Below are 72,089 nucleotides of genomic sequence, written 5' to 3'. Positions count from 1 at the left end.
GAAATGATATACTTTTACTTAGCATCAAAGTTTGATTCTTGAAGCAGTATAAAATCAATTTTTTATTCAAATATAATTTGAAGATAAGAATAAATACAATTTGAGTTTCTATTCACTAATTAATCTTTTTTTTCTAGAGATTGACTTTTATATGTCACTTTTTATTTTATTATACATGGCTTTTTCTTTTATTATACATTACTTCTTCTTTTATTATTTAAATAGATTATTGAATATTATACATATTGATATAATTATTCACATTATATCTTTACACTGCTTCTGTTCTTATGCTGTCAGAAGTGCACACCTCTATTCTCATTACACTGATAAAGAGAGCTCAGTTACTGAATGCATATTACTAGACTGACCGCTGAGACCATGAATTTCACATTTGGTTTCATTTGATCTGATCTCATACATTTCTTGGTGTGAATCCTGCTGGGACTAGTCATCAAAAAAACATGCAAAGTGACTATATATCAGATCTTAAAATGAAATCATGACTTGAAAAAAATGAGAAAGTGATCTCATTTGATTTCATTTAGTTTCATTCTTAGCATAAAGTTACTATTTTTAGATATTTTAAGGTTTTTTTTAGACTATTTTTAATTTTTTAAAAAGTAACACTTTTTGATAACACTCAAATGAGATTTAAAGTCATTTAAAGTAATAAAAATAATTTAAATTGAGAAGTGAAAATCATGATCTCATTTGAAAAATGTGACAAGAGTAGACAGTAAGTCTCACTGAGACAGTATGAAACTACTATCTAATGTTAAAACTGTGTAATGGGATCAGTTGAATTGGTAATGAGACTATCAAAAAATCTGGTCCTGGTCTCAGACACGGTCACACGGTCAGTCTACATATTACAATGTCAAAGCTATCTGATAAAACATGAATTAAAATGAATTATTTTGTGCTTCTTGTTGTTTTCTCAAGTGCACTCTTCACTACAGCTTCTCTCTTCGTACGATGGCTCTCTAACTACCAATAAAAGACTTTGATTTTACATGATTTAGAATTCAAAGCATTTTCCTACGCCTTTCTCCAGGCACTCCCGCTTCAAGTTCTTAGTCCATTCTTCATAATATCTTTTCCATTCCATTGCCATGGCCATGGCTTCAGAGTCATTTGACATATCTTCCATCCACAATTCGATTTCATTCGACCTGCCTGACATCTTCGGGCTCAACGCGACACTAAGCTCCCTCACCCTCCCCAACTGCCGAAATGGATCCAAGTACGAGGGTAAGAAGTTGCGAATAAGTTCAACACTTCTACGGCGCGTGTACCAAAACCACACCGAATCAAGACAAATATGGAGCTTGATGAGATTGGAACCCTGAAGATGTGATGCAATCAACTGAACATTTTCAAGGATAGGCCCATGCCTTCCTGAATGATCAACCGAAATATTCAATTGGAAGGTAAGTTGTTTAAACCTTTGCCAGGAACCAGTTTGAATTGAGTGGCATTTTCTTCCCAAGATGTACACATCCTTGCCAGACAGGAAGATATCGCAGACCAGTTTTCGGTAGAGGACATCAGTTGCATCCTCAAATATCTGACGATTCAAACGCGCCACTTTGAGAAAGCTGTAATATGTGTAAAATTTCGCATAGCTGCTCTGATATTCATTGAGAATGTATGAGAAAATTTGTTGACGAAGTTCGAGTGGCAGACGCAGTATGTAGCATGGCAAGGCAAGTTCTATGTGCTTGAAACAAAGCTGTATTTCGGTCCAAGGAATCTTTTTGAGGCATTTGCGACTGCCCCCAAGCGGCGCCTGGCAAAAAGCCACTGAGAGGCCAAGCTTTCTATGAGACCAGCACACTGGGAGTCCCTGCCGCGCTCGTGAGGAAGTCGCTCGATTTTTGCATGCATCGTAGGAACGCGTCAGTGCCGAGCATTGTGGTCGGATTTTCTTTCGGGCGGGCTTTGAGTGCCTTTTGCCTCTCGGCATTCTTGCGCCTCCAATTCAGTGGGTAGAACTCGGTTCCTGTAAGGCAGATATTGTGACAATTCTCTAAAAGCTGCCAGGACTAGTTTGAGCCAGAGGTCAATGATGATTTCGAGTTGGAGCAACAGCTGCCATCTGAGGTGTTACGGATGGAATGGTTGGCAGGGGAACATCCAAAGTCACATGGGGAGGAACATTGTTTCCCCGATCTCGCGGTCTCTACCAATGTCGTTGATTACTCGTGCCGCTGCTTACTCACTCACCTCTAGTGAGCGCGCCACATCAAAACAATAAAAACACTGAAATGATAAAAATCTTGTAAATTCTTAATCTTCATCTTCATTAATTAATTAATAACCACCACAATGTTGAATAAAGATGAAAATATTGAAGAGTGTATTCAGCAAGTCATCACTATCTATTAAAAAAATTCAAAATTCAAAATACTATTTCTTTTACAAGAATTTAATATTCTCTATCAATGTCTCTGAGTGCATATCACTGAAAGGAATCTGAATACTATGAAGATGTCAGTTAATAAGAGCTTAAATAAGAGTTAGAAGAATGTGATTAAATAATGAATTAAGTTACTAGATAAAAAAAATTGCTTCTTCACAGCTGAACATATTCAAGATTTCATGAATTCAATTCTCAGATATTATTATACAGATTCTACTATCTTTCTCTTAAAAGTCAGTAAGATGTAAATATACAGATTCATTGAATATCTATCTGAGTATAAGAGAGTTTAGCAGAAGTCAATGAATTCAAAGCAGCTGTCAGTTGAAGATATTAAATATATTAAAATCTGATTTACTTATCTCTGAATTCTATTCAAGCAATATAAGTTTCACATCTGTGATAAGAAAGAGAAGAATGAGTTATAACTGCTTTTAAAGAGATCAATTTCATCATTTCTTTATCTTATTCAAGAGATTTAATAACAGTTATTCAGTGTGAATTCATTAGCTATTATATCATTTGTCATTAATAATCTTGGTCTTAAAGTCATATCTGAAGAATTACTATACACAGACTGATTTATCTGACAATTATAAGATTAATATATCAGATACTGACTTTACAAATGATGAGATTGATTTTGAATACCTTAAACACGTCAATGAGATTATAAAAAAGAGGTAGAAGAGTACTTATTAATTACTTCTAATAAATAATCACAGATCTCATATAATAGAGAAGTTTCTGTAATATACTGATTTTTATAATATAATTCTATATGAATTCTCTTCACATATTACTCATTTACTGCAATCTGTAAACAGTCTATTATTTAAGTAATATAAGTATTATTATTTAAAAGAAGTTAACTATGCTACATATGACAGTTTTAAAAAGTATGAAAAATAGCAGTTTCTACAAGATCTATCAGATATTCAGAAGTTGTAAGAATAAGTACTCATAGGCGATTATTCAGGTGTTTGCAGCTTGACGTGATATGTACTGATAGCTACAAGAAATATTCATGATAGAAAGATAAATATAGAGATTAAATGTATAATAGTATTCAAGCTGAGTTATAAATAGTAGTCACAAACTTCAGTCTATATAGTTGTGTGTAGTCAAGAGCTGCTAACTCTATTAATTACATAAGAGATAGAAATAGAGATAAAGAATCTGTGAGAAGTGAGATTTCTTATATACTTTTTTCTCTCTAAGACTTTGTCTGTGAAGTCTTTCACTGAGTGATTCTATAGAATTAGACTCAGCACTGTAGTAATACTCACTAAAAACTCTTCATATCTATAAAAAATCTCAGTGAGGAAAAATTTCTTATTACTATGAAGAGAAAAGAGTCTGTTACTCAGTTTCTTATTTCACAAGATTCTTTATAATCTACAGATCTTTCTCTGACTATTATACAGATTCATCTTACATCTTTCATTTCAGAGAGTTTCAGTTGATCTTCAATTATTCTTTCATGAGATTCTTGTATAACTGTTATACAGATTTATCTCACAGATGAATCACTTTCTATGAGATCACTCTTATTAAAAAGAAGCATTTATAAGTTAATCTTTCACTCATTCTTACAAATCATCATTCTTTGACACTGTAGAGTTGTAACAAGTTTTTCATTCTTTCATTATCTCTGTAGAATTGTAGAATCAAGATATTCACAGTCTGAAATCACTCTTTATAGTTATATAAAAAGATTCAGACTTATAATTTATAATCATTCTTTATTTACTAGAGTGATCTGACTGTTATATAGAATCACTTATAGTGTAAATAAATCTCTCTTAAGTAGTATAAATATCTCAGATCTATCTGTAGAATCTCATCTTCTTTTCTCTTTTTTTATAACAGCTCTTATTCTCATAACTGTGAGTATTCTCATTCATTCACAAAGTGTTTTCACTCAGATAACAGAGAGAGAGTTTTTTGATAATATCTGTATATTAATTCAAGAACTTCTCAAGAATAAAAAATTTTTTCAATTTTAATATCTTTATAAAATATATCTGATCACTGCTGAGTTTCTTATAAGTGTTTCTGTAACTTCTCTGATTACTTTCTATCAGCTGATGAAGTGAGAGTGTCATTACTTATAATAGTATCTTCATCTCTTTCAGCTCTGTCACTGCACTCAATCTTCAGATCAGTGATCAACTCTGTATCTCTCTCAGATCAGTCTCTGACTCTTAGCAGTGTAGTTCTACTCTTTACTGTAAGTCTCTCTATAAGTAATTTCTTACTGACTCTAGCTAATAGTTTCTGCAAAGCTCTCAGTACTGTCAGTGCTTTGTACAGTCTCACAGATCTATAATCACTCTCTCTTTTCTCACATAACATCTGATTAGATATATGCAAATATGTCTAGATTCTCTATTAACAGTTCTTACATCATGATGCATTTCTGCAATTCTAATATTAACAGAAGATGAGTTCTCAGATACCTATAAAATTCAGATAATCAAGACAATGCAAATGTTATAAATTCATAACAGAAGTTAATCTAAGTAGATAAGCTCTCTCTTCACATCTCAATAATTTTCAGACTGAATACTTCAGTATAACTGAGAAAGCAGACACAGCTTTGTAAGAGATATCTGATAATATATATAAATAATCAGTTCTCAAGACTCTGCTGTAACTGTATATACTCTGATATTCAGCTCTCTTAAAGTCTGTGCATTTCCAACAGTCTTTGTGTTAAATGCAATAATTATCTGTATCACAGACATGATACTGTCTGCTTCTTTGAAGAGAAGAATTAGTAGTTACAGAGAGATTAAATATCATAAATAATAAGAATATAAATATGAATTTTCTTTGTTTTTTCTTTATTTTTTCTTTATTAGGCTCTAAATTGTGTTCACAGCTCAGTTTTTATTTTTCTGTGTTTTTAGCTTTAATAATAATATAATTTCTCCTTCTCTTTGTATACACTGTAGACTGTTTATCTCAGTAGAAACTTATTATCTTTATAGACTAGAGTTTATAAATGACAGTATTAATATCTTTATCACAATCAGATTCTTAGTGAAGACTGTATTATTCTGACTTATGAGAATTTATAGTATAAAAGTTATATCTCAGCTTCTGCAGATATCTTATCTACTCAGATAATTTTCAAGTGAACTTATTCATCTTATCAGAATACTCTTATCACTGAATCTTGAATCAGAGCTTATAATCTTACTTTTCTCAGTTAATAATCTTTTTAATCTGATATTCTCTTTCACTCTCTAGTACTTTATAAATAGAGTGATAAGTCACAGAATTTTCTTCTGTGAATTTCTTATATTTACAGAGTAAAGAGACATGAAAAATATTATATATCTGTAACTCAGATAACAGTTTTAATCTGTAGAACTGTAAACTAACTTTTCTCATAATCTTATAAGACTCTATCTATAAGAGATTCAGTTTCTTACTAGATCTCTGTATAATAATATTTTTCAGACTCAGTCAGACTCTATTATTCTTCTTAAAACTCTTTATAATATACTTAGAGTTATAGTATCTCTTTTGATACTCTTGAGTCTTTGTCAAGAATTTACAGACTTTCTTCTGAATATTCTGAATTCTCTCAGCTTATTCCCAGACATCATTATACTCTATAGTATACTCTTGTGAGTTTATCAAGATCATCTGTAGATAAGTCTTAGTAAGTATCTCAAAGAGAGTTTTATCTGTACTGACATACTTTAAGTTATTGTATATAAACTCTGTGAGTGATAATTAATACACTCAGTTATTCTGATTATAATTGACAAAGCACTGTAGATACTGTTTTAATATACTTATCAAATATTCTATCTGATTATCTGTCTATTGATAAAAAGTTATACTTAGATCTTGTAAGATCTTTAGTATAGTTATCAGATCAGATCAGAACTCTCTTATAAAGATTAATTCTCTATCTGAGATAATGTTTGTAAGTAATTCATATAACTGAATCATATTATGAACAAAGATATAAGTTAAATTCTTTGACTTTAAGTTCTTATAAGTGAGTATAAAGTGTGTTATCTTGATAAAGTAAATCTACTATTATCAGCACACTGTTAAAACAGATATTATATATGTTCTTACTTTCAGAGAGAATTATAAGAGTATTTATTTCTAGCTATTTTCAAGGTTTCTGCAGAATAAGTAGAGAAGTAAGTTCTTTATATAATCTGAATCACACTATCTGTAAATTCTGATAAATAGTATAAGAATTCATTATCTTCTTTATAAGTTCTTATATCTTCAGTCAGAAGTATTTTCTTATGAATAACTTATGAGTTCTAGTATCTGTAAAATGACTTACTAGAGAAGAGTTATGATATCTTTTAATAAGTTCTATATATAAAAACTCATTTACAGGTATATAAATTCAGTTCTCTCTTTGTAAGAGATTATTTAAGTCTCTTCAACTCTTTATTTCTGCTGTGAGCAGTTTCTGAATATACTGAGTATATTTATTCTTCAGTTGTAGTTCAGACAATCTGAATAGAAGATCTTATAAAAACTTATACTCTGTTTCTTCTTATATCAGATCTTCTACAGTGCTTCTTAAAGTCTGTAAATTCTTCAGATTATAGATACTCTCTTCAAGAATCTTCACAGAGATTCTTAGAGTATTGACTCTCAGTGTTATAGAGAGTAGTTATACAGGCTTCTTTTCTCTCTTTTTCTTCTTCTCTTACAGAGAATTGAGAGACTCTTCAGTCAATCTCTTTATAATACTCAGTTTAAGCATTCTGTAAAGTTTTTCTATTTTCTCTAGTCTCTCTGTATCTGTTATTCTGATCTTCTTAACATAGTCAGATCTGTGAGAGAATTTATTCACTGAGTTCTTAGTTTTCTTAATATACTCTATCTTGAATCAGAAGTCACTCAGTTTCTGAGCTTAGCAGATCTATTATTATAAGAGTTTCTTAATTGAAGTAAACTGTTATAAGCTGTTATAATCAGTTCTAATAGTAATCACTGTTACAAGGCTCTTAATGTAGTAATATCAGTGATAGAAGAATTTCACTATTATAAGAAGCTTCTGATTATAAATATTATAATTAATCTTCACAGATTGCATCTTTTGTAAGAAAAAGATCACTGAGACTCAGTTCTCATTTAACTATAGTTATAAGACTATTTCTGAAATTATAAAGAAAAAGACATCTGTATTTAATCTGATTAAGAGTAAGAGATTAAAGTGAAATAGTATCACTGTATCTGTAAATATCTCTTTCAATCTTATAAAGACACTGTAAGCTTCTGAGATAAGAAAGTTCTCACAGCTCTCTCTTCTCAATAATCTTTCTATTCTTTATTTATGAAATAACTTCTTCTTATTTTCACTTCTAAGTATATCTATAAGAGCTAAGAAGATTCTTATAAATATAAAGATAAACTGTCTCTAGAAATTCACAAAACTTAGAAAGATCTGAATCTTATGAATACTAGTTCACTTCAGTTATAATAGAATAGTTTTAACTTATGAAGATTTCATCTGAATATTATTCACAGTGATTATATATTTTAGAAAATTAATTCAGTGAGTACTGAAGTTACACTTTATAAGCTTAGTATATAGTTCTGTCTCATCTAAGACCTTTAACACAGTTTATATATACTCAGTGTATTCTTTCTTCCTCATAGAGTATATTATCACATCATTCAGATATATTATTATAAAGATATTCAGATATATATGAAGTATTTTATTAATAAAAGACTGAAATACTGCAGAGATATTAATCAAATCAAAAGACATCACTAGATATTTAAATAATCTCAGCACAGTTCTAAAGACAGTCTTTTATTTATTGTTAGACTGTATTTACAGTTATGTATATATATTGATTATATTCAGTTATGTGAATATAACAGCTCTTATGAGATGATTGATTATATTCTGAATCAGAGACAGAGAGTAGTAACTCTTTGTAGTCTTGAAGTTCAGATTACAGTAGTTTATATACAATCTGAGATCTTTATTCTTCTTCTTTATAAATATGACAGAGACTTCTGTAAAGATCTATAAAGATCAGATATAGTTATTCTTCAGATTCTTCTTTATATAAGTCTACAGAGCTTCTATCTCATAATGAAAGAGCTTATAGATTAATCTTCAGAAGAGTTTCTATTCTTCTATTAAATTCATTATCAGATTCTTCTTACAGTGAGATAAAAGTACAGCTATCTTAGCTAAACTAAATATCTCTACAAGATCTCAGTATTTCTCTAATATCTAAAACTCAGTTTTTATAATCATGAAGTTCTCAGACATTTATGAAGTTATTATATAGATAAGCTTATCTTATCTAATTAACTCTACAGCATTAACTGATTCTATCTCTGTGAGTGAGTCTGTCAACACTGATCAGAAGTATAAACCTGACTTATAAACAGCTGTATACAGATTGTGTCTTTAAAGTTATACAAGTCTTAAGTATATGTTATCTATAATATCTGTGATAATAACAGTTTCTATAAATCTTCTTCAAGTTTCAGAGAGATCTTATAATTCAAAGATAACTCTTATAAGTTTCTTAGCTCTTAAGTCTGAGTTCTCATGCTCTACTTATTATAAGAGTAGATTCTCAGTTTTCATCACTTAGCTTATTCACTCTACAAGCTTTAGAGACACTACAGTGATCTGAGATTCTAAGTTCATTAATACTTCTTATACTTATGAAGCAGCAGTATTACACTACAGTCTCTCTCTATAAGTATACATTTTCATTGAGAGAGTAACAGATTCAGATGTCAGCTTCAAGACTCTTAAGAAGACAGTTACTGACTCTGTTCATAACTTCTCAAATTTCTATTTCAGTTTATCAGAACAGTTTGTGTGAAGATATTCTAATTTAAAACAGATAAAGTAGAGATTCTTTTTCTTAATCTCTCTATTATATACTCTATTTATAGAAGCTTGTAAAGCTCTCTCTCTTCACTCAGTAGTCAGATATGAATCTTTTTATACTCTGTTATCTTTCTTTAATAAATCTGTTCTCTGTTATTCTGACTCTTACAGAGCTAATCAGTGATTCACTCTCTATAAATCTATAACTCTCACAGTGATCTATAAGTGATGAATAAGAGTCATTAGTTTCTTCAGAGTCAAGAGCTTAAAGTCTTACTTAATGAGCTTATTCTATATATCTTTATTCAGCTTCTTTATAAATATTATTATTCAGATCTTATTTCAGAGCTCTGTTTCTACAGATCTGAATTCATATCACAATTCTATAAAGCACTGTGAGTAATCTTTATCAGATTTCTCATCTCTTTTTCTAATATTGATGATATAATAACAGCTCAGATATTCTTTATTCAGTTTATAGAGTTTCTCAACTTATTCTTTAGATAGATCTTGAGAATAGATTAGTGAGATCTCTTATAATTATTCTCTAAATAATTCAGTCAATTCTTGACTTCAGTGTAGTAAAGATCTGTTAGTATATAGATAATAGCTTCTTCATCTCTCATATCACACAGCTGAGCTTGTAAGTCAATTTCAAACATAAACTTGTAAAAGCTTTTATACATTGTGATTTAATAGATGATTTTAAGTGATTATAACTTAAGAAAGTTTCTTTTCAGTTCATAGATATCTCTGAAAGTTATATCTAGAGACTCAGCTCAGAAATGTTTACAGACAGTAAGTATTTCTTATAGAAAAATAGCTTAATCTTATGAAAAATACTCAAGAATGTTCTTCATTAAGATTGATTCATTCATGAGTTCAGAGAGTTTCTCAGTTACGGATGTAGAGAATAATATTTTATAAGTAATTACTAAGTTCTCTGAGACTTTCTTCATAGAGATTATTTATAATTCAGATAGCTACTTCTGAGTATCTGCAGTACAGTTCACAGAGATTAAAGTATATAAGTTTCTAGTTCTTTCAGTTATAATAAGTGATTGCTGACTGACAGAGCTTGAAATATAAGAATAAGTGCTTACAGACAATTATTTAAGTATTTGCAGCTTAATATAATATATACTGATATCTACTAGAAGTATTCATAATAGAAAGATAAATATAGAGATTAATTGTATAATAGTATTCAAGCTGAGTTATAAATAGTAGTCACGAACTTCAGTCTATATAGTGGTGTGTAGTCAAGAGCCGCTAACTCTCTTGAGTACACAAGAGATAGAAATAGAGGTAAAGAATCCGCGAGAAGCGGGATTTCTTACACTATTGATTACATGAGAGATAGAAATAGAGGTGAAGAATCTGCGAGAAGCGGGATTTCTTACAAATTTCTCTGTTACATATGTAAAAAATAATATTCTGTGAGTAATTAATAAGTTCTCTGAGACTTCTTTTATAAAAGTTATTTACAATTCAGATAGCTGCTTCTGAGTGTCTGCAGTTGTAAGAGGCCTGCGCTGAATAGATCAGCATCAAGATATAGATCTTATATAATAAAAGTGAAAAATATTAGAGAAGGAAAAAAGAGAAAGTGCAAGAATCAGCAATCAGAGTGAATATTTATACATGTATATAATAAAGCTTCAGAACAGAAGAATAGAAATTTCATAAGTTTTTCAGCTGAGAATTACTGATCAAGAATCAGAGCTTTCGGTAGAAATCTATGAAGTGTAATGAAATAGTCTATATGATTGATCAGGTGCAGCTTATTACATTAGCTTTCTCTTTCTGAAAGTAAGATTGCATATAGTTCTTATCAGTCAAGAGCAGCTGTTTTAGATAACACAGAGCGCAAAGTTCAGGTCAGATGATTATAGCTAACTCATTTCACAAGATATTATCAGCTGCAACTGTGAGGCCTCTTATTAAGAATATCTTCAATCTCTCATTCAAGTTCATTATCTTCTTCTATAATCTCTGACAGCTGTCAGTTGAAAGTCAGTTAAGAAGGAAATGAATCTGTGACAGTGCAGTGAAGCAAGCTTATATAAAAGACATTATAAATCTCTGATAATGTGTCAAGATAATAGTTATGACTGTCTAGAACTTCTATCACTTTGTATTTAACATGACAATAGTCTAGTGTATAAGATAAGCATGTGATTCATATGATTTTAAGATTCAATTACACAAGATCTTCTATCTTATATTACTCAGTGAGATCTCATCAGACATTGACTTAATTCTCTTGATCTTGTTTAACACTCATTATAAAGACTTCTGCTCAGTCACAGGCATCTCAGAGCTTCATTACTATATTATCAGTGATCTGAATCAGACTGCAGAGATTCAGTGTGAACTGTGTGATCTCTAGAAGATTCAACACTTCTTTGTAATAACTGTGTATAAGGAAGAATGAGCTTACACCTGTTAAGACAGTATCTCAGTCATTGATAACAATCTCTGCATGTAGAAGAAGATCATATCAATCATCTTATAAGTAATTACAGAACTTATAAAGATAATTCTTTACAATCTGAATTATTTATTCTTATGTATCATCAGTCTCAGAGTGATAAGCAGTTGATAAACAGTGTATAATCTTGAGAACTTGACAGATTCTTGTTTAGAGAGTGCTCATGAATTAATGATCTTAATTTAATACTATACATCTCAGCAATTCATGCATCTGATAGAATGAGCTTTATAGAAAGACTTCAGTGACTTGTTCAGTGTTTATCTTATCACAAGATTCTAATATAACATCTTTACTCAATCAATTAATAGTGATCAGAATATTCTTACAACTCTTACTCTCAGAGAGATTAATAGTGAAGTCAATGATAGTATCTCATCAGATTCTATCAGAGATATTGAGTACTTTCAGTAGATCTTTTCTACAATCTTTTGATGAGATGACAGAGGAACAATAGTTGCAGTTTCAGACAAAATGTCTGATACTGCTTGATATCTCAGACTAGTGAAACTCTCAAGAGATCATTTGATATAATTACTCACAATCTGAGTGATCAGTTATATGTGAATCATGAATCTCTTGCATTATTTTCTAGTGCATAAGAATTCAGAATGAGAGACTTAGTGTTATTAACAGAATCACAGAGCATCATTATCATCAATTGAGTATTTCAAGATGTCAGTTCTTATATGTAGTTCTGAGAGAAATTAAGGTACTTCTTGACATACTATCTCAGTGAGTGTTTGAAGAAGTCTATCAGTCTGAGCTGTTGTATATCACAATTTATTCAGTATAGATTTGAAAGAAGTCAGAACATCAGTGACAGTTCTAATCAGAGAAGTGTATATAGTGTCATGAGTGATGTTATCATAATTAACTAATATCTTCAGATTCAATAGCTGATATTCTCAGTTCATTCAGTAAGTATCTGTTACATCAGATGGCATATCTTGCTCTTATTATGAGAGAGCATCTGTCATTGAGTTCTGACTGTCAGAGCAGTAGTGTATTATGAAACGAAAACAGCTTAATAGCTCAGATCATCACATCTGTTATTCAGTAAGCTTATAGATGATAGTGAAGTGCTTGATATTCTTATGATCTGTGATTATCTTAAATTTGAAGATACTTCATAGTTCAGAGTCTCATTCTTCTAGACAGTGTATAATTATAAGAAGTTTCTTGTCGTAGATCTTATAATTGCATTTGACAGAACTTAGTTTCTTAGACATGAAGATACATGATTATAAGACATCTTCATTATCATATTATAATATAGCTTCTTCTGTGATATAGCTGAAGAAATCAGCTGCAACAACTGTTTCACAATCAGAATCAAATATTATCAGCAGAGAGATATTAATAAACATCTTCTTTATCTATGTGAATATGACTTCAGTATCTGCTGATTATTGAAATACTGAGTTCTTCTTAATAAGTTCTGTAAGTGATCTGATAATATCTGAGAAATTCTATATAAATCACTGATAGAAGTTAGCAAATCTGATAAAGCTTCATACATCTTTCACAGTGCACAGAGTCTTTCATTTCAGAATAGCAGAGATCTTCTCAGAATTCATTCAGATTCTCTTATCAGCTTCTATGATAAAATCTAGATATTTTATACTCTTAACTTTAAAATCACACTTGTCTATATCTATCAGTAGTTCTGCTTCTTATAGTTATTGTAATACTCTTCATATATGTTCTTGATATTCTTTTCTGAATTTATCAGTGAAGATGAGAATGTTATCAAGATAAGTAGATATAAACTCATTGAGAAAATCTCAGAGTGCTCAGTTAATATACTTCTGAAATATACTGAGAGTATCAGTCAGTTCAAAGAACATGACTACTAATTCAAAGAGATCATAATATGTTTAGAATACTGTAAGTCATTTATCTTCTTCAGTAATACAAATCTTATGAAACACAGTGATGACATCTAGTTTTATAAACTATTGAGCTCACTCAATATATGCTAGGATTTTATTGATAAGAGATAAGAGATAATGATCTTTCTTTATCAATCTATTCAGATCTTAATAGTTTATATAGAATCAGAGTTCTTTATCTGATTTCTTTGCAAAGAGAATACAAGCTGCAGCAGAAGAGTTGCTAATATATATGAATCTCTTATTCAATAGATTATTGAGTGTTTTCTGAAGAAGAAGAAGTTTATCTCAGAATATATTATAAAGAAGATCTCACAGTGATTTGAAACTCTTACTATTCTTCTTTTCTAACTTAATATTGTGATTCACTTCTGAGCCTTGTAAGAGAGATAAGTTTGTAATGTTATCTTGTTAGAAGATATCTAGATATTTGTGATATTGTTGAGAAAGTTTCATATGAGAATCTGTTATTGTAATACAGAATAACTTTTCTAGAGCCTTTTTAATATTAGTCAGACTGACAGAGTAGATTGTTTTATGATTCTACTATCAGCAATCTTATCAGCAACTTCTTTTTCAGAGTATTTCATAAGTGTTAACAGAGATCTGTGTCAGATTCATAGTCTTGTGAACATTATCTTCATGAATTCTATCATTGTTAGAGAATATTAAACTCCTGTTTTAAGCATTTAATAAGATACCTTGTGTAGATAATCAGACAAGTTCTAGCATAAAATCATAGTTAAGATTATCAACTTTATATACATAAGTATCTTCATATTGATGTTCTTCAACATCTATGTTCAGTTTCATCATGTAACAGATGCAAACGTCTTTTAAGTCATCAAATTCTGTAAAAAGTCAGTGTTTTAATAAGAAGATACACTGAAGGTTATGATATCTTACAACTGAAGATTTAATCATTGCATAGTAGTATAGACTGCTGTCTATCATGACTTTCAAATTATACATGTTATCTATCACAGTTGATACAAGAATCACATTCATTATCATTTTCTCTTCAAATCATTGTCATTCAACCTCTTCAAGCTTCTGCTTACAAGTTTGAATAGAAGCTAATCTTTTCTCTGTTTCATTAAGGCATTCTCATAGCTATCTTCCAAATCTTTCTCTAATATAATGTGATTGACACAGACAGCCAGCATTGATCTTTCTTTTAAATGAGAAGATACATAGACTGATCAGCAGTTGAAAGTGATATATTCTGATCAGTTACAATTGATACACACCTCTCATTGAGATCAATCGGCAACTTCTTCAGAAGTGATCTCAGGGACTCAGAACCTTGTTCAGGCAGCGGAGACTCTTGTTTAGACTGACCGTGTGACCGTGTCTGGGACCAGGACCAGATTTTTTGATAGTCTCATTACCAATTCAACTGATCCCATTACACAGTTTTAACATTAGATAGTAGTCTCATACTGTCTCAGTGAGACTTACTGTCTACTCTTGTCACATTTTCCAAATGGGATCATAATTTTCACTTCTCAATTTAAATTATTTTTATTGCTTTAAATGACTTTAAATCTCATTTGAGTGTTACCAAAAAGCGTTACTTTTTAAAAAATTAAAAATAGTCTAAAAGAAATCTTAAAATGTCTAAAAATAGTGACTTTATGCCAAGAATGGGACTAAATGGGACCAAATGGGACCACTTTCTCATTTTTTTCAAGTCATGGTTTCATTTTAAGATCTGATATATAGTCACTTTGCATGTTTTTTTAATGACTAGTCCCAGCGGGATTCACGCCAAGAAATGTATGGGACCAGACCAAATGGGACCAAACATGAAATTCATGGTCCCGGCGGCCAGTCTACTCTTGTTTATATATAGATATTTGAGTCTACTCAATTCATGACATCTGCATTATTATTATTCTTCAGCACAGGTGTATAAGTAGCTGAGATATAACATCTTCTGTCACTGTTCTGTATACTCTTAAGCTTGATAAGACAGTCATTCAATATTCAGAGTTATATGCAGAAGTCTTCATAAGTCTGCTCTTTATCTACACTTAAAAGAATCTGTAGAAGTTCAAAAGTTAGTGTCTTCTTAAGCATGCTAATCTTCATTCAATTCTCTTAAGATTGATTATCTGCTTCTAGAATCTTGATATCAAAGTCAGAAATGAATGTTATGAGAGAAGTATTTCTCTGTTAAGCACTTTTTAATCAGTCTAGTGCTTTCTGCTGCATAGCAGTGTCTCTGAACAGAACATTGAGATGTCTGATGATATTATCAGGTATATATAACACTGATTCACATTTCTTCATTCATGAGTAAAACTTCTGTTTTATATGATCTTTTAATTGATCATTGATATATCAATCTTGATTAGTTAATGAACTGATGATGTCTTCATCTACACTTAGTTTCATAAGCATTTTCAACCTTCATGATGAGTAGAGAGTCAGGTCAGAAGCATCACAATATGCAGAAGCATCTAGACATTTCTTTAATATTTACATTATCTCTAATTTAATTGATGTTGAAATTGTCTGCATAGAGATTCCTTGTTGAAACAATTATTAAATTTCTTCAGATTGATATTGTTAAGTTGCATGCATATCAGCTATCTGTTGTTATTGTAATTTCAATATTACTCAGAGCTATTGTGACACTGTGTCTATACTTGCATTCAAGAGTTCTCTCATATTATCAGTAGACATAGTTATATCATTCATTGAATGTGTGATATCTGCGGAATCAGAAGAAATATAATCATATACATATCTCATACATTTAAGATGTCAGAACTCTCAGGTCTTTCGCTGACATTCTCTTGTAAGATCTTATTCTCTTTATAAGATCTTATTCTCTTTGTGAGATCTTGTTGCAGAGTCAGAGTGACTGATGAGCAAACTTCTATCTAGAAACTTAGTGTTCACTTAACTGATTATTTGTTTCTCTATTTCTTTCACATTGTTATGTGTTTAGATATCTTCTCAATAAGTAATCATTTCTCATAAGAAGACAATGAATGTTTTTCAACTGTAAGAGGCCTACACTGAATAGATCAGCATCAAGATATAGATCTTATATAATAAAAGTGAAAAACATTAGAGAAGGAAAAAAGAGAAAGTGCAGAAATTAGTGATCAAGGTGAATATTTATATACATACACAGTGAAGCTTCAGAGCAGAAGAATAGAAATTTCATGAGTTTTTCAGTCAAGAATCACTGATCAAGAATCGGAGCTTTCAGCAGAAATCTATAAACTGTAATGAAATAGTCTATATAATTGATCGGGCGCAGCCCGCCATAGCAGTAGAGTTCAAAGAGATTAAAGTATATAAGTTTCTAGTTCTTTTAATTATAATAAGTGATTACTGACTGACAGAGCTTGAAATATAAGAATAAGTGCTTATAGATAATTATTCAGAGATTCACAGTTTAATATAATATATACTGATAACTACTAGAAGTATTCATGATAGAAAGATAAATATAAAGATTAAATATATAATAGTATTTAAGCTGAGTTATAAATAGTAGTCATGAACTTCAGTCTAGACTGGCCGCTGGGATCATGAATTTCACATTTAGTCTCATTTGATCTGATCTCATACATTTCTTGGTGTGAATCCCGCTGGGACTAATCATTAAAAAAATATGCAAAGTGACTATATATCAAATCTCAAAATGGGACCATGACTTAGAAAAAATAAGAAAGTGGTCTCATTTGGTTTCATTTAGTCTCATTCTTGACATAAAGTTACTATTTTTAGACATTTTAAGGTTTCTTTTAGCCTATTTTTAATTTTTTAAAAAGTAACACTTTTTGGTAATGCTCAAATGAGATTTAAAGTCATTTATAGCAATAAAAATAATTTAAATTGAGAAGTGAAAATCATGATCTCATTTGAAAAATGTGATAAGAGTAGACAGTAAGTCTCACTGAGACAGTATGAGACTACTATATAATCTTAAAACTGTGTAATGGAATCAGTCAAATTGGTAATGAAACTATCAAATATTCTGGTCCTGGTCCCAGACACGGTCACACAGTCAGTCTACTTCAGTCTATATAGTTATATATAGTTAAGAGCTGCTAACTCTATCAATTACATGACAGATAGAAATAGAAGTAAAGAATTCGCGAGAAGTCAGATTTCTTATAACATCTGAGAGAATGTAAGACTGTACTTCAAGCTTTTTAAAAATCTGTTCTGAATTGAATGAATGTAAATCAGAAGCAGTGAATGCAGATGTAGTATTTGAAAATATAACTGTTTTCTTTTATAAAGTATTAAATAGCTGTCAAAAAGATTTCTTTGTAATGTATATAAATCTCATTTTAATTCTCATCTATTTATTTAGTTGATTGATGTATGATTTACTCAATAATCTAAATATTTCAATGTATAGTGACTGTAATTAATGTGTAGAATAACAAGAAACAACAGTAAATAAAATATAATAATAATCTGCATAATTGATGAATACTATATTATAAGAGGTCTACGCTAAATAGATCAGTATAATATATAGGTCTTATAATACAAAAGTGAAAAACATTAGAGAAGGAAAGAAAGAGAAGGTGCAGAAATCAGTGATTGAAGTGAATATTTATACATGTACACAGTGAAGCTTCAGAGTGGAAGAAGCTTCAGAGTGAAAGAATAGAGACTCCGCATACATAGTAAAGCTTTAGAGTGAAAGAATAGAAATTCCATGAGTTTTTTGACTGAGAATCAGTGACTGAGAATTGAAGCTTTTAGCAGACTGAGAATCAGAGGTTTCAGCAGAATCTGTGAAGTGTAATGAAATAGTCTATATAATTGATCAGGTATAGCCTGTTATATTAGTCCTCTCTTTTCAGAGATGTGATCATATGTAGTTCTTATTAGTCAAGAGCTGCAGTCTCAGATAACACAGAACTCAGAGTTCAGGTCAAGTATTTATAGTTAACTCATTTCATAAGATATTATCAGTTATGGCTGTGAAGTCTCTTATCAAGAATATCTTCAATTTCTCACTTAAGTTTATTATCTTCTTCTATGATTCCTGGCAGCTGTCAGTCAGAAGTCAGTTGAGAAGAGAATGAGTCAGTGATAGTAGAGCAGAGAAAGCTCATGTGAAACATATTATAAATCTCTGATAAAGTATTAAGACAGTAGTTATAACTGTCTAGAACTTCTATCACTATGTATTTCATATAATGATAATTCATTGTACAGAATGAGTGTGTGATCTGTATATTTTTAAGATTCAATTATACAAGATCTTCTATCTTATACTGCTCTGCAGAATCTTATTAAATATTCACTTAATCTTCTTAATTTTGTTTAGTACTTGTCATGAAGACTTCTACTCAGTTATGAGTGTCTTGAAGCTTTATTACTATATTATCAGTGATCTGAATTAAACTGCAGAGATTTGATATGAACTGTGTAATCTCTAGAAGATTCAATACCTTTATGTGATAATCATGTGTAAGAAAGAATGAGCTTATATCTGTTGAAATAGTAACTTAATTATTAATAGTGATCTCTGCATATAGAAGAAGATTATATCAATCATTCTATGAATAATGATAGAACTTATAAAGATAGTTCTTTACAGTCTGAATTATTTATTCTAATATATTATCAGTGTCAGAGTGATAGATGGTTAACAAACAGTATATAATCTTAAGAACTTAACAGATTGTTGTTCAGAGAGTGCTCATGAATTAACAGTCTTAATCAGATACTATAGATCTCAGTAAGTTATATATCTGATAGAATGAGCTCTGTAGAAAGGCTTCAGTGACTTATTCAGTATTCATCTTATTGTAAGACTTTAATATTACACTCTTACTCAATTAATTAACAATAATCAGAATATTCTTACAACTCTTACTCTCAGAGAGATTAATAGTAAAGTCAATTACTACATCTTATCAGATTCTATCAGAGATATCAAGTGATTTCAGTAGATCTTTTCTACAGTTCTTTTATAAGATAATAGAAGAACAGTGATTGCAGTTTCAGATAAAGCATCTGATACTGTTTAATATCTCAGATTAGTAGAACTCTTCAGTGATTATTTAATAAAGTTATTTATAATCTGAATAACTGATTATACATGAATCATGCATCTCTTGTATTATTCAAGTGTGTAGAGGTTCAGACTGAGAGACTTAATGTTATTCACAGAATTGCAGTGTGTTATTATCATTAATTGAACATTCTGAGATATCAGTCTTTATATATAATTCTGAAGAGAATTGAGACACTTTTTATTATACTACTTCAGGGAGAGTCTGAAGAAGTTCATTAGTCTGAGCTGTTATATATCACAGTTCATTCAGTGTAGAAGAAGTTGAGATATCAGTATCAGTGTCAGTGATAGTTCAGAGAGAGAGTGTTCTAATCAGAGAAGTATGTATAGTGTCATGAGTTATTTCATCTTAATCAACTAATATCTTCAGATCTAAGAGCTGATATTCTCAGTTCATTCAATGAGTATCTGTTACATTGAAAGATATATTATTATTATTATTATTATTATTCTTCAATTATAGATGTATGCAGTCAGAGACTATGACATCTACCTGAGAACTTTTAGTTCTCAGGGTTTTTCTTATATCTATAAAGTGCCCCGGTGGCTGAATGGTTAATGCGGCCACTCAGTAGCGCCTTGGCATGGGAAACCAAGACACGTGGGTTCAAAACCCGCAGGGGATACATTAAATCCAGAACTCAAGCACCTCAGGTTTCTAATAAATACAGAGGTGTACAAATCGCTCCAATGAATTGCTCTATGTTCCTAAGCTAGGAAGTTATTATTGCATGTATCTAATTGTCACTCCTTTGTATTTTCCTATGTTCTTGTTATCTTGGTGTGATCTCAACACCTGTATTTCCTCCTGTATAACCAACACTTGACCTGTATTTAACATCACACAAGGACTCATCATAAGCTCCGCTTGCATATGAGTATAATGAAAGAATAATATTAATAATAATAATATATCTATAAAGTCAACTATTATACATTTACCAATTTCAGATATGTAAAATCAGAAAATTCCAGCTCAGAATACAAAAATTGTTTACAAATTGCAGTATTTTAACACCTTCTGATACTTTGAAATCATTTGATAATATCATGACAAAAGAAAAGAGAACATAGTCTTAAAGATAGAAACAATAAATAGATAGATAGAAAAGAACAGAAAAGAAAAAGTAAAGTAAAAAGAGACTATAACAGAATAAAATTATTCAAAAATAGTATATAGCTGTTTTAACAGACTATATCTAATCAATTCTCATCTCTTCATATTCAGATATTTCTGAATTCAGTCATTTTCTTGTAGCTGCTTGAGTTTCTGATAGAAAGTCTATTAAGTATTTAATTCCTGTCTCAGTTGAGAATAAGAACCTCATATTTAATTGATTTAAATCATACTTCTTCTTCAATCTGACTCTGAGACTATTGTATAATATACAATGCATTACAATATACTCAGAATTTTCATTTGTATTGCAGAATGAGCATTCTGTTGAATCAAATCTATCATCAAATCTTTGTATATAGAATTTGAAATAATCATGTCCTAGTTTCAGCTGAATTATAGAGGAGAATATTTTCTTTTTACATTTAATTGAACAAGATTTCCACTTGGGTTTTGTTTCAAATCTTGAATAATGTATACTCTTCTTTTGTTTCTGCCAGCTTTCATTTCACTTGTCTAAACAAGATTCTTTTATTTTTCTCTTTATAAAAGACCAGGACACAATTTTTTGAATAGATCTGCTTAATTCTGAACCCTTTTTTACAGCTGAATCAGCCAATTCATTGCCATGAATATTCATATAAGCAGGAACCCAGTGCAGATGAATTATCAGCTTTGATATTCTTCTCTTTTAAATTTTTAAAACAGAGTTTAAGATCAGTTCAAGATTCATTTGATCATTATGAATCTGACTATTTCTAAGTCTTTTTAAAGTAGCTTGACTATCAGAGAATATTCATCCCTCTTTCAAACTATTTCTTCTTTTATGAGATTTTATTTCAATGAGTTTGAAAGCTTTCACTATTACAAATAGTTCAGCATCAAAGACTTCAGATTCACAGCCTAAATTTCAGAAATCTGAGATAAAATTAATATTATCTTCAGTATAAGCAATGCCTGCGCCTAATCTATTCAAATTCTTATTTTTGAAGTCATCTGAATAAATCAGAATAGAGTCTTCTATATTGATTGTAGAAATTCTCTTCAAATACTGTTCATATTCTTTCTTCTTAGATAGTTCACTTTTATACAAGTCTATAAGAGATTCAAGCTTTTCTCTTCAGAGAGATAACTTCTCATGATCAACTTTTTCAACATTTAAAGAAGAAAATTGATTTTTAATCAGTGAGCATAGTCTGTACAGTTGAGAAGGCATTTTCTTTGAAGAATTATTTTCATTTCAATCAAGAAATCTATTTCAATTCAGTTCATTTCCAGAGTTAATTAATGAAAATGAAGAAGAGACTCTTTCTCTGATTATATGATTTGAGCTCATCTTTATAACTCTCAGAGCATAGTTCATACAGGCCTTTTCAAATCTAATAGCAGGAGAGAGAATTGAAGCTTCAATTTCCATTGCTTTAAAAGGAGATGATTTGAATGCTCTCAGAATTCTTCTCAGAGCTCTGTTTTGCAGACTTTGAAAGAGTTCAGTGAAATTCTCTTGATTATTTCATCAAACTTGAACTTCATAATCAGCTACTGAGATAATACAGGCTATGTATAACTGTCTCATAGCCTGAAAGGATAGACCTCTCTCTGTATTTGATAGTCTGATTATATTATTCAATAGTCTTTCTGTCTTAATAGTTCTTTGTTGAATGTGATATTTAAAATTCAACTTGGAGTTTAATCATACTTCTAATCATTTGACATTTACACTGGGTTTAATCTCTCTACTTAAAAGAGTTAGAGATAGTTCTTTCTCATTGAATCTTGGAAAGAAATGAATTAACTCAGTTTTATTCATATCAAATTGAATTTGATTGATATCTGCTCTGACAAAGATTTTCTTTGCAGCTTTTTCAATCACTTTCAAATTCTCTTTGATAGTTTTTAAGCTGTAGACTAGATCAATATCATCTATATAACTTGAAGATCACACTATTTTCATATTTCTATCTTTGAATAGATATGCAGTGTATATTGTAAATAAAATGAGTGAGATTGAAGATTCTTGCAGTACTTCTATTTTTATCTCAGTCTTGTCTTGTTTCATTTCATCAAAGAAAAGTTGTATGATTCTTTTAGATATAAAACAGTTAACTCATTTTATTAGAGAAAGTGACAGTTTTAACATCTTCAAAGTCTGAATTAACTTTGACTTTGAAATATGATCAAATGCTTCTTTTATATCAATAAAAACAGTAGTTGAGATCAGATCTTCATGCTTTGCTATTTGAATATCATGAACAACTGAGAGAACAGTGTCAATTACAGAACATTGTTTTCTATCTCTTATTTATTCACTGAATAAAAGAGAGTTATTAATAGAGATTATAAAAGATAGTTGAGTAGCTATTATCTTTTTCAAAACCTTTTCTAGACAGTGTAATAGAGATATTACTCTATATGACTTAGGAATTGAAGTTTTTCTATTAGGTTTTGTAAGAATCACTTCAGTGGCTTCTCTTCAGCATTCAGGATGATATTCATTTTTCAAGAGATTGAAAAAGAGCTTAAAATATTAATTCTTTAAGTAGGAATATGTATTTTGAATAATCAAGTGATTAATTGAATCAGGCCCTGCAGCAGTTTTAACAGAACTTGAGAAGATAGCTGACTTTAATTCATCTTGTGTAAGATCAGGCTATTCTCAGTCATTTTCATCAATGTAGTTGAGAAGTGATATATTCTCTTTCTCTGAATCTGAATCTGATGAGTTTTGAAAGAGAATTCTTATGAAAGCTTGATATTTTTTCTCAAAAGAGTTTGCTGTATATGATTTATTCTGAAACTCATATTCTAAGGCTGAAAGTTTTGCTACACTTCTTGTTTTCATATAGTTAAAAGCTTTAAAAACTTCCTTTTCTTGTACTTCTTCAAGAAATTTATTTCAGCAGTCTATTTTAGCTCTTTTAATATCTGAAAAATATTCATTTCTGACAGCTTTGAACTCTTTATCAGATATTACATCATTCTTTCAATCTCTTCTAGCAGTAGCTAATTCTTTTCTTTTAGATGAGATATTCTCATTTCATCAAGGTTTTGAATACTCAGAAGATTTTCTCTTTGAAATATTATCTCTAACACTTATTAGAATAATAGATGTAATGAGCTTCACTCTATTCTCAAGTATTTCATTTGAGATATCTTGACCAGAATTTCAATATAGCTCACTCTGTCTTTCAGATTTTAACAGTTTTATGCTTTCTTCAACTGCTTTTCAATCAGCTTTTTCAAAGTTAAACTGATTAGAGAGAAGAGGGTTTTCACTCATTTATTTTTCACTCAGTTCAATATCAAATTGAATAACCTCATGACCTGATTCTGATGTCTCATTTGAATCAATAAATCAGTTTACAAGTCTTTTTTTCATTAGATTTTGTGACATGAAGATTAGATCTATAATAGATTTCTGTTTCATGCCTGTTCTAAAGAATGTTTGTTGATCAGACTTATTAACTAAATCTATTGAATACTCAATGATTCATTTAATCAGATTATCAGCTCTTACTGCTCTCTTGTATTCTGAATTTCATCAGGGATGATGTGCATTGAAATCCCCTGCAATTATAGAGTTTCTTAATGAAGTTATGTTCAGAAATTCTCTATCAATTGTTCAGATATTGTTATTTTCCTTCAATGACTTTTCATTATAGATATTTATGAGCTGTATAGTATCAAACTCATTCTCTTTATCTATAATATCACCCATCAGAATATCAGGGTCAGACATGATATTAAATCTTAGATTAAATTGATATCTTGATCTCTTTCTTTCATAGATCACTACTCTTGACTTTATCTCAGACTTTTGAGGTAGAAAGCAGTAGTAGCTTGAATGAGAAATGATGTATTTTTACTCAGTATTAAAATTCAGTTTCTGAAGCAGTACAAAATCAACTTTTTATTCAAATACAATTTGAAGACAAGAATAAATACAATTTGAGTTTCTATTCACATTATTTTGAATAAATGTGATTTTTGAAGAGTTTTTAAACTTTTTTTGTTGTCTTTGTTGTATATTCATACTAAAAGAGAGTAGAGATAGAGTAGAATCTAATGACTATTATCAGATAGTAGATTATAACTATTTTGAAAAGTAGGAATCTCAACTGCTTATATTATATCTAGTTTATCATCAGAGTCATTTCTCAATTCTCTAATCTCAACAGGAGTTTGAGGATTCAAATTCTGTTTATATTTAGCTGGAGAATTGAAGTTTGAAGATTTAGATAGTTGAGAGTTTCTTCTTTTTGAGCTTGCAGTTGTAAGTTTACTGGCTTGACTCTTCTCTTCAGTTCTAGATTGACTTTGAGCTTCATCTTTTCTCCAGTTCTTTTGAGTTCTTGAAGCAAACATACATTCTTTTGAGCTAGATGCATGTTTTTCTTTGCAATTAGAGCACTTAAGCAGAGTGTGTTGACATATTTCATCACTTTTTGAGCATGTTTCACATTTATGCTCACTAGTTTTGTGATCTCTGGCACAGAATGCACATTTTGAGTCTTTAAAACATGAGATTGCAAAGTATTCATATCTTTGACAGTTTGAACACTGTGTTTGAGCTTTGAGATTCATTCTTGAGTCTTTGTATTCATGAACTCTCATTTTCAAACCTGTTACTCTTACTTCAGAGATCTTGGACTGTTCAAGTGTCTTTGTATATACTAGAACAGAGGCATTTCTTCTGCTTTGTCTGAACTCAATTGAATTTAATTATACAGGCTCTTTTCTCAGTTGAATAGAGTTGTATTCTTCTAATTCATTTTTGAGAAGTAGTATTTCTTCTTCACAGTCAAAAATTTCAACTGGAATATTATAAAGAATGAATTTGTCTCACTTTTCATCTCTCTCAGATAGAATTGTTGTGTTTAGCAAAGATTCTACTACTGATTTTCAGAGATTCTCATTCTGAATAAGGAATTCTGCACTGAATTCAGGCATTGTAGTCAGAATGATAGAGTTTTCAAAGAATGATGACTCAATTGAAGCTATAACTGATTTTTGAACTTCAATATCAGTCATCAACTGAGAAAAGAACTGCTGATTAATTTCATTTCTGATTCTGAAAATGAGATTTGAGTTTAGCTTGTTTCTTTGTAAGATGTTCTGATTTGAGACTTTGAGAATAAGTCTTCTATTTCTGAAGATTTGGAAGTTTTTCTCTTTTTACATTTTTTTCTGCACTTTTTTATGAATAGAAGTATGAGCAGTATTCTTCTCAGTTTTCTCAGGATTTTGAGCAGATTTTGAGGCAGCAGGTTTAGAGATAGCAGATTCAGCTGCTTGAGCATATGTTTTCTTCTGATTTAAAGAAGAAGAAGAAGTAGAAAAAGAAGAAGAGCAAAATAATGAGTCAGTGATTGTACTAGGAATTTTCAATGTTTTTTGAACTGTGTTTGAAATTCCAAGTTTGAACTTGATCATCTCCTGTAGTTGTCTGGCCTGAGTATGAAGAATTAACAGAACTTCTTCATTCATCTCACTCAGACACTGCTTTTCAAGAATCTTGCTTGCTTTTTCAAGTTTCTGTATTTCAAGAACTTGTTGTTTCTCTATTTCTTCTTTCTTTCTTCTCTTCAGAATTTCAATCTCAGGGATAGCATTTGAGAAAGCATCTCTTTTCACATCAACTGAGTGTATTTTTGAACTCATTGTTCTCACTCAATGAAAAGTTGATCAGACTGATTCAATTGAGATATTTATTGAACTCTTTTGAATTGAAAAGTTGGTCAGACTGTTTCAATTAAGAGATTTCTAAGTCTGTTTTCAATTGAAAAGTTGGTCCGACTGTTTCAAAAGAAGAATAAAAGACTTTTATGTATAAAACACCTGATTTTTTTTTCACACTAGTTCAGTAACTAGGTTAGATTTTTGAAGAGAATCTAATAAACTAACATTGATTTTTAAGATAAATCAATAAAATCTTTACAATCTCTTTCTTGAGATACAGTGAGAAAAAGTATGATATCAATTGATAATAAATCAGATGATATGACAGTTTTTAAGAGAAAAACTGATAAAAAATAAATCAATTTTTTGCAGAGAAATTGATTAAAACTATTCAATTTTATTCTAAATCATTCAATTCTCCTCACACAACAAGTGTGCAACTCAAATCAGTTAATAAAGAGTGTAAAAAAGAATTAAGTATTAATGAAAGCTCTTCAGTCACTGAAAAAGTAATTCTTACTTAAAAGAATATGAAATTATGACAGAAAATAACTCTGTTTTTAATTCTTTGTAAGAATATTGTGTAAAATCCAGAGAAAAACATCTTACTTTTTCAAGAGAAGTAAAAAACTATTTCTAAGATCTTTTTTTTTTGCAATAACTGCTGCAGAAGAATGAGATAGAAACTGCTAAGATATGCACTACTGTATACTCTCTATCAAGACTTTCCCTCTTCAGAGTCTTGATATTATAGAGAATATAAGTCTGTTTCTATATAATAATGTAAATATTGTCAGCGGGATGTAGAGAAACTGGTTATTTATATCTCAAAATAGAAGACTTTGTCAATGATTATATCAATATAGAGTTAATTCTCAAATTCAATAGAAACCTAGTGTTGCTGTTCTCAATCCCTTGCAGAATCTATTGAATATTGAGGTATAGACTGACCGTGTGACCGTGTCTGAGACCAGGACCAAACTTTACAGTTGTCATGTTGCCTAAAAGCATTACTCCTGGTCATGGTTTGTGTTCATCACATTGATCCCAAATCCTGTTATTTCAAATATTAAAGATCCCAGATTCACTTTTCAAATAAAAATCTAGTCTCAGATAAAGAATATGTTTGAATTCTTAGTTACATTTTCATTCTGATCTCATTATTGAAAATGGCATCAAATGAGATCATGAAATCATTTCTCACTTACATAATATCATAATATAGTGCTCATTTGTTGAAAATTCAACAGAGAGTGTTATTAAATATCATTACTTTTCTGAACACAGATTATAATCAATATCATTTTAATTAAAAAAAAAAATGTACAATACAAAAAATAACAAAAAAACAAACAACAAAATAACAAGAAAAAATCACAATAAAAAAAAAAAAAAAAAAAAAAAAGAGAAAGAAAAAAAGAAGAGAAAGAAAAAAAGAGACAGAAAGAGAAAGAAAAATAAAAAAAAAAAAAGAAAAGAAAAAGAAAAAAATAAAAAATAAAAATAAAAAAAAATCAAGATCACAGGGTCACAGTACTCTTAAAATACTTACTTCTCAGAGTCTTTACAATGTTCATCATCAATCATGTATTTCTCACAGTGAGAGTAACATGACTGTGATGAGTCATTGTCTTAATATCATCTAACAAATAATCAGTATATATCTATATAAATGTGAATAATTAGAAAATATACACTTAAAAAGTGTGATCAGAGTGAACTCTGCTGTCACTTGAATGATATCAAGAGCAGAACACTGAAATCAATGATTCTTCTCATTGATTTCACAGACAAGACATGTGAAGATGATCTTGAAAAATATAAGATTCTCAGACTTCTGATAGAAACAGATCTCACAGAGAGACTCTATTTTCATCATATCAGAGACTGAGTATTATTAAAAAGCATTACTTTAATGCACATGCACTTACTGCAGTGATTCACTCTCTGCACACATGACTGAGAGTTGCAGCTTTCTCACGCTGCACAGCTCTCTCTGAGATGCTGCTGCTGGTTTGCAACTCACACAGTCTCTCAGTTCAGCACACACTGTGTATATACAGCCCTGCATGCTGGGGCTGTGTTGGTCATTATGGCCTGGCGTGGTACTCACTTTTCACAGGTCATGTTTCATTTGATTGAGAGGAAGAAAGGGGACATGACTGCTGTTTTATTTGAGAGAGAGTGAGTAATTGAATCTGTAGAAGATAATTTGATTTCTTCTGCATTTGAAATTTGATTAGTCTATACTCTTCAATTTGAGGGTTTCTGAGAGTGTTTTAATAGTTTTCATACCAGCTTGAAATTAGTGATTGATTGAAGAAGAGAAAAGAGAGAAGAAAGAACTGAGAATAACTTTTCTTTATAATATGAAAACAGAGAATTGCTGTAATCATTTATTCTAGTATCAAAGATCTGTTTTCTGCATGTATCTCTGATACAGATTATATGATAACGGTATACAAAGAATACTACAGTGCATGCATTGAATAAAGATGATGTTGCTATGCAACACTGTAGCTGTTCTGTACATCACTAAAAGCTATTAATATTTTCTTGAATCTCTTTATATTTGATAAGTCAGTAATATTTTCCAATGCACTTTCTCTTTCATTATTATCATCATCATCATCATCATCATTATCATCATTATCATTATCATCATCACTATCACTATCATCATTATTATTATCACTATTATCATTATCATCATCACTATCATCATTATCATCTTCACTCTTCTTCAACACTCATTGAAACCAATCATGTCATTCCTCTTCAAATATTCTGCGGTCCTGCGGATATATTCTGCGGTCCTGCGGATCATCAAGGCGCGTGAGCAAGAGAAGAAGAAGATGTTCAAGTGAGAGAAGACAGATTGTAAGACACATTATAATGCCTTGAAGAGACTCTGTAAGAGAGTAGAATGATAATGATTTTAAGTAACACTTCTGATAGATTTAGACTGAACTAAGTATAGAAATAATACAGATAGCACTGTCTGTGAGAGATTGAAGAAGAAGACAGTGAAGAGTCTCATACAGCAGTGATAAGATCAGAAGAAGTTCTGAGAATAATTTGAGGTCAAGATGAAGAGAGAGAGAGAGAAGAAGAGTGTTACTGTAAATAAGCAGTAGCAGAAGAAGATTGAGAGAGTATTAAAGTAGAAGATAAAGAAGTCAAAACTGATAAGTTTTTTATTTATTGAGAGATAATGATTTTTGATAATACTTCTGTTCTCTAATTGATTAGCAGGAGCTGACAGAGGAGAAGGGAATTGAGGCCTTGTTCAGATCTCAAATGCACTTCATGATTCAGAACATTGAGAAGACAGCCCTGCTCTCTGAGCATGCTAATCTGCTTACTGCTGAGATGAAACCTGAGACAGCAGACCAGGAAATGCAGGATTTTGAGATACAGGTTGACCTGGCTGAGAGGGAGCAGTGAAAACCCTTCTCTGAGAAGGCAGTGAAGAGAGATTTTGAGATAATTATCATCTCAGATGAGAAGGAGAAGAAGAAGAAGAAGAATAAGAAGTGAATTATGAAGAATAATAAGAAGAATGAGAAAGAGAAGAAAGATGATGAGTAGAAAAAGTTTTTTTCTTTTTATATTAGTTAGTTGTAAGTTCATAATTATTAATAATTGAAATTAATTTTGAGTTTTTAAAAATTATTGTACAAGTTGTAATCAAGTCAGGAACAATATATATATATATATATATATTTAACTATCATGATTCACAAATCACTATAATGTATAAGTATCAACATTTTTTCAACATTGATATTCATAATATTAATATATTTTTAATGATATTATCTGATAACACAATTTAGTAATGCTCTCTTTCACAATATTAATATATTTCAAGAAATATGACAGAGATTAATCAAGATTGTTTATTTACTTTTATATATCAATGATATTCAATCTGAGTTAGTATGAAAATTATAACTAAGCTAAGAAACAAGATTATTTTCTCTTATATTAATTCTTCTTACACACATCAGTGATCAGTTATTGAAAATAAATTATCATCTTTCTCAAATTATTATCATATCTTCTGAATTCACTTCTTTCACTTCTTTTACTTCTATTGAAGATTCACAAACTCTTTAAGAAATCACTGTGAATTACAAAGTCTATATTGTTTACAATTCAATACAGAATGCTCTCTTTCAATCATGATGAATGATCACTTCATTCTTCACATCTGATTTCAGGTCATGAAATTTATGAAAAACTCAACACAAATATTGAGATGAACTATGAAATAATTATCAACAGGTTGTATTACAGATTACTGAAGAGTCATCTCTCTGCTACAATCACTGTAACTTCATTCAGAAACATTTATCATAAACTGATCATAGCTCTGAAGAAATTTCCTGACATCTGAAGTCATCAGAATGCAGACAATAAAAGAAAAATAATCAGAAAATTACTACTGAGCTGGTAAGTTGCTCTACCAGGTAATGATTTTTGATAACACTAACTTTCTAATTTGAAGAAAATCATGTGAAAACAATCTCATATCAGTACTCTGATTTCACAACTCTCATCTGATAACTTCTGTGAACAATTACTTTGCATGTGTATATCTCTGAATCTTTCTCTTTGATCAATTGAAAACCCTGAATTCTGAACACTTCTTCAAATGCTTAATTCAAATCTTCATATTTCACATCAATTCTGTCTTCAGTCCAACCTTGAGATATACTACAAAGTCAATATATAATATCTAGAATCAGAGTTGAAGAATCATTGAAGAGTGTCTCTCACAGTGAATGCATGAACTAGTACAAACAATCTTGCATTTATAAGAGTTATATGTTATTATATTGATAAGAACTGAACTTATTGAGAGACATTAATTGAATTTGAATCATTGATCAGTAGTCATACTGAGAATTATATGGCAGAGATATTAATGACTGTGATTAAAAATGACTATTGAGATATTAGTCTCAGTCTTCTTACAATTACAACTGACAATGCTGTGAATAACTACACTATGATGAAGAGCTTGGAGCAAAAATTGGCTTTGCATTTGTGAAATGATAAACACGGTTATATCTTCTGCATTGCTCATGTGGTTCAACTTGTGATGCAAACACTGATAAAGAATCTTAATATCAAGATAAAGAATAATGAGATGACTGATTCTTGAGATGAGAATGAGATGAAAGTAATTACTCAAGTAACTTTTACATTCACTTTACAAAAGATAATGTTTTTTGATAACACTTTTTGATATTGCTTTTTGATAACACTTTTTGATAATACTACTGTTAATTTTGAATAGATTGACTAATAATTTAAATATCATAGATTCAAAACATTGCTAATGTGATTTATATCTCTTCTAAATAACAACAATGATTTCATGATATTTAATAAACAAACAAATCAGTCACATCACTGAATATGATACAGAATGTTAGAACACAGTGAAGTTCAATATATAAGATAACTGTTCAGACTCTTCAATTGTGTCAGATGATTGATTATTGAGTACAACACTCTGATTGAGAAAAGATTCAGATATTGAAACTTTCTGATATGAAGTGAACTCAGTTGAAATATGTGATTGATTTACTGTTTCAGTTTTATAAGATAACAAAGACAGTCTCAATCACTTGTACATCAATGCTGCAGTCAGCCTGATGAGTGTATAACAGTTTATTTACTCATCTTGAGAAGCAGTTGAATCACTCAAAAAGAAATTCAGTCTGAGATAATGCTATAGTGCAGGCTATTGTTGCTGTAAGAGATAAACTGGCATATTACTACAGTAAAATGAAACAATCTTTTGCAGAGTACTATGCTATAGCAGCTCTACTAGATCTCTTCTGTTGAGTTAATATCTACACTTCTCAAGATTGAACAGAGGAGAAATGAGACTCATATATTAAATTAATCTGAGACTACTACAATGTCAACTATCAGAGATTTGAATGAGCAGATATTCAAGATGTGAAGACAGTGAAATACAATTCCCTAGTAAGTAATGATCTTTGATAACACTTCATATCACATAGAACTATAATACTAACTTTGAAACAGAACTTGCATACATTGATTGCAACTGAAAATCAGGCAAAACTACATACTTATAAAACTGAATTTGACTGCTATCTTCAAGATGATCTGACAAATTTACATGTCAAATCAATTCTAGAGTTATAAAAAATTGTTAAGAGTACATATTCAACTGTTGCACTGATGACATGTGATATTCTGACAATTTCATTGACAGAGATGAGAATGGAGCAAAAGTTCAACTTAAGTTAAGATATTTATCACTATCATCAGGGACAATTATAAGGAGAAACAATCAAGAAACTCATGATTATAAAATATAGAATTATCAGACAGTTTAATACCTCTGATCACAGTATATCAGAGAAGTGTAGTTTTCATGAGAAAGTGAAGAATAAACTTGCACAAGAATGTATTTAGTTGTTTCATGAGTGTTATCAATAATTATTATCAAATTCTGATTATATAAGTAATCACTGAATGAACTGAATGAGACTGATTTTGATCTTCAGTCTCAGTCTCATTCTGATTTTGAAAGAATGATCATCTTTCACAGTTTATCCTGGAAAATTACTCTCATTTCACTGTTCTTGAATTAAATCTGGTCATTTTTCATGCCATTTCTCTCAGAAATGGTCCATTTTCAGATTTTTTTGAGGCTTGGTCCTGGTGGGACTCACGCCAAGAAATGTATGGGACCAGACCAAATGGGACCAAATGTGAAATTCATGGTCCCGGCGGCCAGTCTAGCAGGGAGTGGAAAAACGCTTTTCAACAGGAATGACATACTCACTAGAAGGGGTGCAAGCTATTGATTAGAAATCACAGATGATGCAATCTGCTATAGATGAGCAATTTTAATGATATTAAAAGAAGAATCTATCACAAGGTTAATGAATTTCATTGCAGATATTGAGACAACTACACAATGTTGAGTTGAAACTCTACACTGAGATGATGAAGAGGAATTCAAAGGTCAAGACCTTAAGGCCTACTGCCAGAGCAAAGAAATAGCATATGAAATGACTATCTCTGACATGCCACAATTGAACAGTTCTGCAGAATGTGTCAATTGTATTGTAGCTGAGAAGATGAGAAGCTTGCTATTTAATAGTGAGCTGATGAGAGAGCTTTGAGATGAAGCAATGCAAGCTGTGATCATGATGATCAATACATTCTCAATGTCAATGAAGATCTTCAGATGCAATAAAAGTTCTTCCTCACTTACATCTTTTAAAGCTTGAACTGAGGTGCAGCCTTCTGTTCACTGAATAGACAGATGAGAATGCAAGATTTATAAGAAGAATTTGAAGATGTTTAATAAGCTCATGAATAGAACTGATGATAAGGAATAGCAACTAGTTGGCTTTCAAGGATTACACCAGTATTGCATATGAGATTCTATTGCATATTGCCTAGAAATCGTGTGAGATGTTGTATTTGATGAAGCTCTTGACACATGAATAATCATAATCACACCTGTCAACACAGCTAAGAAATTGAATGAATTGCCAGAGAAATTGAATGTTCTAGATGCTAATAAGAGATGACAGCACTGCTTGCTGCAATGCCTAGTCAAGAAAAAATCAGATGTTTTGAAAATGATTGTGAATAAAGACTTAGAGAGTGTGATCAATTCAACCTATCTTCTAGATAATGAGATACAGCTTGTTGAGAATGAGAACTCTGAAGATCTCATTAATGAGAAGGATTCTGTTTTTAGTGTTCTGACAGACCGCTTAACCACACTGATAAAAGTCAAAAGAAGCTCAGATTGAGACTATTGATATGAAGCAATGAAAAAGAAAGTCAAGATATTTGAGCAGAAGAAGATGTATATTATTATTGAAAAGACCTCAAATATGAACATTCTAACTGAAAAATGAGTATTCAATCACAAGTTCAATAATAAGAATGAAACTATTCAGTTCAGAGCTCACTGAGTGATTAGAGGATTTCTTCAACAGCAAGAGATTCACTATGTAAGATTATATACTGCAGTTGTGTCAGGGCCTACATCATGTAGCTTATTCACTATATCAACTGCAAAAGAATGAAAGATTAAGTCAATTGACTATGTATCCGCATTTTTGAATAACATATTATCACAGAATGAGATGATCTATATGCAATTGTCTACAGATGTTAAACATGACAGAGAGGACTTGATGAGACTACTTCATCAGAGTCTATATGAAATGAAACAAGTAGTAAGAGTATAATATTTCCTCATGATGAAACATCTTACTATGTTGGAATTTAAAATATTATCATATGATGAGGGTTTTCTATATCACTCTATTTGCAAGATCTATCTGACATTACACATAGATAATTGTTGAGTGATGAGATCTCAAGAACATCAATTAGATTGAATATTGACAGAAATTGTAAAAAGATTTAAGACAAAGAATGTTAAAGAAAATAAGCCTTATCTTGAAATGAAAGTGAAATGCTAAAGAAATAATGATCTGGCAGTTATACAGAGTCACTATATTGAGGAGATTCTTGAGAATTTTGACATGAATAAGGTGAATTCAGCCAGCATCTCAATGATGGCTGGCATATGCCTAGAATTTTCACCAGATGAGGATGAGGGTTTGAATGATGATTTCACAGCTACAAGATATCATCAAGGCTTAGATTCATTGCAGTATTTGATCTCAAGCAGCAGATCAGATCTGGCATTCATGATCAACTATCTCTCACATTTTAACTCACATCTGCACAAGGCATGTTGAGCAGTGTTGAAGCATGTTCTATGCTATGTCAAGAAGATGAAAAATCACAGCATATTATATAAGAAGGAGATTGAGAGCCTGAGTCTTGTTGTATACTGTGATTCAGACTGGGCAGGGGTGAATTCTCAATACAAATCAACTACAGGCTATGTTATATTGATTAATGAGTCACTGATCTCATGGCAGTTGCAGAGACAGACATCTATCATCAAATTGATCACAGAAGCTGAGTATATTACAGCTAGCAAAGCAGCTTGCAAAATAATCTGATTGAATGACATGCTATATGACACTGAGTTAGTGAATGATGAGAAAGCAAAAATATACTCACATCTATGAGTTGATAATAAGAAAGCAATCAATCTAGCAAAGAAGAAGTTCTTAATATGAAGATTACATCATATTGAGATTAGATATCATATTCTCTGTGATTTGATTGAAAAAGGGAAAATCATGATGGAACACATTGATTCTACAGTCAATATAGCTGATGGCCTCACCAAGCCACTGGCAAGACCTGCTTTTGAAGAATTTGTCAAAAGAGTTGGCATTCAAGAGATTGGGAAAAAGGAATGATTAATGATAATGATGATACAGCTAATCAATGGATTTTGCATGTGTTTCTTGATTTTTACAGTTATTGCCATACAGACGCCTTTTCTAATGAGGAAATCAGGGTCCGATTGATGTAATTAATTATTATTGTGTTTTTGAAGGAATTGAAGATGGGGGGAAGCCCCGGGTGGCAGGCCTGGTAGGCCACGGCGTAGCAAGGGGGGGTGTTGGTGTTTACTACGCCTACCTCAGTCACGTGCCACCCAACCTGTTTAGTAAGAGCTCGCGTAGCTAGATTACAATACACAACAACGTTATCCTCCAAGACAGAATATGAATAGAACAATACGGAGTACAAAAATATGATATATTTGTCGCACCTGCATTGATTGGTAAGCTCTTGTTTTCTTTACTAGCATGTTCAACTGCCCTGTTTATTGCGAATATTACTCCTACGATATACAAGTTTCTTCCTTCCTTATCATCGTCAGCATTGGATGCACAGCATTTAGGTGTATTGAAACTTTAGTTTCCAAGTCCAGAAAGGCTGCAATTTTATTAGCTGTCTCCTGTTTTCTGTATCTGGAGAGCGGCTTGTTAAAAACAGGTTTGGCTTTTCCTCGTCAGATTCCGGTTCTCATTAAATGTCGGCAGCAGGGTTTTATGATACTATTAGTCGTAGCTCTACCAGGAGACGCGAGCAAACCCAACAGGTCTCAAACTATCTCAATTAGTGATAAAAAATATATGCTGAAGCTGCACGTAGTAAATCAAGGCAATGTTGAAAGAATTCAAACGCCAAAAAAGAGCATTGGGTATTATAAGATAAGTGTTGACTACATATATCGGGAGGGAAAAAAAGCCAAGTAAAGTGTGAGGAACAACAGCAACGTGTAGAGAATGCCTATTTCAAACTGCTGGAATGACTGAGTTGCTGTAGGAGCGTGGCAGTTTGCTCTGCCGAATAACCAAAAAACACAGGCCCATGAAATACCATCTTAGGCTGAACGGAGGAGGTCGGGGGTGGTTGCCTTTCACCATTATTGGGAGAGATAAAATTGTCGGGAGGTAGATGTCTTGGAGTCTCCTCTGTTTGTACATCGGCAACCGCAGAGCCAGGAACACTCGTCGGTGGTTGGGCGTCCTTATCCACGAGATTTTTGAATGGGCATCGACCCGCAGTCGGCGGTGATCTCATCTTCTCCGGCAATGGGGTCGAGACGGATGACTGCTCCAAGCCATCCTTCTCATAATCTTCCAACCGAGGACTTCCAGTTACACCAGAATCGACAATTGGTGCAGCTGGTGACAAATTAGGACTCGGAACAACATTCTGATGAGAGATAGGAACATGGATTCCCCAAGGTCGACTAGGTGACTCTCCTACTCGCACGTCTCGTAATGACCTGTTGAAATAGTTGCTCCTTTGTTCCTCGTCATCGTCCTCTTTCTCCTCCTTAGCATGATCTTCCTCTCCACGGGAAGCCGGCATGACCTCTATCTCTGGGGCTTTTGCGCCAACCTCCTCGGCCCATTTTTCTACTCTCCCGATAGAAACCGAGGCCGTATCACCTGGCCTACCAGGTCCTTGGGTTGAGGGGAGATACGGTTGATGATAAAGGCCTAGTCCTTTAATCATATTGACCATGTCCCCATATTTCTCATCTAGTTGACGGATGCTCTTCGAGTCTCTTTGATACCGCTGAATACAAATAGCATGGCTGCGAGGTATCTCATGCTTGTGTTTTTGGAAATACTTGGCCACTTCCTCTGGAGAGTGGTCATCTAGATACCTAATAGGACATCTGGGAACAGCGTCTTGCACCGAGCAAGACCGAGTACCCTGGAGAGATTCAGCTTTGATAGGGTCTAGGTCATGCGCGCAAGTATCTGAACTTTGGTTCGCCAACTTAGGTGCAGGCCCAGTGCCATTCGGAATTGCAAAGGGACAACGAAGGTTACCTTGCACACCCTTGACAGTGAAATCATGCTCAAGAGAAGACCTAGCTTTCGCATCCACCGCAACGAGACACGTATTGTTATTTTGATGATACCCATCGCGCGTAATGCGTCTATCGGCCAAGTTTCGGTAGGCTTCAAGTCCTTTGGCGATAACGTCGAGCTCTGAAGTTGTGATGTAGCCAGCTTTCTCTACATCGTAAATCCACCCTGTGTGGTCTGCGGGTGTATCGCAGTTGGATTTTTCAAAAGGAACAGGATATATCTTTTCAGCTATTTCTGTTTCAGTGCCAGAGCGGTTGGGCAGCTGGCTGGCAAGTTTCAAGTACTGGTTCATCATCACGTCAGTTAATGGTACTTCGATAGTTGGATGTAATGAAGTAGTGATAAAGGGTATGCCAAAATCAGCTAATACATGCAAGTGAATCAGTCACCGCCGCAAGTTTGCGGCTTCTGATCTAGAGCTAATAAAGATTGTCTCATCACGCAAGGCAAGGGAACAGGTGAGGATGAAGGATTGCAAGCAACAAAAAGAGACACAGGTAACATACCTCATTATGAGCAAACTGGAGTTTGTTCCACAACTCTCTTTCTTGCCATGCTAGTTTCTGGATCGTGTCAATAAGCGTATCAAAGCCCCTGGCCAGAGCTATGATCTCTTTCCTTTGCTCATTCTTCTCTGAGGTTCGAGCGGGAGACATTCTACAAAACCCCAACAATTAAGAGTGGTTGACAACAGTGCATTGAGCAGAGGGAGAAACAAACCCACTAGTCACATATGGATTGCTACCCTTTTTTCAAGGAATCAACTTTGCACAGAATTCGGGAGGGATAAAATAGAGAAGAAGACAAAGAGAAGAGAAATCAGAGATGGTTCTTGATGGGAAAATGCCTGGAAGCTAGCCAGGTTAAGCGATGTGGTCTGTGCACCTGCGTTCGGCGAACACATCACATGATTTATGCCGTTCGTCCCAGATCACGTGCCTCAGAGGAAAAAAAGCTGCTGTTTTATGAAATTTCCAGGATGAGCAGCAGGAGAAAGAGAATAATAAATAACACAGGCACTTGACCACTTATTGTAGAGTGTATGTAGAGTACTGGGGGAAACGCTGAATGGACAGGAACATAATTGAGTTGGCTTTTAAGTTTTAGATCTACAGCTAAGAGCTCTATAAAGCGTATACTGATTTCTTATTTTATTTGCTGTTTTCGTCCAGGCTGGCTACAACACGCATCCCTTTCCTTCCCCTCCTCTCTCCCCTTCACTCTCTTTCACTCTCTTTCACTCTCTTTTTCTTGCTCTCTCTCCCTATATATATCTCCCTCTTTCTCTCCTCCTTTCCCCCCCTTCTCTCTCATTTCCTCACTACTCGTTCTCCTCAAGTATGAGTCTTCCTACCTCAAACCTTCCCACATCCAAGCATAGCGATGCCACCACCACCCAAGACGCCCTCCACCCCCCCACCAATACCTCCGCCGCCGCCGAACTCACCAGTCTTAAGATAAGGCTGCGCGGTGCACTGCGTCAGTTCCCAGACTTCCCCTCCAAGGGTATCTTATTCGAAGATATCCTCCCGATCTTTGCAGACGCCTCTCTCCACGAAGCCCTGATAAGGTGTTTGGAACTACATATTATCGAAACATATGGACATGACCAGAAACCGGATGTAATCGTTGGTTTGGAAGCCAGGGGGTTCTTGTTCGGACCATCACTGGCGCTGAGATTGGGAGCCGCGTTTGTGCCAGTGAGGAAGAAGGGCAAGCTCCCTGGGCCCGTCGAAACGGAAACCTATCAGAAGGAGTACGGTCAGGATTTCTTTCAGATGCAGGTAGGCTCTATCAAACCTGGGCAGAAGGTTGTTGTGGTGGATGACATTATAGCGACAGGTATGTGCTTCTTTTATACGATTTTTCTTCCTTTCTCCCCCCTGGTACATCCTTTTACGCCCGACAGCATGTTGCACTTTTGCACATTATACGTATCCACCCACGTATACCCTTCGCGTGTTATAATATAGTATCTGGTATTAATTCAGAGAACTCCCTACACAGGCGGATCCGCATGTGCAGCTGGAACGCTTGTTCAAAAGCTAGGAGGAACGCTGCTCGGCTTTATCTTCATGCTTGAGCTTGACTTCCTCAAGGGACGTGAAAAGCTCCCTGCTCCGACATACACGCTCCTCTCGACACAATAATTCCTTCTGCCATTTAACATTGAAAAGCCTTGCTACGCTCAACCGTGCCTTGATTGATACACGTTTGATCTTCGTTTTATTTTCCAGAAAATGAGAAATGACAAAAAAAACTAAAATCAACCATGAAAAAGATGACATAATTACACGGGAGGATGATACCATACCGGTGGAGGATTTTCCTTATTTCAAACGCAGAAAAAGATTATGCAGCCCTAATACCTCTGATAGACCTAGCTTTGCTGCCACTCGATTTTTTTTTTTTTTTGTTCATCATGACTTCTTGAGCTTGATCCCACATCATGCATGTCTTGTTTTTATGAAATCTCCCCTTTTTACCCAGTCCGTGCTGCCACCCATAATAATATATTCCATGGCCGTTCTCCAATTTTTCTTTGTTTTATGCGACTTCCTGTCCCAGATGGCCGTCGAGGCGAGAATATGCGTTCGAAGCCATAAATAATAATGCCAATTTCCAAAAAGCATTCTCTAACAAACTGTTCTTCTTCTGCCTCGAACTAATGCATCAATTGGAGCTAAAACTTTCCGAGAGAATAGGCCATTGCACTATACATCAAATCTGGTCTCTATCTGCAAATCTCTTCCTGCTTTGTGAGACAGGAGGGTTATTTCTTACGAGTAGTATCTTATCTGTCTCCAATCGGCTTAACAAGAGGAAATATTGCACATGTTTCACAACCTGCCCAGCTGAGTCACAACGAACGACCTTCCATACAGTAACAATGATAATCATTCACCTGTGCGGAACGATCAGACATTTCGAAGCTCATCCGTCAATGGCTGTTACAGAGATATTTCTGGATTCTAGAACAATATGAACAGGAAGTCAAGGAACACTGCGGCTGAGACAAAGGTTGCCGCGCCCAACCCACGTGCCCAGCCATTTGAACCTGCTCTCCTATCTCCCAATGCTTCTATTTTATATATGCAATGCAATGGCTATTCAAGCATCCCCCCACAGTCTATGTTTCCTAAAAAAAAAAAAGAAAGAAAGAAACCCAAAAACTGTCTGTTGTACTCGTTCCCGCCGGGATAACTAGCTAGGATTCGGGCTCGCCACCTAGACTTCGGCTTAATTCTGCATAGTTCTGCAAAGCCTAGCTCTAGATTGTGTCCTCCCCAGCTGTTGCAAGCTCCTAAGAACATATCAGTGGGACTGATGATATAGCTTATTTTGAGTGTGTCAATCATAGAACATCCAGGCTGCAGGTATGTATTTAGGTCTACAGAGTTGAAGATGCTGTCATCACCCATTTACAATATATATAATAACAAGGAAAACAACTGTGGATTTTGTAAATTACTCTTAGATCTTAACAGAGCCTGTTTCTGTAGCTATATATGTGTATGTGTACAAGGTGTTTATCTTTTCACATAACCTGGCTTAATTTAACTTACCATCAATTTGCCTTAAAAACTGCAAGTTATCAACAAATAAATTTATCATATTTTGGGGATATATAAGAGGATGACTACTGTTGTTACAGGAATAACTATAAGAAAAGATTTTACCCTCTAGCCCCTCTCCATTGAGTCCATCCCGTCAAGCCGCATCTGAAACAGAACGGACCGAATTCCAAGGATAGTCCATTAATGAATTAATGATACTTGAAACTCATCCAAGATAAGCACGACTTTTCAAGGATGCATGGACGTGAGATACCAAACCGCTGCTGCTAGGCTACTAGATAACTAACGGCCTTCATCACAAGCCAGCACTAGCAACTCATGTTCAACATATCCTGTGGCAGATATTATACGTAAAATGGATTTCGCTGTGTCCCAATTCAGATGTCAAGAAGAATCTCCCAAGCAAGGATATAAATAGACTAACTATACCTGCATTTTCACTGACAGAAACCGAGTGGAAGGAGAGGCAACTTTCGATCTAATGTATTAACAGTGCGTAACTTCTTCGTAGATAACTGTGTATACTACTGTGTAGTTTATCCATTGGGGATATTTCGAAACTGGGTTAATGCACAGTTGATGTGGACTAGATGGGGGAAGGGCGGCACAAACTGTCTCCTCTGCCGACTAGCCGAACTCTATTTGCCTATCTATTGGCTGAGGTGCTTCCATAGCCGCGCTAAGGACGCTATTTGAGCCGGTGGCGACTCTTCCAAGGTTCTCGAGGTCCTGCCGCAGTGCGTGCCGCCCAGTATCGAAAGGTTTGAACCCGGCTATTGAGGGGTTCGCTTATCAATCCCGGTTCCAATGTGCCGGCGCGACGCTGTGCTGCCGGCTAGTGCATCGTCTCTATTTTGTCCGAGAAGAAACACCACTCACAAACCTGAGCTAGCCTTTATGAAAATATCTTGTCTCTCCCTCCTCCATCCCTTGTCCACTTCTAGTGAACAAAATACTAGCTCTCATGCGTACCCCTCTCCGTATCGCCGTGCTTGAATGCGACGTTCCCCTGGACCAAACAAAGTCCAAATACAAGGACTACAGCGGGGTATTCGAAGACCTATTCTGCTCCAGCGCCAAACTGTTAAATCAGCCCGACAAACTCGATCCGGCCACGGGGCTTGAGATCTCAAAGTGGGATGTCGTGGAGGGCGATAAATACCCGAACCTGGAGGACGTTGATGCCGTGTTGATAACTGGATCCAGTAAGTATAAAAAAATATTGATTTTATTTGCCACTCCCCGGCAATGATGATCCTGATCAACGAGCTGAGAAATTGCACAGGACATAATTCCTACGACGATATTCCTTGGATAAACAGACTAGTCGAATTCACATCCAAGGTCCTCGCGCAGGATCGGGTCCGCATCATCGGTGTGTGTTTCGGCCACCAAATCCTCGGAAGGGCACTGGGGGCAAAGGTCGGCCCTAATGAGCGTGGCTGGGAGGTTGCAGTGCATGAAATGGACCTCACAGATAAGGGGAAGGAGCTATTTGGCGTTACCAAATTGGTAGGTGGATCCTTTTTTTCCTTTCCCCTTCCTCTCTTTTATTTATCTTCCCCCCTTTCTTAAAATGTTCAGCAATGCTTCCAATCAAACCTAAGATCTGCCTATTAACCAAAAACCCCCAAAACAGCGCCTTCAGCAAATGCATCGCGACATAGTCCATTACTGCCCTCCGAACGTTGCTCTGCTGGGCTCCTCCCCAGTTTGCGATGTACAAGGCATGTATTCTCCCGGCCGGTTTATATCCGTCCAAGGTCATCCCGAATTCACCAAGGACATTGTGGCAGAGATTCTTCATGCGAGGCGGGATGCGGGAATCTTTCCCACGGGGATCTATGAGGGTGGATTGGCTACTGTTGGGAATGAACATGACGGCCTAGTAGTTGGGAAGACGTTTTTGGAATTCTTGATCCACTGATGAGAGATGAGTGATGAGCAGCGAGGGCTTTCGTGAGGTTGTGAACCCGCCACACGCTGAGAGGAACATGACATAGATATCCATGGATCAGAATTAGATGCTCTTATACATCCCTGGTCTGGCTCCATTGCCGAATATTGTTTTTAAATTCCATGTTTATAGATACCTAGATATTTAAATGCATTGTCCTGTGCTGTACAGCAAACTATGATAGGTAGGTTAAAAGGAAATTATTTTACTTTCCACAATGCAGCTTCCTCGTCTGACCATATGCACATGTATTCATTCAATGTTGGCTCTCCAATATCCAGCTTTACCAACCCTTCAAATGCGGAGGGGTGCACCTAAAATAAGACAGAATGCTATGTCTGCCCTTCGTGCGATATAATGAAGGTCTGCAACGTAATCCATAAACCCGTGGTCCGTAATCCCGCCATTCGAAAACTCACGGAACCCCAGAGCCTTGCTCAAACGGACTTATTAAGACAGGGGAATAAAAAGGAAATACAAAGGGATTACACAGTATCAGGCCTCTCCAAAAATCCCGGATCAGAATCAATCCTGCTCTCGAACTTCGTCCACCAATCCCTAAACACTCTCAACGGCACAACCTCCTCACCCGGCGCCCTGGGATCCGTAGCCGCAAAGCTAGCCAAATAATTAAACGCATTACCAATAATCCGCTGCGCAAGTGTTTTGGTCGAGGGTGCCGACGACCACTTAGTCACCACCCCCGCGCCCTGTTGGCCCGCGGACATCTTCACTAGATCCACCGAGGACGGGAAAGACGATCTTTGCAGCTGGTTCTGGCCCTGGTTTTGCAGGTCTGTCATCTTCGACGCTACGGCCTGCACGGGTTCGATGGTGATGCCTAGCGTTATCGTCGCGTTGGGGTTTATCTCCGCTGGGTTGGCGGGGACGGTGGCGCCTTCGTCCATCATTTCATCTTCCTCTTCTGCCTCCGTGCGTCGACGGGCGGAGGGGAAACTGACCCTGAAGATGGCGGAGGGTTTCTCATTGGCGATTGCGCCCAGGAATTTAAATTCCGGGGCCGCGCTAGTCGCGGTAGTTGTGTTGGTAGGGTTGAGGATGAGGTCCTTTGGGAATTGGATGTAGACCGCTGCTGCGGTGTCCGGGGGCAAAACGACACCGGGCAGGAGGAAGATGACTATGTGCGAGAACTTGGGGAGGGCGGGAAAGGTGAAGGCGAAGTTGTTTGCGGGGACGGTGGGGTCTGAGGACAAGGGGACCACGTCGGTGAGGCAGGGCCGGCTGGGGAGGACGACGGAGAACATCGCTGGTGTTGTCCGTAGATGAGCTGGTCATATGCATAAACCTCGTCAGGGTATGGGTTTGTATATATATAATATATAAGTTCTGCTATAGCGGATTTAATTTTAAGTTCGGCAATGGATATGTTGTTTCGAAAGGGCGCAACCATGGGAAGCTTATTTTGTTTCTCAGATCGATGACGTCCTGGCTCAGGAAATTAATCTCGCGTGTCGATCCAGGGTTGTTTCTGATATATGAAGCATTCTTAGCGAGTGACTCTGTGTATGTTCCTTGAAATAGAGAAGATTGGCAATATCAATAGAAATTATCTCGTAGATTCCCATCGAATTGTCTGCGACTGCGATCTCCGAGCTGTATCCGCACAACTAGTCTGCGGCTTCTAGTGGCTGACTAAGCATATCCTCGCCGTTGCCAATCAGAAAGAGCCTGTGAAAGATTTCTGAGTGACGAAATTCTCTACACACACTCTGAACCGCATCCAGCTTAATGTTGTTCACCATCATTTATTATTTTGAATTGATATGTACTTTGCGATTGAGTTCTTAAGATATGTGTAAGATCACCTATGCGTTTTTAATTTAGATTAAGAGACCTAAGCATTCCGGTGTCATAATCCTCCCCCCGCCCATACGAGCAGAAGAAATAGAAATAAAAACAACAAAGAAATATCAATTCATCGATTAATCAAATCCATAGTAGTTAATAACATTGCCAAAAACGATGAAGGTCACCCTTTATAGAACTTAGTCGGCACAAATGGCGTCGCCGCAACAGTACCCTTGCGCACTTTCTTCCTAACCAGAACACCTACCTCGGTCCCCTTTTTATGGAACCCCTGCTTCACATATCCTAACGCGATATTCGCCCCGCCCAGTGTAGGGCTTGGCATACCAGACGTCACAACCCCAATTTGCGTCGTGCCATCTGCCATGTCAACAATCAGTGCACCTTCGCGCGCTGGCGGTCCAGACTCGATGGTTAGGCCAACACGACGCTCCGTGAGAGTCCTGGCGGGCGATGCAAGCTGTGGCAGGATGACCGAGGCGCCGTTGAAGCCAGAGGAAGGGGACGATGGGTCGCGCCTGTCTTTGCCAACGAGCCACCCGAGGCCTGCTGTGGGAGGGGTTTGTGCGGATGTTATGTCATGGCCGTATAGACACATTCCTGCTTCGAGACGGAGGGAGTCGCGGGCAGCAAGGCCGGCAAGGCGGACGTCAGGGTTGGAGAGGAGGAGTTCACAGACCCTCATAGGCAGCTGTGCGTCGGTGTCTGTAGGGATGGAGATTTCGAAGCCATCTTCGCCCGTGTAGCCTGTTCGGGAAACGAGGAGGCGGGATGGAGAGTGTGTTCCATCTGGGAAACTGATGTGGAGAGAGCGGCATTGGCCGAAGTGAAGGGTGCTGAGGTCCGAGTCTATGGAGGCTTCACCAGGTGTGATGAGGGATTGGAGGATGGATGCGCTTAGGGGACCTTGGAGTGCGACTAGAGCACGGTTATCGAGGATTGACCAGTTGATGACGGATTCGCGGGAGGAAGGGTCATGCGTCTGTCTGAATTCCTCAATTTCTTTCTCGAGAAATTCTAAATCTTCCTTGCGGCGGCCAGCGTTTGTGACTAAGTAAAATGATTCGGGGCCCAAGCGGGTGATGACGGTATCATCAAGTATGCCCCCGGTTTCTCTATCGAGGAAGCAGGATAACGTGGAGCAGTTATCTTGTAAAAGATTCAAGGACGAAGGGGTAATTTTCATGAGAAGGTCAAGAGCTCCAGGGCCGCGAATATGGTGCTGAACCCTAGGGTGTATTTGTTAGTTTTGCGATATACTAGAGAAGATCGAAACAGATATAAAATCAATGCTGGCTGAATAACATACATATGGCTCACATCAAACAAGCTGGCCTTGTTTCTTGTCCAGTGGTGACTTTCAGCATGGCTCAAATCGCCGTATACCAATGGCATGGAGAACCCGGCAAAGGAAGCCATCTTGGCCTTGTGTGCCGCATGAAGATCATAGAGCTGGGTCTTCTTCAATGCAGATGCAGCAGACGAGGATGAAGAGAAGTTCAACCTTGCGCCTGCCTGATGAAGGGAAGCGTTGACTTGATAGAACAATGGCACGCAACCGGGACGGGAAGTGTTGGTGATTGTGCGGAGAGCGGCCTGCGGCTGTGATCGGGCGTGAGAGCTCAACAATCTGGAGCCATTGGCAGTTCTGAAGACGGGTGTGGCATATCCAGACCGTAGCCGTAAGACAGTGGTCCCTTTCAGAAGGGAACGGGCAGTTAATGGCTTCATGGTGGAACGTATGCCAACCTGCAGTTTGACAACAAATGAAGGTTGAGAGTTGGGGGAAGTTTTGGCGGGGGGCAGATCCCGGGGCAGAGGTCCAGGTCACGTGTTGATAAGCTCTCGGGCGAGACAAGACGGCTTCTGGAATGAGACGCGACCGACCAGTGCGGTCTTGGCATTTCCGGAAAGCCGCTACAGCCGCCGAGCCTCATTAGCCCGGAGTGTTTGCGGGCAATTGGCGAAGCAGGAGATCCGGGAGCCGCTAGTCTACCCTGGGACTAGTGGCGGATATGAAGTGTCCCCCCCGCGAATAAGCGCGCGGAACCAATTCCGTACGGATCTTGGGGCAGCTCCTACTTGCTATCAAGATCTCCGAGAGTTCCCAACTTTAATCTTCTGCCGTACCAGTCAGTGTACATGTAAATGTACTTGTCCATGTTCTGTAGGTATCGCAACCATAGGCATAGGCTCACTTTTATCAGATATTTCTCCTCCTTGACCATGGCATCTTCCTGGCTTCACATTCCCAAGGAATCTCCTTTCTCGCTAGCAAACATCCCTTTCGGAATCATCTCCACTACTGCCTCACCTAATCCTCGCCCAGCAGTCGCAATTGGTGATCATGCCCTAGATCTCTTCGTCTTCTCTTCCGGCGGCGGCTTTTCCCAGTTGTCGTCCTTTCAGCAACACCTTGACGTGTTTGCCCAGCCGACATTGAACGATTTTGCAGCTCTTGGTCGACCTGTTCATCGCCAGGTGCGGGAATATCTGCAGGCGGTTTTCAAAGAGGACACTCCCTTCCCGGAGGTCCTTAAAGCAAACGAGAATCTTAAGCAATCAGCACTGGTTCTGCGAAAAGATGCCACTAACCATCTTCCCCTGAGCATTGGTGATTACACAGACTTCTATGCGGGCCTCAATCATGCTTACAACGTGGGAGTTCTGTTCCGTGGGCCCGACAACGCCCTCCAGCCAAATTACAAACACCTGCCTGTCGGCTATCACGGACGAGCGTCATCCGTCATCCTCTCCGGACAGCCTATCCGGCGACCCAATGGACAAATTCTCGCCAATCCAGCTGCTACCCCCAAGGAACCTATCTTCTCTCCTTGCAAAAAACTAGACATCGAACTCGAGCTGGCCGTCTTCGTCGCCCAAGGCAACAAGCTAGGCGAACCCATACCCATCGACAAAGCCGAGGATCATCTCTTCGGCGTTGTGCTGATGAACGACTGGTCTGCGCGGGACATCCAGGCCTGGGAATACGTGCCACTGGGCCCCTTCAATGCGAAGAACTTCGCCACCACCATCACGCCCTGGGTGGTCCTGATGGATGCCTTGGAGCCATTCCGCACACAGGGCCTGGAGCCCGGCAACCCGCTGCTCCCATATCTGCAGGAGAAAAAGGCGGAGAATGTATATGATATCCCGCTGGAAGTGCATCTTGTCGCAAACGGCAAGGTCACCAAGATTGCCGAGTCGAACTCGAAAAACCTGCTCTACTCCTTCTCGCAGATGTTGGCTCATCATTCGATTACAGGATGTAACATGCGGACTGGCGATCTTTTGGGCAGCGGGACGATCTCTGGCGACAGATCGGGAACTCTGGGGAGTTTGTTGGAGAACACCAACGGTGGAAAGAATCCGATTAGACTTGCTGATGGGTCTGAGCGGGTTTTCTTACAGGATGGCGATGAGGTTATTCTGCGTGGTGCATGCGGGAAGGAGGGGAGTTATGTTGGCTTCGGCGATTGCACTGGCGTTATAATTCCAGCTCCTCAAATCTAGGTACGATGGCGATAATGTTCTGAATCATATAGTTACTTTATACAATTTGTAACAAGGAATAGTTATTCATAAAACAATTTAAAACCTTGACTATGTATAGTCATGTGAAAAGTAAACATAGAAGGAGCTAGCTAAGCAGTATTACTAGACCTAGTTCTTCTTAAAGTAGTTCTTGCTTCTTTCTCTCTTTGTTTCTATTGTTAAGAGTAAATTTCTTTCTTAATATGATGTTTACTGACTTATTTATTTTTCTTCAAGAATTCAATTTCTGTTTTCTTTCATAGTTAAAAATAATAAAATAATAAAATCAGATTTTTTGATAATTTTTCTGTAAAAGGTGTTGGTTGATTACTACACCTACTCTAGTCACGTGCCACCCCAATCTATTTAGTGTAACTCGCGTAGATAGATTATATATTAAAAGATTATAAAGCTCTTTACAAGCTTTAAGAACTGTAATAACATGCTAAATTAACATCTTCATGTGTTATTACAAGCATGTCTAGATAATTTACTGATTATCTGAATTCATAATTAATCTCAGATTCAGAAGAATATCTGACTTAATAAAAGAATATATGTTTTCAAGACAGAGAAATGAGAAAATATCAGAATACTAAATGCAAGATCACAGATTATTGTTAATATTAATAACAAATCAGAAAATAGCTTCTGAGAAGCTGAGAGAAACAATTGCAGAGAAACAGTCTGATAAGTTCAATAATAAATATAAAGATCTAATTAAAGATATCAGTGAGATGTTAAATAATATAGAGAGCTTAAGTGACTAAAATAATAATAGCTCTGTAAGTGAGAAGACTTATATAAGACTAGAAATTACAGAACTTCAGTATGAGATTGAGTAAATAAAGATCAGTAGAAATAAGATCTCTGTAGATAATAAAATAAAAGCGTCAGTATAACTCAGTTAATAAGACTGATAATCAAGACTGCATGTAGCGGGCTGCGCCCGATCATTATATAGACTATTTCATTACACTTCATAGATTCCGCTGAAAGCTCCGATTCTCAGTCATTCTCAATTGCTGATTCTCAGTCAAAAAACTCGTGAAATTTCTATTCTTTCATCTCAAAGCTTCACTGTGTATGCTACTATGTATGTGTATAAATATTCACTTTAATCACTGATTCTCACACTTTCTCTTTCTTTTCTTCTTTAACATTTTTCACTTTCATATTATAAGACCTATATATTATACTGATTTATTTAATGTAGATCTCTTACACTTGAAAAACATTCATTATCTTCTTATTAGAAATGATTATTTATTAAGAAGATATCTAAACATATAACAATGTGTAAGAAATAAAGAAATAATTAATCAGTTAAGTAAATACTAAGTGTCTATATAGAAGCTTACTTATCAGTCACTCTGACCCTGTAACAAGATCTTACAAGAGAATGTCAGTGAAAGATCTGAGAGTTCTGACATCTTAGATATATAAGATATTTATATGATTACATTCTTCTAATTTCACAGATAACATACATTTAATAAATAATACAGCTATGTTTACTGATAATATAAGAGAACTCTTGAATGCAAGTATAGATACAGTATCACAGTGACTCTGAGTAATATTGAAATTATAACAGCAATAGATAGCTGATATACATGTAACTTAACAATACTAATACAAGGAAATTCAACAATTATCTTAACTAGAAATCTCTGTATAAGTAATTTCAATACTGACTGAATCAGATATAAACATGTGAGTACTGAAGAAATGTCTAGATACTTCTACATATTTTAATACTTCTGATCTCACTCTCTATTCATTATAAAGATTGAAAATACTCATGAAACTAAGTACAGATAAAGATGCTATCAGTTCATTAATTAATCAAGATTGATATATCAATGAACAATTGAAGAATCACACAAGATAGAAGTTCTATTCATGAATGAAAGTATACAAATCAGTATTACAAATGTCTGATAATATTATTAAATATCTTGATATTCTATTTCAAGACACTGCTATGTAACAGAAAGTATTAAATTGATTACAGAGTATCTGACAGAGAAATACTTCTCTTATAACATTTATTTCTGACTTCAATATCAAGATTCTAGAAGTAGATAGTTAATCTTGAGAGAATTGAATAAAGATTAGTATACTTAAGAAGACATTAACTTTCAAACTCTTACAAGCTCTTATAAGTGTAGATAAATACTCAACTTATAAAGACTTCTATATATAACTCTGAACATTGAATGACTGTCTGATCAAGCTTAAGAGTATATAAAACAGTAACAGAAGATGTTACATCTCAGCTACTTATATATCTGCACTAAAGAATGACAATATAGATGCTATGAATTGAGTGAACTCAAATATCTATATATAAATAAGAGTCTTCATCACCTGAATAAATTTTCAAGTTTTTGAAATTACTTCTGAAGAAGTCACTGATCAACATTAATAAGAGATATATATTAATTATAACTGATCAGAATATATCACTTTCAACTGCTAATCAGTCTATATATCTTCTTATTCAAAAGAAAGATTAATGTTGATAGTTTATGTTAATCACATTGCACTGAAGAAAGATTAAGAAGATAACTATGAGAACATTCTAATAAAACAGAGAAAAGATTAGCTTCTGTTCAAATTTATAAACAAAAGCTTGAAGAGATCAGACAATAATAATTTAAAGAGAAAATAATAATGAATACAATTCTTGTATCTACTGTGATCAATAATATATATAATATGAAAGTCATGATAGATAGTGATCTATGTCACTATATAATAATTAAATCTTCAGTTGTAAGATGTTATAATCTTCAGTGTATTTTCTTGTCAAAACTCTGACTTCTTAGAGAATTTAATGATTCAAAAGACATTCACATCTGTTACATAGTAAAACTAAACATAGATATCAGAGAATATCAATATGAAGATACTTATGCATATGAAGTTGATAATCTTGATTATAATCTTATACTAGAACTTGCCTGACTATCTGAACAAGACATTCTATTAAATGCTTAAAATAGAAGCATAATATTCTTCAATAATAATAGAATTCATAAAGATAATATTCATAAGACTATGAATCTTACACAGATCTCTGTCAATGCTTATAAAATGCTCTGAAAAAGAAGTTATTAACAAGATTACTGACAAAGTCACTGATAGCAGAATTATATTATAATCTATTTCATCAGTCTGACTGATATTAAGAAAGCTCTAGAGAAGTTATCTCATACTATAATAACAGATTCTCATATAAAACTCTCTCAATAATATTATGAATATCTAGATATCTTTCAACAAGACAAGATTATGAATATACTCTTCTTATGAGATTCAGAAGTGAATCACAGTGTCAAGTTAGAAAAGAAGAATGATAAGAATCTTGAGCTATCATGAGACCTTCTTTATAATATGTCTCAAGATGAACTTCTTCTTCTTCAGAAGACACTCAATGATCTATTGAATAAGAGATTTATACATATTAGTAACTCTTCTACTGCAGCTTCTATTCTCTTTATAAAGAAATTAGATGAAGAACTCTGATTCTGTATAAACTATCAAGATCTGAACAGATTGATAAAGAAAGATTATTATTCTCTACCTCTTATCAATGAAACTCTAGCATATATCAGATGAGCTCAATAGTTTACAAAGCTAGATATTATTATTATATTTCATAAGATTTGTATCACTGAAGAAGATGAATGACTTACAGCATTTCAAACATATTATAATCTCTTTGAATAAGTAGTTATATTCTTTGAACTGATTAATACTCTTAGTATATTTTAGAAGTATATCAACTGAGCACTCTGAGATTTTCTTAATAAGTTTGTATCTGCATATCTAGATGACATTCTCATCTTTACTGATAAATTCAGAAAGAAATATCAGAAACATGTACAGAGAGTATTACAATATTTATAAGAAGCAGAACTATTAATAGATATTAACAAGTGTAATTTCAAAGTCAAGAGTATAAAATACCTAGATTTTATCATAGAAACTGATAAGAGAATGTGAATGAATTCTGAGAAGATCTCTGTTATTCTTGAATAAGAAGCTCTATATACTGTGAAAGATATACAAAGCTTTATCAGATTTGCTAACTTCTATCAGTAATTTATATGAAACTTCTCAGATATTATGAGATCACTTACAGAACTTATTAAGAAGAACTCAGTATTTCAGTGATTATCAGACACTGAAGTCATATTTACACAGATGAAGAGAATACTTATTAATATCTCTCTGTTAATTATATTTGATTCTAATCATGAGATAGTTATTGAAGCTGACTTCTCTGACTATGTCACAGAAGAAGCTATATTGTAATATAATAATAAAGATATCTTATAATCATGCATCTTTATGTCTAAGAAACTGAGTTCTGCTGAATATAATTATGAGATCTATGATAAGAAACTTCTTGTGATTGTATACTGTCTAAAAGAATGAGATTCTGAACTCTGAAGTATCTTCAAATTTGAGATAATTACACATTATAAGAATCTCAAGCATTTCATAATTATCTGTAAGCTTACTGAACATCAGATATAATGATCTGAGTTATTAAGCTATTTTCATTTCACTATACACTATCACCTCAGCAGTCAGAACTTGATGACAGATGCTCTCTTATAATGAGAGTAAGATATGCCTTCTAATGTAACAGACATCTGTTAAATGAACTGAGAACACTGGCTTCTAGATCTGAAGATATTAATTGATCAAGATGAAACAACTCATGACACTATACACACTTCTCTGATTAGAACACCTTCTCTCTGAACTGTCATTAACACTGACACTGACACTGACACTGATACTGACACTGATATTAATATCTCAACTTCTTCTGAATCTACACTGAATGAATTATAAGATATAACAGCTCAAACTGATGAACTTCTTCAAGAACTCACTAAAGCAGTATGTCAAGAAGCACTCTGATTTCTCTCAGAACTATATATAAGAACTGACATCTCAGAATGCTCAATCAATAACAATAACACTCTGTGATTCTGTGAATAATATTGAGTTTCTCACTTTAAATTCTTACACACTCAGATAATACAAGAGATGCATGATTTATATATAATCAGTTACTCAGATTGTGAATAATTGTACTGAATAATCTCTCAAGAGTTCTACTGATCTGAGATATTAAATAGCATCAGATGTTTCATTTGAAACTGCAATTATTATTCTTTCATCATCTCATGAAAGAACTGTAGAAAAGGTCTACTGAAATCACTCAATATCTCTGATAGAATCTGATAAGATGTAGTAATTAACTTCACTGTTGATCTCTCTGAGAGCAAGAGTTGTAGAAACATTCTGATTATTGTGAACTAATTAAGTAAAGATATAATATTGAAACCTTGTAATAAGATGAATATTAAACAAGTCACTGAAGTCTTTCTACAGAGTCTGTTCTATTGAATGCATGAATTACTGAGATCTATAGTCTCAGATTAAGATTGTCAATTCATAAGTACTCTCTGAACAAGAATCTGTCAAGTTCTCAAGATTATATACTGTTTATCAACTGTCTATCACTCTGGGACTGATGATGTATCAGAATAAACAATTTAGACAGTGAAGAACTATCTTTATAAGTTCTGTAATCATTTATAAGATAACTGATATAATCTTCTTCTACATACTGAAGTCACTATCAATGACTGAGATACTGTTTCAACAGGTGTAAGCCTGTTCTCTCTCACACACAGTTATCACATGAAGATATTAAATCTTCTACAGATCATGCATTTCACACTGAACCTCTGCAGTCTGATTCAGATCACTGATAATATAGTAATAAAGCTCTGAGACACTTGTGACTGAGCAGAGATCTTCATGACAATTATGAAACAAGATCAAGAAGATTAAACTAATGATTACTGAGATCTCACTGAGCAATATAAGATAGAAGACTTAATATGATTGAATCTTAAGAATATACAGATCATATGTTCATCTTATACACTAAAATACTATTATATCAAGTATAAAGTGATAGAAGTTTTAGATAGTCACAACTATTATCTTAACACATCATCAGAGATTCATGATATCTTTTATACAAGCTTACTCTGTCATGTCATCACTGATCTGTTCTCTTCTCAACTGATTTCTGACTGACAGCTGCCAGAAATCATAGAAGAAGATAATGAACTTGAATGAGAGATTGAAGATATTCTTGATAAGAGACTCTGCAGCCACAGCTGACAATATCTTATAAAATGAGTTGGCTATAATCACTCAATCTGAACTCTGAGTTCTGTATTATCTGAGATCACAGCTCTTGACTGATGAGAACTACATACAATCAGAGAAGAAGAAAGCTAATATGACAGGCTGCGCCTGATCATTATATAGACTATTTCATTACACTTCATAGATTCTGTCAAAAGCTCTGATTCTCAGTCATTCTCAATCATCAATTCTCAGTTAAAAAACTCACAGAATTTTTATTCTTTCACTCTGAAGCTTCACTGTGTACATCACTGCATATGTGTATAAATATTCACTTCAATTGCTGATTCTCGCACTTTCTCTTTCTTTCCTTCTTTAATGTTTTTCGCTTTTGTATTATAAGACCTATATATTATACTGATCTATTCAGCGTAGACTTCTTACACTGCAAATATTAGAGATACATAAGTTCAAATCCCATCACTGATATCTGCTACTTCTTACTCATGAAAGCTCTCATGTAATAGAGGCTGAGTCTAATTAGTAAGACTTGATGTGAGATAGAACTCTCTACTGCAAGTCAAGTCACCAGTTAAGTGAGATTCTGTGAACACTTATCAGAGTCAGTATGAGATATCAATATCTCACTATTCTACTATGCATCTGTCAAGGTTCTAACAATATAGAGCTAAGTCTAATGTAGTGATTATACACTACTTAAGTAAGTCTCTAACTAGAGCTGTCATTGAAGCCTAGCTTTCTCTCAAATATAGAGAATAATTTTGAAAATTACCTGATTAGCAGGTCTAGATATACATCTAGACTCTAGACAGAGCACTCTTATAGACTAGAGTCTGCAAGCTCACTGTCAAGCTTTAATACTGATAGAAAGAACTGCAGTTATCAAGTCTATAATTAGTCTCTAATACAGAACAAGGCTATAACAGCTGATTAATAGATCTATAAACATCTAATGAGACTGAGATCAGCAACTGAAAGCTTGATGTGTACATAATTAAGTGAGTAGTGACAGTCACTAACTAACATCTCTGGAAATTAGTGACTGGCCCGAGAGAATGAACACGGTGATCAGTTAATTATAGAGAGTTAAATGTAATTAGCTTAAGATGCATCCTGCGAGTGACTAGTATCTATAGATATCAAAACTGATAATTCATCTACACTGAGTTTCTACTCATATGAATATTCATGGCAATGAATTGACTGATTCAGCTGTAAAAAAGAATTCAGAATTAAACAGATCTATTCAAAAAATAGTGTCCTGATCTTTTATAAAGAGAAAGACAAAAGAATCTTGTTTAGATAAGTGAAATAAAAGCTGGCAGAAATAAAAGAAGAGTATACATTATTCAAGATTTGAAATAAAACTCAAGTGAAAATCTTGTTTAATTAAATGTAAAAAGAAAATATTCTCATCTATAATTCAGCTGAAACTAGAACATAGCTATTTCAAATCTTATATACAAAGATTTAATGATAGATTTGATTCAATAGAATACTCATTCTGCAATATAAATGAAAATTCTGAGTATATTGTAATGCACTGTGTATTATACAATAGTCTCAGAGTCAGATTGAAAGAGAAGTATGATTTAAATCAATTAAATATGAGATTCTTATTCTCAACTGAGACAGAAATTAAATACTTAATAAACTTTCTATCAGAAACTCAAGCAGCTACAAGAAAATAACTAAATTCAGAAATGTCTGAATATAAAGAGGAGGAAATTGATCAGATATAGTCTGTTAAAACAGCTATACACTATCTTTTAATAATTTGTTTTGTTATAGTCTCTCTTTACTTTACTTTTTTCTTTCTATTCTTTTCTATCTATTTATTTAATATGTCTATCTTTAAGACTATGTTCTCTTTTCTTTTGTCATGATATTGTCAAATGATTTCAAAGTATCAGAAGATGTTAAAATACTGCAATTTATAAACAGTTTTTATATTCTGAGCTGGAATTTTCTGATTTTGCATATCTGAAATTGGTAAATGTATAATAGTTGACTTTATAGATATAGGAAAAACTCTGAGAACTAAAAGTTCTCAGGTAGATGTTATGGTTTCTGACTGCATACATCTATAATTAAAGAATAATAATAATAATAATAATAATAATAAAATAAAAGCAGATCTGATAGAATATCTTCAGTAGAAAAAAAAGATATCTATTATAGTAAAAGTTCTCAAAGAATTCAGAAGTTAAGTAAGACTTATCAAAAGACTGATAGTTCTCACTGAATTCATTAACTACTTAATATGAAGAGAGGAAATTCTTTTAACTATAAAGCAGTCTGAAACTAATGATATTCTTGAAGATAATAATCTTGATAAGAATATTATCATGAACATGCAATGTTTCTGAAAAGAATGCAATCTTTGACTATATAATTATATATAATCTGCAATTACTCTGCAGGTGTAATATGATGAAACTGAAGCAGTGACTAGTCAGCAGCATTATGTAGATAGTTGTTTAAGAAGCTGTATAAGTGAGCTTAACTATCTTACTTAAATAACAAGCTCATAAGCTACAGAGTTATTATGAGATTATCACAGATATAGTACTTAGTATGCTAAGAAGATTGTATAAGAAATGCAGTAACTCTTATATATATGTCAGTAGAAGAAAACAAATCACTGACTTCTTTGATGAGAAGTCAGCATCTAGCTATTTTATATAGACAATGAACAGATATCTCTCTTCTATTGTATAAGTGAGAATAGTCAGAGTGATATCTCAGCAGTATCTTACTATTATAAAAGAGTAATCTGCTGATCTTATATAGAAGTGAGATTTCTTATATTTATCAATTGAATCTTTCTATATTACATCTGAATAATGTCATAGAGTGATTGAAAACTGGTTTAAATAATCTGTGAAATGAATGAAATCATTCACAGAGAAGTGATGAGCTATGTGAAACTGCAATAAGATCTTAATATAACTGAGAATGTGATAATACTCTTCTCTTTAAGAGTATAGTTCTGATGCTCTCAAGATTACTGAATTAGAAATTATCTTTATTATATAGTAACAGTTGTCAACTGATTAACAGTATATATACTATATATAATACAAAGAAATAGATGAGTTTCTCTGCTGACTGTGTAGATCTTCTTTTTCTCATCTCTGTTTAAATCAAATATGTGATAAGTGAATTTCTTTTATATTAATTTAAAATGTGAAAAATGTAGTTAATAAGTAACTTACAGATCTCTTATTATATTCTCATTCTATGTATGAAATTCTCTGCAAAAGTGATGTATTTTAGAGACAAGGCTAACAGTAGTAACAGAATTTTTTCAAAAAGATTTCTCTTCTTCTGTAATATATTTTTCTTTCTCTCTCTCATCTGTAATAGTGAGTGTATGAGAGTATCATTCTTGAAAGATAATAAGAGACTTATTCTGATACTTTCTAGTGATTAAATATCTTCATGATACAGCTGCAGCCTCTGTGACTGTTAAGAAAGTCAGATTGAAGATGAAGATAATGATGTTGATAGATCACAGAAGCACTGCTCTTATTATCACATCTTCTTCTTCTTCTGCATCTCTTGTAACTGTGATGATAGAAGCTATGCCTTGCAGTGAGATGTCATCTCTTCTATTAGTTGATTCAACAGTGTCTGATTCTTCTCCTGCTCTTTTTATCATCATTGTGACACTATCTTCTCTGACAATCAGCACAGTAATGTATGACCCTGTGTGATTATTTGAAGAGAATCTCAGAGAGAGCATGATTCTGAGAACAGTGACTCAGAGAAGTTCAATCTATAGTTTCTCTTCTATGACACACTCAAGCTCTGCTCAGAATACTGCTGAATGAAGTCTGCAGAGTCTCATAGTTTCTTTATCTTCTCTCTGTGAGAAGGCTCTGATACAGTCTCTAACTGGTATCATCACATGCCTGTACTGTTATTATTATTATTATTCTTCAATTATAGATGTATGCAGTCAGAGACTATGACATCTACCTGAGAACTTTAGTTCTCAGGGTTTTTTCTATGTCTGTAAAGTTAACTATTGTACATTCATCAATTTCAGATATGCAAAATCAGAAAATTCCAGCTCAGAATACAAAAACTGTTTACAAATTGCAGTGTTTTAACATCTTTTAATACTTTGAAACCATTTGACAATATCATGACAAAAGAAAAGAGAGAAAGAACACAGTCTCAAAGATAGACACATTAAATAGATAGATAGAAAGAAATTGAAAGAAAAAGATACAGAAAAAGATAAAGTAAAGAGAGACTATAACAAAACAAATTATTAAAAGAGAGTGTATAGCTGTTTTAACAGACTATATCTGATTAATTTCCTCCTCTTCATATTCAGATAATTCTGAATTTAGCCATTTTCTTATAGCTGCTTGAGTTTCTGATAGAAAGTCTATTAAGTATTTAATTCCTGTCTCAGTTGAGAATAAGAATCTCATATTTAATTGATTTAGATCATACTTCTCTTTCAATCTGACTCTGAGACTATTGTATAATGCACAGTGCATTATAATATACTCAGGGTTCTCATTTGTATTGCAGAATGAGCATTCTATTAAGTCAAATCTATCATCAAATCTTTGTATATAAGATTTGAAATAGCCATGTCCTAGTTTCAGCTGTATTATAGATGAGAATATTTTCTTTTTACATTTAATTGAACAAGATTTCCACTTGGGTTTTATTTCAAATCTTGAATAATGTATACTCTTCTTTTGTTTCTGCCAGCTTTCATTTCACTTGTCTAAACAAGATTCTTTTATTTTTCTCTTTATAAAAGACCAGGACACAATTCTTTGAATAGATCTGCTTAATTCTGCACCCTTCTTTGCAGCTGAATCAGCCAATTCATTGTCATGAATATTCATATGAGCAGGAACTCAGTGTAGATGAATTCTCAGCTTTGATATTCTTCTCTTTTGAATTTTTAAAACAGAGTTTAAGATCAGTTCAAGATTCATTTGATCATTATGAATCTGACTATTTCTAAGTCTTTTTAAAGCAGCTTGACTATCAGAGAATATTTATATCTCTTTCAAACAATTTTCTCTTTTATGAGATTTTATTTCAATGAGTTTGAAAGCTTTCACTATTGCAAATAGTTCAGCATCAAAGACTTCACATTCAGAGCCTAGATTCCAGAAATCTGAGATAAAATTAATATTATCTTCAGTATAAGCAATGCCTGCGCCTAATCTATTCAAGTTCTCATTTTTTGAGTCATCTGAATAAATCAGAATAGAGTCTTTTATATTGATTGTAGAAGTTCTGTTCAAATGCTGTTCATATTCTTTCTCTTTTGATAGTTCACTTATTTGTAAGTCTATAAGAGATTCAAGCTTTTTTCTTCAGAGAGATAACTTCTCATGATCAACTTTTTCAACATTTAAAGAAGAAAATTGATTTTTAATCAGAGAGCATAGTCTGTACAGTTGAGAAGGCATTTTCTTTGAAGAATTATTTTCATTTCAATCAAGAAATCTATTTCAATCCAGTTCATTTCCAGAGTTAATTGATGAAAATGAAGAAGAGACTCTTTCTCTGATTATATGATTTGAGCTCATCTTTACAACTCTCAGAGCATAGTTCATACAGGCCTTTTCAAATCTAATAGCAGGAGGAGGAATTAAAGCTTCAATTTTCATTGCTTTAATAGAAGATGATTTGAATGCTTTCAGAATTCTTCTCAAGGCTCTGTTTTACAGACTTTGAAAGAGTTCAGTGAAATTCTCTTGATTATTTCACTAAACTTGAACTTCATAATCAGCTACTGATGTAATACAGGCTATATATAACTGTCTCATAGCCTGAAAGGATAGATCTCTCTCTGTATTTGATAGTCTGATTATGTTGTTCAATAGTCTTTCTGCCTTGACAGTTCTCTGTTGAATGTGATATTTAAAATTCAACTTGGAGTTTAATCATACTTCTAATCATTTGACATTTACACTGGGTTTAATCTCTCTATTTAAAAGAGTTAGAGATAGTTCTTTCTCATTGAATCTAGAAAAGAAATGAATTAACTCAGTTTTATCTATATCAAATTGAATTTGATTGATATCTGCTCTAACAAAGATTTTCTTTGCAGCTTCTTCAATTACTTTCAAATTCTCTTTGATAGTTTTTGAGCTGTAGACTAGATCAATATCATTCACATAACTCAGAGATTGCACTATTCTCATATTTCTATTTTTGAATAGATATACAGTGTATATTGCAAATAAAATGAGTGAGATTGAAGACCTCTGTGATACTCCTATTTTTATCTCAGTCTTGTCTTGTTTTATTCCATCAAAGAAGAGTTGTATAATTCTTTTAGACATAAAACAGTTAACTCATTTTATTAGAGAAAGTGGCAGTTTTAATATCTTCAATGTCTGAATTAACTTTGACTTTGAAACATGATCAAATGCTTCTTTTATATTAATAAAAACTGCAGTTGAGACCAGACTCTCATGCTTTGCTATTTGAATATCATGAATAACTGAGAGAACAGTGTCAATTGCAGAACACTGTTTTCTATCTCTCATTTATTCACTGAATAAAAGAGAATCATCTATAGAGCTTATAAAAGATAGTTGAGTAGCTATTATCTTTTCTAAAACCTTTTCTAGACAGTTCAATAGAGATATTACTCTATATGACTTAGGAATTGAAGTTTTTCTATTAGGTTTTGCAAGAATCACTTCAGTGACTTCTCTCCAGCATTCAGAATGATATCCATTTTTCAAGAGATTGAAAAAGAGCTCAAAATACTCATTCTTTAAGTAGGAATATGTATTTTGAATAATCAAGTGATTAATTGAATCAGGACCTGCAGCAGTTTTAACAGAACTTGAGAAGATAGCTGACTCTAATTCATCTTATGTAAGATCAGGCCATTCCCAGTCATTTTCATCAATATAGTTGAGAAGTGATATATTCTCTTCCTCTGAATCTGAATCTGAATCTGGTGAGTTCTGAAAGAGAATTCTCATGAAAGCTTAACATTTTTCCTTAAAAGAGTTTGCTGTATATGATTCATTCTGAAACTCATATTCTAGAGCTGAAAGTTTTGCTACACTTCTTGTTTTAGTATAGTTAAAAGCTTTAAAAACTTTCTTTTCTTGTGCTTCTTCAAGAAATTTATTTCAGCAGTCTGTTTTAGCTCTTTTAATATCTGAAAAATATTCATTTCTGATAGCTTTGAACTCTTCATCAGATATTACATCATTCTTTCAATCTCTTCTAGCAGTAGCTAATTCTTTTCTTTTAGATGAGATATTCTCATTTCATCAAGGTTTTGAATACTCAGAAGATTTTCTTTTTGAAATATTATCTCTAACACTTGTTAGAATAATAGATGTAATAAGCTTCACTCTATTCTCAAGCATTTCATTTGAGATATCTTGATCAGAATTCCAATATAGCTCATTCTGTCTTTCAGATTTTAACAGTTTTATACTTTCTTCAACTGCTTTTCAATCAGCTTTTTCAAAGTTATACTGATTAGAGAGAAGAGGATTTTCACTCATTTGTTTTTCACTCAGTTCAATATCAAATTGAATAATCTCATGATCTGATTCTGATGTCTCATTTGAATCAATAAACCAGTTTACAAGTCTTCTTTTCATTAGATTTTGTGACATGAATGTTAGATCTATAATAGACTTCTGTTTCATGTCTTTTCTAAAGAATGTTTGTTGATCAGACTTATTAACCAAATCTATTAAATGCTCAAAGGTTTATTCAATCAGATTATCAGCTCTCACTGCTCTCTTACATTCTGAATTTCACTAGAAATGATGTGCATTGAAATCTCCTGCAATTATAGAGTTTCTTGATGAAGTTATGTTCAGAAATCCTCTATCAATTGTCCAGATATTATTATTTTTCTTCAATGACTTTTCATTATAGATATTTATGAGCTGTATAGTATCAAACTCATTTTCTTTATCTATAATATCACTCACCAGAATATCAGGGTCAGACATGATATCAAATCTTAGATTAAATTAATATCTTGATCTCTTGGGTTCATAGATCACTACTCTTGACTTTATCTCAGACTTTTGAGATAAAAAGCAGTAGTAGCTTGAATGAGAAATGACATATTTTTGCTCAGCATCAAAATTCAGCTTCTGAAGCAGTATAAAATCAACTTTCTGTTCAAATGCAATCTGAAGACAAGAATAAATGCAATTTGAGTTTCTATTCACATTATTTTGAATAAATGTGATTTTTGAAGAGTTTTTAAACTTTTTTTGTTGTTTTTGTTGTATATTCATACTAAAAGAGAGTAGAGAAGAATCTAATCACTATCATCAGATAGTAGATTATAACTGTTCTGAAAAGTAGGAATCTTAACTGCTTACATTATATCTAGTTTATCATCAGAGTCATTTCTCAATTCTCTAATCTTAACAGGAGTTTAAGGATTCAAATTCTGTTTACATTTCACTGAAGAATTGAAGTTTGAAGACTTAGATAATTAAGAGTTTCTTCTTTTTAAGCTTGCAGTTGTGAGTTTACTGACTTCACTCTTCTCTTCAGTTCTAGATTGACTTTGAGCTTCATCTTTTCTCCAGTTCTTTTGAGTTCTAGAAGCAAACATACATTCTTTTAAGCTAGATGCATGTTTTTCTTTGCAATTAGAGCACTTAAGCAGAGTATGTTGACAAATTTCACCTCTTTTTGAGCATGTTTCACATTTATGCTCACTAGTTTTATGATCTCTGGCACAGAATGCATATTTTGAGTCTCTAAAACATGAGATTGCAAAGTGTCCATATCTTTGACAGTTTGAACACTGTGTTTGAGCTTTGAGATTCATTCTCAAGTCTTTGTATTCATGAACTCTCATTTTCAAACCTGCTACTCTTACTTCAGAGATCTTTGACTGTTCAAGTGTTTTTGTATATACTAGAACAGAGACATTTCTCCTGCTTTGTCTGAACTCAATTGAATTTAGTCATACAGACTTCTTTCTCAGTTGAATGGAGTTGTATTCTTTTAATTCATTTTTGAGAAGTAGCATTCCTTCTTCACAGTCAAAAATTTCAACTGAAATATTATGAAGAATGAATTTGTCTCACTTTTCATCTCTTTCAGATAGAATTGTTGTGTTTAGCAAAGATTCTACTGCTGACTTTCAGAGATTCTCATTCTGAATAAGGAATTCAGCACTGAATTCAGGCATTGTAGTCAGTATGATGAAGTTTTCAAAGAATGATAACTCAATTGAAGCTATAACTGGTTTTTGAACTTCAATATCAGTCATCAACTGAGAAAAGAACTGCTGATTAATTTCATTTCTGATTCTGAAAATGAGATTTGAGTTTAGCTTGTTTCTTTGCAGAATGTCCTGATTTGAGACTTTGAGAATAAGTCTTCTATTTCTGAAGATTTGAAAGTTTTTCTCTTTTTGTATTTTCTTTTCCACTTTTCTATGAATAGAGGCATGAGCAGTATTCTTCTCAGTTTTCTCAGGATTTTGAGCTGGTTTTAAGATAGCAGGTTTAGAGACAGCAGATTCAGCTGCTTGAGCATATGTTTTCTTCTAATTCAAAGAAGAAGAAGAAGTAGAAAGAAAGAAAGAAGAAGAGTAAGATGAAGAGTCAGTGATTGTACTAGGAATTTTCAAGGTTTTTTGAACTGTGTTTGAGATTTCAAGTTTGAACTTGATCATCTTCTGTAGTTGTCTAGCCTGAGCATGAAGAATTAACAGAACTTCTTCATTCATCTCACTCAGACACTGCTTTTCAAGAATCTTGCTTACTTTTTCAAGTTTCTGTATTTCAAGAACTTGTTGTTTCTCTATTTCTTCTTTCTTTCTTCTCTTCAGAATTTCAATCTCAGAAATAGCATTTGAGAAAGCATCTTTTTTCACATTAACTGAGTGTATTTTTGAACTCATTGTTTTCACTCAATGAAAAGTTGATCAGACTGTTTCAATTGAGATATTTCTAAGTCTGTTTTCAATTGAAAAGTTGATCAGACTGTTTCAAAAGAAGAATAAAAGACTTTTGTATATAAAACACCTGATTTTTTTCACACTAGTTCAGTAACTAGGTTAGATTTTTGAAGAGAATCTAATAAACTAAAATTGATTTTTAAGATAAATCAATAAAATCTTTACAATCTCTTTCTTGAGATACAGTGAGAAAAAGTATGATATCAATTGATAATAAATCAGATAATATGACAGTTTTTGAGAGAAAAACTGACAAAAAATAAATCAATTTTTTGCAGAGAAATTGATTAAAACTATTCAATTTTATTCTAAATCATTCAATTCTCCTCACACAACAAGTGTGCAACTCAAATCAGTTAATAAAGAGTGTAAAAAAGAATTAAGTATTAATGAAAGCTCTTCAGCCACTGAAAAAGTAATTCTTACTTAAAAGAATATGAAATTATGACAGAAAATAACTCTGTTTTTAATTCTTTGTAAGAATATTATGTAAAACCCAGAGAAAAACATCTTACTTTTTCAAGAGAAGTAAAAAACTATTTCTAAGATCTTTTTTTTGCATTAACTGCTGCAGAAGAATGAGATAGAAACTGCTAAGATATGTACTACTGTATACCTTCTATCAAGACTTTCCCTCTTCAGAGTCTTGATATTATAGAGAATATAAGTCTGTTTCTATATAATAATATAAATATTGCCAGCGGGATGTAGAGGAACTGGTTATTTATATCTCAAAATAGAAGACTTTGTCAATGATTATATCAATATAGAGTTAATTCTCAAATTCAATAGAAATCTAGTGTTGCTGTTCTCAATCTCTTGCAGAATCTATTGAATATTGAGATATTAAAACTAGATTTAATATATCTCACTGTGCAGGGATCAAAGGCTCAGTCAGATCTTGAGATATACTGATTTTATAGTTGTTGATGTGCTATTGACTCATTGTTCACTGATTATGTATTGAATGCTGTTATCAAGGTATCTTTTTGTATCATTCTGCTGGGGATGGGCCAGATTGAGAGGGGTAGTACAGGGGTGAGACTTGGTGTTGAAGTCTAGATACACTGGCAGCGGACCGTGGAGGTTGCACTTCAGAAGAGTCCATTGATTATGTACTTGATATTATCACCGAGGTATCTTTTTGTATTTTTCTGCTGGGGATGGGCCAGATTGGGAAGGGCGGTACAAGGGTGAGACTTGGCGATGGTGTTTTGGAACATCAAAGATGGACAGGGTTTTCGCGGAGGTCGCTCCTCGGATATCTCCACAACTACAGGTCAGGGATCTTCCAAAATCGAGAAGATTGGTGTATATGGCTAGGTCACTTCACCTTACAATTTGTATGACACTCTGGCCCGGGGTTGTGGTGTGGTAGGGGAGAACAGGGGATAGTCCCACACAGGAGCTTCGAACAACGTCCGGTTCACATTTGGCTGGATAACTCCACCACCACACGGGGTATGCGGTCGGCGATGGGGTCAAAATGCTCGTATGATCGAGGGCTTTTCGATGGATCTATCGGCGGGTTCTTATTCGAAAAATCGAGCGAGTTCGTGGTGGAGCGGTTGAGATCTGATAGTGATCTCTATCTGATGATGCCTGTACTGTGCTAAGCAGCTGAAGAAAGAGAGGATTTTATATATCTATCTCTTCTCTTACTCTCATTATTTCTATTGTATCTGTAACAATGACTCTTATCTCTCTGTAAGTATTAACTACTCTATAAGAAGATATCATATTAGTTCTGATAAGAAGCTCAGATACTCAAGCAGTACAGAGTAAGAATCTCAGAGCTTTAAGTGTTGATGAATTCTATCAAGACTGAGAAGATTCCTCTTACTTATCTGTAAAAGAAGATAAAAGTGTGAATCTCTGAGATAAAAAAGCATCTCAGAATGACTGATCTTAAGAAGAGATCAGCTGATATCATTATTGAAAGTGTCATAGAGATTAATCACTGATTGAAGAGAATCTCACTTCAATTGAAGTAGATGACTGAGATGCTTTGTAAATTAATAAGTTAATACTTCATGTATTTCTCATACTCTTCTGCAGTGCTGCAGTGCTAACTTCACAGCAGATAAAGATATCAGTACTGAAGACTTCAATGATGAAGAATGAGTTTAATGAGAATATAATTATTAATGAGTAGATGCAGTGCTAACTTCACAGCAGATAAAGATATCAGTACTGAAGACTTCAATGATGAAGAATGAGTTTAATGAGAATATAATTATTAATGAGTAGGTCTTGAAATTCTTCTTTTTACTTTTTCTGTAAGCTGCCGCTTTATTAGAATAGCAGCAGTCTGTGAGTTAATAATATTAATTTTATTAGTTTTAAATATCTCTTTTCTCTAACTGCTTCAGGAATTTTACACTTGTATAGTCTTATTAAACTTCTAAAAAATTCTTTGAGAGAAAATAAAAGAAGAGTGCTACAGAGTTCATAAGACACTGACTCATTATCACAAGATTATCTCTAAAAAACTCTTTGAGAAAAAGAAGAAGTCTTAAGCAGTATTTCTTATTTAACATCTCTGATGTGTAATAGAGCAGTCTCTACTAGCTGTCTCATAGTTTATAATCTCTTTCTCAGCATTTTTCAAATGCTCAAGTGATTCTCATAAATTCTCTGATAATGAATAATCTTCTTATTTAACAAGATATTAAAGCTTGCTGTAATATGTTTACTTATTTAATATTTTCTTCATAAGATATTCAGTATCACTCTTAATCTCAATGTTATTCAGTTAAGACAGCTCTGTCTCAGAACATTGCTTATAGAGCTTTAAATAGAAAATGTGAAAAATAGAATGAATTGATTTCAATTCTGAGATTAATTTCAACTTATATATCTACTTACTTATCACTCTTATTACTGAGAAAGATTCTAGTCACTACTTACTGAGCTTCTTACACAGTCTCATTGTCTTGATATTCTTTACTGAAAGTAGTACTTAATTCTCTATCAAGAACTTCATTGAAAGATATTTTTAATTATAGTATTCTATCTACTACTTCTGAGTGCAGCAGATGCTTTTCATCATCTTCTTATAAATTTTATTCAAAAGTTTCAATCTTGCTTTTACTTCTGATACTGAGAAGTACTCTGTTCTCTATACCTGTTTGACATTCTGACTGTCTATCTCTCTCTTTGAAATATCATTCACAATATCACTGAGTAATGAAGAATTATTTTCATAATAAGTATAGAAAGAAGATACTTTTAAGATTACATTCTTTGTATTGTTATATATGAATTCAGTAGTCAAAAGATGTTTAAGTCAATCATTCTGATAATATAAATAGAAGACTTAAAGATACTATTCTAATGTCTGATTCTGATATTCAGTCTGATCATCTGTCTATGAATGAAATGCAGTACTGAGAAGACATCTTATTATAAGATAATAGTAAAAAGCTGATCAGTATTTGCTGATGAAGAGAGATTCTTAATCTATTATCAACAATTTCAGAGCACTGTGATTACAAATGATAAAATCTAAAAAGAGATCAGTCAATTCAGAGACTTTAATCTTTTTATAAATAGAGATATATTTAGCTATCTTTATAAAGTGATCAATAATGATTAAAATCAAGTCATATTCTTTGACTCTTATCAACTTCAGCAGATTAACTATGAAATTCATTAATAGATTCTACTATAAGATCTTTGAAATAGACAGTGATATCAACTCACTGTATTACTTATACTATGAGATCTTTATTCTTTAACAGATATTGTAAGTCTTAACATACTCTTTGACATCTGCTCAGAGCTTGTCTTAAACATATTTATATTTTAGAAGCTCTTCAGTCTTCTCTAATCTGAAGTGCTCAGTATGAGAATTATTATAATAAATTCTCAATAACTTCTGACATACTGCTCTGCTACAAGAAATGAAGACTGAATTATTTAGCAGTAGAAGTTCACATTCTTCTAGTTATCAGTGACTTGATTTCTTAGCAGCACTGCCCTGCTCAAAGTCTGTCTCTTAAGTTTAAATCAGATTCTTTCTTCTTCAACTTCTGAATTCAAGCTGCAGTAGAGATATTATTATTATTATTATTATTATTATTCTTCAATTATAGATGTATGCAGTCAGAGACTATGATATCTACCTGAGAACTTTTAGTTCTCAGGGTTTTTCCTATATCTATACAGTCAACTATTATACATTTACTAATTTCAGATATGCAAAATCAGAAAATTCCAGCTCAGAATATAAAAACTGTTTACAAATTGCAGTATTTCAACACCTTCTGATACTTTGAAGCCATTTGAAAATATCACGACAAAGGAAAAGAGAACATAGTCTTAAAGATAGACATATTAAATAGATAGATAGAAAAGAACAGGAAGGAACAAGTACAGTAAAGAGAGACTATAACAAAATAAAATTATTAAAAGATAGTGTATAGCTGTTTTAACAGACTATATCTAATCAATTTTCACCTCTTCATATTTAGATACTTCTGAATTCAATCATTTTCTTGTAGCTGCTTGAGTTTCTGATAGAAAGTCTATTAAGTATTTAATTTCTGTCTCAGTTGAGAATAAGAACCTCATATTTAATTGATTTAAATTATACTTCTTCTTCAATCTGACTCTGAGACTATTGTATAATGCACAATGCATTATCATATACTCAGGATTTTCATTTACATTGCAGAATGAGCACTCTGGTGAATCAAATCTATCATCAAATCTTTGTATAGAGAATTTGAAATAATCATGTTCTAGTTTCAGCTGAATTATAGATGAGAATATTTTCTTTTTACATTTAATTGAACAAGATTTTCACTTTGATTTTGTCTCAAATCTTAAATAATGTATGCTCTTCTTTTGTTTCTGCCAGCTTTCATTTCACTTATTTAAACAAGATTCTTTTATCTTTCTCTTTATGAAAGATCAGAATACTGTTTTTTGAATAGATGTGCTTAATTCTGAACACTTTTTTGCAGCTGAATCAGTCAACTCATTGTCATGTCATGAATATTTATATAAGCAGGAACTCAGTGCAGATAAATTATCAGTTTTGATATTCTTCTCTTTTGAATTTTTAAAACAGAGTTGAAAATCAGTTCAAGATTCATTTGATCATTATGAATCTGACTATTTCTAAGTCTTTTTAAAGCAGCTTGACTATCAGAGAATATTCATATCTCTTTCAAACTATTTTCTCTTTTATAAGATTTTATTTTAATAAGTTTGAAAGCTTTCTGTAAGGGGACTACGCCGAATAGATCGGTATTATATTGATAGGTCTTATTTAACAAAGAGAAAAATGTTAGAGAAGGAAAAGAAAGAGAAAGTGTGAGAATCAGTGATTGAAGTGAATATTTATACGTGTATGTGATGGTGTACACAGTGGAGCTTCAGAGCGGAAGATTCTATATATGTTCATAGCGGCTGAGGATCGGTGATTAAGAATGGCTGAGAATTGAAGTGTATGTGTTTCGAGAATGTTGAATCAGCAATTGAGAATGAAGTGGTTGAAATCTGTGAAGTGTAATGGAATAGTCTATATGATTGATCAGGTGCAGCCCGCCACATTAGCCCCTCTCTTTCAGAAGCAGTTTTCATCAGTCAAGGACTGCTGTTTCAGATAATACAGAACTTGGAGTTCAGATCAGTTGATCATAGCTAACTCATTTCATGAGATATTGCTGACTGCGGCTGTGAAATCTCTCATTGAGAATATTCTCAATCTCTCACTCAAGCTCATTATCTTCTTCTATGATGCCTGGCGGCTGTCAGTTGAAAGTCAGTTAAGAAGAGAACAGATCAGTGACAGCATGGTGAAGCAAGCTTGTATGAAAGACATCATGAATCTCTGATGATGTGTCAAGGTGGTAGTTGTGACTATCTAGAACTTCTATCACTTTATATCTGATGTGATAGTAATCTAGTGTATGAGATGAATGTGTGATTTGTATATTCTTAAGATTCAATCATATCAGATCTTCTATCTTATATTGTTTAACAGGGTCTTGATGAACATTGATTCAATCTTCTTAATTCTGTTTAGTGCTCAGTATGGAGGCTTCTGCTCAATCACAGATGTCTCAGAGTTTTATTACTATATTATCAGTGATCTGAATTGAACTGTGAGAGTTCAGTGTGAACTATGTGATTTCTAGAAGATCTAACATCTTCATGTGATAACTGTGTGTAAGAAAGAACAGGCTTACATCTGTTGAAATAACATCTTGATCATTAATAGTGACCTCTGCATGTAGAAGAAGATCATACCAGTTATCTTATGAGTGATTACAGAACTTATAAAGATAATTCTTTACAGTCTGAATTATTCATTCTAATGCATCATCAGTCTCAGAGTGATATACAGTTGACAGACAGTGTGTAATCTTGAGAACTTGACAGATTCTTGTTCAGAGAGCACTCATGAATTGATAACTCTGATCTGATACTATAGATCTCAGCAATTCATACATTTAATAGAATGAACTCTGTAAGAAGGCTTCAGTGACTTGTTCAGCATTCATCTTATTACAAGGTTTCAATATTACATCTTTACTTAGTTAGTTAACAATGACCAGAATGTTTCTATAACTCTTACTCTCAGATAGATTAATAGTGAAGTCAATTGCTATATCTCATCAGATTCTATCAGAGACATTGAGTGATTTCAGTAGATCTTTTCTTCAGTTCTTTTATGAGATAACAGAAGAACAGTGATTGCAGTTTCAGATAAAGTATCTGATGCTGTTTAATATCTCAGATCAATAGAACTCTCAGAAGATCATTCTATACAGTTATTCACAGCCTGAATAACCAGTTATACATGAATCATGCATCTCTTGCATTATTCAGATGTGTAAGAGTTCAGAGTGAGAGACACAGTGTCATTCACAGAATTGTAGAGTGTTATTATCATTGATTGAACATTCTGAGATGTCAGTTCTTATATGTAGTTCTGAGGGAAATCAGAGTGCTTCTTGTTATACTGCTTCAGTGAGTGCTTGAAGAAGTTCATCAGTTTGAGCTGCTGTATGCCATAGCTCATCTAATGTAGGTTCAGAAGAAGTTGAGATATCAGTGGCAGTTCTAATTGAAGAAGCATGTATAGTTCTAATCAGAGAAGCATGTATAGTGCCATGAACTG

The 72,089-nt window shown here is 33.6% G+C and overlaps 8 protein-coding genes across 10 annotated transcripts; 4 read left to right on the top strand and 4 right to left on the bottom strand.

Annotated features, from left to right (window-relative positions):
* Nucleotides 1–1,004: 1,004 nt before the first annotated feature.
* BDBG_06816 (uncharacterized protein) lies at nucleotides 1,005–1,969 on the bottom strand (the record flags this gene model as incomplete). Its single annotated transcript, XM_002622652.2, has 1 exon — nucleotides 1,005–1,969. The coding sequence occupies one exon, from the start codon at nucleotides 1,967–1,969 to the stop codon at nucleotides 1,022–1,024; it is 948 nt and encodes a 315-aa protein (XP_002622698.1). The 3' UTR covers nucleotides 1,005–1,021.
* A 27,335-nt stretch (nucleotides 1,970–29,304) lies between these two features.
* On the top strand, nucleotides 29,305–29,986 carry BDBG_06815 (uncharacterized protein; the record flags this gene model as incomplete). The annotated part of the gene is made up of 2 exons (XM_031722782.1): nucleotides 29,305–29,402; nucleotides 29,833–29,986. The coding sequence occupies 2 exons, from the start codon at nucleotides 29,305–29,307 to the stop codon at nucleotides 29,984–29,986; spliced, it is 252 nt and encodes an 83-aa protein (XP_031579765.1).
* Nucleotides 29,987–36,177: 6,191 nt separating this feature from the next.
* Nucleotides 36,178–38,819, bottom strand: BDBG_06814 (the record flags this gene model as incomplete). Of its 3 annotated transcripts, none has more annotated exons than XM_031722780.1 (3): nucleotides 38,605–38,819; nucleotides 38,391–38,541; nucleotides 36,178–38,167 (listed from the first exon to the last, which is right to left on the bottom strand). In XM_031722780.1, exons 2-3 carry the CDS (start codon nucleotides 38,538–38,540, stop codon nucleotides 36,785–36,787), a joined length of 1,533 nt encoding a protein of 510 aa, XP_031579763.1. In that variant the 5' UTR covers nucleotide 38,541; nucleotides 38,605–38,819. The 3 variants fall into 3 exon arrangements, with proteins under 3 accessions (XP_031579763.1, XP_002622696.1, XP_031579764.1); XM_031722781.1 differs by having other exon boundaries at nucleotides 36,785–38,167; nucleotides 38,609–38,632; XM_002622650.2 differs by having other exon boundaries at nucleotides 38,391–38,819.
* Nucleotides 38,820–38,831: 12 nt separating this feature from the next.
* On the top strand, nucleotides 38,832–41,505 carry BDBG_06813 (adenine phosphoribosyltransferase). The gene is made up of 2 exons (XM_002622649.2): nucleotides 38,832–39,726; nucleotides 39,892–41,505. Exons 1-2 carry the CDS (start codon nucleotides 39,225–39,227, stop codon nucleotides 40,032–40,034), a joined length of 645 nt encoding a protein of 214 aa, XP_002622695.1. The 5' UTR covers nucleotides 38,832–39,224; the 3' UTR covers nucleotides 40,035–41,505.
* A 695-nt stretch (nucleotides 41,506–42,200) lies between these two features.
* On the top strand, nucleotides 42,201–44,789 carry BDBG_06812 (GMP synthase). The gene is made up of 3 exons (XM_002622648.2): nucleotides 42,201–42,667; nucleotides 42,748–42,974; nucleotides 43,102–44,789. The coding sequence occupies exons 1-3, from the start codon at nucleotides 42,427–42,429 to the stop codon at nucleotides 43,387–43,389; spliced, it is 756 nt and encodes a 251-aa protein (XP_002622694.1). The 5' UTR covers nucleotides 42,201–42,426; the 3' UTR covers nucleotides 43,390–44,789.
* BDBG_06811 (DUF775 domain-containing protein) lies at nucleotides 42,577–45,050 on the bottom strand. Its single transcript, XM_002622647.2, has one exon. The coding sequence runs from the start codon at nucleotides 44,682–44,684 to the stop codon at nucleotides 43,905–43,907; it is 780 nt and encodes a 259-aa protein (XP_002622693.1). The 5' UTR covers nucleotides 44,685–45,050; the 3' UTR covers nucleotides 42,577–43,904.
* A 4-nt stretch (nucleotides 45,051–45,054) lies between these two features.
* BDBG_06810 (glycine cleavage system T protein) lies at nucleotides 45,055–48,935 on the bottom strand. Its single transcript, XM_002622646.2, has 3 exons — nucleotides 48,905–48,935; nucleotides 46,556–48,778; nucleotides 45,055–46,475 (listed from the first exon to the last, which is right to left on the bottom strand). The coding sequence occupies exons 2-3, from the start codon at nucleotides 46,975–46,977 to the stop codon at nucleotides 45,410–45,412; spliced, it is 1,488 nt and encodes a 495-aa protein (XP_002622692.1). The 5' UTR covers nucleotides 46,978–48,778; nucleotides 48,905–48,935; the 3' UTR covers nucleotides 45,055–45,409.
* BDBG_06809 (fumarylacetoacetase) lies at nucleotides 46,666–49,095 on the top strand. The gene has a single exon (XM_002622645.2). It carries the CDS (start codon nucleotides 47,395–47,397, stop codon nucleotides 48,757–48,759), a length of 1,365 nt encoding a protein of 454 aa, XP_002622691.2. The 5' UTR covers nucleotides 46,666–47,394; the 3' UTR covers nucleotides 48,760–49,095.
* The last annotated feature ends 22,994 nt before the right edge of the window (nucleotides 49,096–72,089 follow it).

Source organism: Blastomyces gilchristii, assembly GCF_000003855.2.
Source record: "Blastomyces gilchristii SLH14081 genomic scaffold supercont1.16, whole genome shotgun sequence".
Lineage (NCBI taxonomy): Eukaryota > Fungi > Ascomycota > Eurotiomycetes > Onygenales > Ajellomycetaceae > Blastomyces > Blastomyces gilchristii.
Note: the sequence above shows the minus strand (reverse complement) of the source record. Positions and strands in the feature narration are given on the sequence as shown.

What these genes read in the sequence shown, in the direction of transcription:
- BDBG_06813 (XM_002622649.2), top strand. Translation starts at nt 39,225, where the DNA reads ATGAGTCTTCCTACCTCAAACCTTCCCACATCCAAGCATAGCGATGCC. An exon ending in GGATGACATTATAGCGACAG is followed by an intron (nt 39,727 to 39,891) that starts GTATGTGCTTCT and finishes CTCCCTACACAG; the next exon opens with GCGGATCCGCATGTGCAGCT.
- BDBG_06809 (XM_002622645.2), top strand. Translation starts at nt 47,395, where the DNA reads ATGTACTTGTCCATGTTCTGTAGGTATCGCAACCATAGGCATAGGCTC.
- BDBG_06811 (XM_002622647.2), bottom strand. Translation starts at nt 44,684, where the DNA reads ATGTTCTCCGTCGTCCTCCCCAGCCGGCCCTGCCTCACCGACGTGGTC.
- BDBG_06810 (XM_002622646.2), bottom strand. Translation starts at nt 46,977, where the DNA reads ATGAAGCCATTAACTGCCCGTTCCCTTCTGAAAGGGACCACTGTCTTA. An exon ending in TTGTTTGATGTGAGCCATAT is followed by an intron (nt 46,476 to 46,555) that starts GTATGTTATTCA and finishes AATACACCCTAG; the next exon opens with GGTTCAGCACCATATTCGCG.
- BDBG_06812 (XM_002622648.2), top strand. Translation starts at nt 42,427, where the DNA reads ATGCGTACCCCTCTCCGTATCGCCGTGCTTGAATGCGACGTTCCCCTG. An exon ending in CGTGTTGATAACTGGATCCA is followed by an intron (nt 42,668 to 42,747) that starts GTAAGTATAAAA and finishes GAAATTGCACAG; the next exon opens with GACATAATTCCTACGACGAT. An exon ending in TATTTGGCGTTACCAAATTG is followed by an intron (nt 42,975 to 43,101) that starts GTAGGTGGATCC and finishes CCCCCAAAACAG; the next exon opens with CGCCTTCAGCAAATGCATCG.